This window comes from Sphaerodactylus townsendi, linkage group LG06 (assembly GCF_021028975.2).
Source record: "Sphaerodactylus townsendi isolate TG3544 linkage group LG06, MPM_Stown_v2.3, whole genome shotgun sequence".
Taxonomy (NCBI): domain Eukaryota; kingdom Metazoa; phylum Chordata; class Lepidosauria; order Squamata; family Sphaerodactylidae; genus Sphaerodactylus; species Sphaerodactylus townsendi.
The window spans coordinates 116,243,300-116,312,060 of NC_059430.1; the positions used below are offsets into that span (position 1 = coordinate 116,243,300).

The following is a 68,761-nucleotide window of genomic DNA, read 5'->3' on the forward strand; positions in this document are numbered from 1 at the left end:
ATCTTAATCTGGCAGGACCCTTAAGTGTAGGAATGTGCCTTGTTCCATTGCTGGACTCAGTAGACAGTAGCTTCATATTTTCACGGCTCAGAGTTCAGACAGAAATCTTAATCTGGCAGGACCCTTAAGTGTAGGAATGCGCCTTGTTCCATTGCTGGACTCAGTAGACAGTAGCTTCATATTTTCACAGCTCAGAGTTCAGACAGAAATCTTAATCTGGCAGGAGCCTTAAGCGTAGGAATGCGCCTTGTACCAAATCAGACCACCGGCCGATTGAGTACCTTATTGTCTAGCCCAGGGGTAGGCAACCTTTACCTCCCAAAGAGCCATTTGGACCCGTTTTCCACGGCCCCGAAGATCTACCGAGCCAGAGAGGCGTCTGTCTCCGCAGAGAGCTGCCTCCGGTTCGGTCCCTCCACTCACCTTTCCTTCCAGCGCTGCTCTGGAGGGCTGGAAGGACACCCCATGCTACCCTCCAACCTCCAGGCCATGTGGAGCCGCAGTATAAGGCTGAAAGAGCCGCATGTGGCTCCGGAGCCGCGGGTTGCAGACCCCTGGTCTAGCCTGACTGATACTCCTGTGCTCCAGTGTGTGTCACTGAGTGCTTCTGGATGTCTACTGACCTTTAACTGGAAAGGTCAACGTCTGGGGCCTTCTGCATGCAAAGCAAACGCTCTGACATTGTGCCATAGCCCATCCCAGCTCAACTACTTGGCAGAAAGTGGGGCAGAAGAGAAGATCAAAGAGAGACTCTGCAAACAGATCAATGTGCTTCAAACTAGAGCAAGTGCCTATTTTATCTGCATAGCGAAGGGGAGGAGAAAATATATTGGCACTTCTGAAACCCTCAGTGCCAGGCAGAGCTGAGAAACGCAGGTCTGTGGAATGTTCCTTGTGGGGGATGCTGCTGAAATTGACAACCCTGTGTTAATCCACCCCACCCCAGAGTGTTCAGGAACACAAAGCAAGCTATCAAAATATCGAGCATTTCCCCCTCTCAGCAGCCAATAATGGGATGGAATGTGACAAGGGGAAACACTGGAGGTCTGATAAATGTGAAACTCGGGACCCAATTTCACAGGATTATGCCTGACAAAGGCCCCTTCCGCACATGCAGAATAATGTACTTCCAATCCACTTTCACAATTGTTTGCGAGTGGATTTTGCTGTTCTGCACAGTAAAATCCAGCTGCAAAGTGCATTGAAAGTGGATTGAAAGTGAATTATTCTGAATGTGCAGAAGAAGAAGAAGAAGAAGAAGAAGAAGAGTTTGGATTTATATCCCCCTTTTCTCTCCTGCAGGAGACTCAAAGGGGCTTACAATCTCCTTGCCCTTCCCCCCTCACAACAAACACCCTGTGAGGTAGGTGGGGCTGAGAGAGCTCCGAGAAGCTGTGACTAGCCCAAGGTCACCCAGCTGGCGTGTGTGGGGGTGTACAGGCTAATCTGATTCCCCAGATAAGCCTCCACAGCTCAGGCGGCAGAGCTGGGAATCAAACCCAGTTCCTCCAGATTAGATACACGAGCTCTTAACCTCCTACGCCACTGCTGCTCCCTGGAAGGGGCCAAACACCATCTTGGAAGGAGCCAAACACCATCTTGAGCAGCATGAACCCTTCCAAGCCCTTCTGTCTGTGAAGGACGTGGAAAGGTGTAACTCTGTTAGGAATGCCATTTAGGAATGCACTGCCAAATACAATTTCTTTATTTAAAAAATGTTGGACTAATACCCCTAGACTGAATCTAGACTGGAACCACAACACAGGGGAGGGGCTAGAAACCCTTTCATCCTGTCCTATACCTGTACGTGTTCCCCCATGTAGGGAATGGCACTTGGGGAAGAGACAGCAACTGAGATTGGTAAAATGGCACACTGGGGTGATTTCACACCGGCGATTAATCCTGGGATAGTCACCCGAAATATCCAGGTTTCCTCGCGATCTCCCCACTGCCGAACCGCAGAACACAGATCAGTCCCGTTTCTGGCGCTGCCCCTCCCCCCTCTTATCACGGGATTTTCCTGGACCTGCTTGAATATGCACCTTTTTGAAAAGACACCCCCATGGGAGCTAATAGGAGATGGGGGCTACACATTTGAGGGTCCATAACTTTGGCCCCCATGAACCAAAATTCACCAAGCCTGGGTGGTATCACCAGGAAAGTCTTCTACTGTTACTACCCAGGTTTTGTGAAGTTTGATCTGGAGGGTCCAAAGCTATGGACTCCCAAAGGGGGTGCCCCCATCCCCCATGGTTTCCAATGGGAGCTAATAGGAGATGGGGGCCACACATTTGAGGGTCCATAACTTTGGCCCCCATGAACCAAACTTCACCAAACCTGGGTAGTATCATCAGGAGGGTCTCCTAAAGATACTGTGAAATTTTGGTGCTGCTAACTTAACAATTGCACCCCTGACAGCACCCCCCAAGGGGCAGGCCTAGACGTCTTCACTAGAAACATGCTGCTGTGAGAATGTTGGAACCTGGATGAAAAGGTGCCGATTCTTTTGAAACTTGGTTGTATCTAGATTAAATTTTCAGTGGGAATTCGGCCTGGGAAAAGGTGTATCCCTCTCCCCATCACCAAGTGACTGTTTTTTTCGAAAACACAGGTGAGCCTGGTTATATTATTATTATTTATTGGACGTAATAGGCCGCCCCTCCCCTTTCGGACTCGGGGCGGCTTACAACATGGTTCAAAATACATGGTTCAAAATGGTTCAAAATACAATATAAAACATCTCCCAATATTACCAATATTAAAAACATTCTAGCAATCCAATCATTCCAGTAAATTCAAGAGGTGACTAAAACATTCCTTTGGGCATAAATATACATCAACATCCCAATAGGTGGAGGTATAAGAACAAAAGAATGGGAAAGGGGAAGGGGAAAGGTAAAAGGGAGGAGGAAGAAGGGGGGAGGTCAGATGACACCATGGTTGCCTCAGGCTGGTAGAACATAAGCTTCTACCCTCCATGCCCACTGTGGCCAGTGGTGGGATCCAAAAATTTTAGTAACAGGTTCCCATGGTGGTGGATTCAAACAGTGCTGTAGCGCCAATGGGGCTGGGCGGGGCACAACGGGGGCATGGCCGGGCATTCCTGGGGCGGGGCATTAATAATTTCTCTGTTACTGTAAAAAACTCTTACTGTAAAAAAAAGTTCCTAATTTCCAGCTGGTATCTTTCTGTCCATAATTTAAACTCTTTATAGCAAGTCCTATCGTCTACTGCCAACAGAAACAACTACTTCTCCTCTAATTGACTGCTTGTCAAATACTTAATACTTTCAAATACTTAATTTTGTTTCTAGAAATCAAAAGAAGGATACTTTCCTTAAACAAGGAACTTTACCATATTTCTAAAACATGTTTTTTAAACAGCCCAACAGGGAGAATTATCCCGTTTTCTACCTTCGCTAACCAGCCACATAGGAAACAACAGGACTTTATGCTTTTTGGACCTAATGGAATTTCTAATGGAAAAGCGGACCCAATTAGTAACCCCCTCTCGGCACACACAAATAATTAGTAACCCACTCTTGGGAACTGGTGAGAACCTGCTGGATTCCACCTCTGACTGTGGCCTGAACATGCAGAATAATGCAGTTTCAATCCACTTTCAATGCACTTTGCAGCTGGATTTTACTGTGCGGAATAGCAAAATCCACTTGCGTACAATTGTGAAAGTGGATTGAAAGTGCATTATTCTGCATGTGCGGAAGGGGCCTTTGTGTTGTGGAAAGCAGGGGCCCATCCCAAGCATACATCTATTCCCAATGACAGCCTTAATCTATGCCCAGTCCATGTTGAGAGTCATTTTGCATGGCATATACCTTCTTGCGGGCAGGCAAGCAAATGCATTGACACAAAACTTTGCAGCGGGCGGGGGTGTGTGTTTGCAAAGAGTTTACTTCTTCATCCCTGTTGACTTTTACGACCTCTGGTTAGGATTTGTATTGCAAAGCATGCTGCGATTTACAGGATACTAAGGATTCCCATCAAAATTCACACATTACTGGGAGATGGTCAATAGAAATGACATCAATGGAGCTTTGCTGGGTCAGATGGAAGGTCTTTTACCCCTGCACATTGACACCCACAGGGGCCAGCTGTCTGCTGTTGGACACCTTTCAAGCCCAGCATGAAGGTGATAACCACCCTTAATCTTTGTCTACTGCATCTGATACACAGTGCTATACTGCCTCTGAACATGGAAGTTTCATTCTTGGCAACCATTGCTGATAACCATTGACAAATCTCCCCTCTACTGATTTAACACAGGCCCCATATTTCGACATGGCAGTGCATTTCTTCACGTTCCTGGCTGTGAGCTAAGTTTTCACCCGCTGCAGCATCCGACGGTGCTTGTGAGGCACAACGCGTGGTTCCAGATGGATTTTCAGAAATGACTAGGAGAAAGTAAAAAAGGGCATGTTAGATTGGAGCTGCCATTTGAGCCTGTTACTGCACATCCTATCATTTTCGCACGTTCCTCCAAAAAGCTTTCCCTTGACTCTTGGGAACCCACATGCTGCAGTAATTAAGAACAGTGGGCTTTGATCTGGAGAATTTGATTCACTATTCCTCCACATGACTGACAGACTCTAATCTTGTGAAGTGGATTTTTGCCCCACTCCTACACATGAAGCCTGCTGGGTGACTTTGGGCCACTCGCAGTTATCTCAGAACTCTCTCAGGCCCACCTACCTTACCAGGTGTCTGTTGTGGGGAGAGGAAGGGAAGGTGATTGTAAGATCACTTTGAGACTCCTTAAAAGGTAGGAAAAGGGGGATACAAGAACCGACTCCTATTCTTGGAATATTGCTCCACTGTGTGGAAGCATTGAGCTGCAATAGCCAGAAAGTTTAACAGATGGCGCTGCTGTACTCTGTATGGCCAGTTTTTCTCTGCTTCGGTTTTTGCAGGAGAAACTGGGATCCAAGAGGTTTTTTTGCCATTCGTGTTGATAGCTTATTCTGGTTAGAAAAGGAATTTTCAGAGAAGCAGACTCGTTTCCAGATTAAGGACAGCAGCTCATACCAGAAAGACTATTTCAGAGGGCGTGAGGGAAAGGAGAAGCCAAAGAATTCTTCCTTCAAGACATATGCATGTATATACGCAACTACTATTTTATGTATCTTGTATTTCCTTGTCCTGAAAGAAATTGGAGTGCGCGTTGGGGAGGAAAAACACCCAGCCTGAATTCTGTCAAATTACTACAATCTGTCAGCAGGGTAAAAAACAACCAAGGCCTGATCTGTGGATATATTGTGCAAAAAAGCAGAACAGGGGATCCTAGCAATTTCTCGGTGGATGATTTCGCATGTTGGATAACAGAAATGGGCAGGGTGCTACCAGGCTGGAAAAAAACCAAGTGCAGTCAGCTAAAAAATTCTGGTCAGGAAGGTTTTAAAAGGCGACCACGAAGAGGCTTTTTCCTAGAGATGGGCCATTTATGCATGCAGTACATTTCCTGTGGCTGAGAAGCAGTGGACTCTCTAACTTTGCTTCACAGTGGGTTTTTTCCTGTTTACACCATTCTTCTCCCTTCCCCCCGCATTTTTGTTTCCCTATAAGAGTCGATCCGCCATTTTACCCACCCGCCTTTTTGTCGTTGCTGTGCCACCTCCATTTTGAGACGTTACCTGATGCCTTTTTTTGCCAAGGGGAGTGTCTTTTGCCTACGGATAGATTGGTGAAACAGTTTGATGGCAAGGTCTGCCGTGCCAAGCAATGCAGGCATACATTTTCGCAGGAGGGGTGGGTGGGGAGAGAGGGAGGAAAGAAGGAAGCAGCAGCTGGTGGGTGAGGGGAGATGGCAGAAGCTTTGTTAGGCCCCTTCCGCATTGTCGGAGTCGACCTTAGATTGACTTGAGTCCGACCCGAGTCCTCCGCACAGATGTAGCGTCGGACTCGTGTCTGACTCGACTCACCTCCCTCTCGCCATTGAATTTCTGAGCTCTACTGGGGAGTTGAGTCGACTGGCGGACTTGCGTTGCAGAATCTCCGTCGACTCAACTCTGCCATGTAGCCAATCACAGCTAAGTATTTCGCCCATGCGCAGAAGGGGAGACTCGTGGCAGCGTGAAAAGCTTTGGGCATGCGCAGAACAGGGGACTCAGAAACCAATCGGAATGCAGCGCAGAGAGGTGGTCCTGCCCTCTGAGCTCGGCTCCAGAGACACGAGTCGGCTGCTGTGCGGAGGAACGGGAGGACTCGAGTTGAGGTACGACGAGTCGAACCTGAGTCGTCTCGTGTGTCCGGAAGGGGCCTTAATCAGCCCAACCTCATCAATTTCACCAGGTTCACTGCTCTAGTCTACCATTCCAGCAATCAACTTTAAATGTGAAAATTTTTGAAAAAGAAATCAGCAGGGGGACCTCCCCTGACCTTCGGATCATCCTGAAATGGTGGCTGATAGAGTGGGAAGAACTACTGTAGCGTGGGCATGGAAAGGCTGGGAGGAGCGAGAAAACCCTAGGAAAGCTTAACTCCTGGCAATCTCCTTCACTTTCCCTGCACAGGGAGAAAAAAAGTCGCACTCAAAAAGCTTTTGCAAACTTCACGGATTCTCTGATCTGAGAGCAGGATGAGTGTGAAGGAGGGGAAACGTGTGGATAACTGTGAATCAAACCTGAAAAGGAGGAGACCACACAGATGTAAATGACCAAATGTGCTAAAAAGCAGGAGAAAATATACTCACAAGAAGAAGAGTGGTGTCCTAGAGGGCAGTAACAAGCCGGAAATAATCTAATCCACCCATTTAAAAATAGTATGCTTGCTTTGTTCCTATAGCTATATGCTGGTTCGAAAAAACGAATGTTAAGCAATAGTTCATCTTTAGGCAGAGGTGGGATCCAACCAGTTCTCACCACTTCTCTAGAAGTGGTTACTAATTTTTTCTGAGTGCCGAGAAGGGGATACTAAAGCAACCTCCCTGCCCAATAGGGACTGGAGGTGCGTGTGTGCGGCGGCGCCACTGTTTGAATCCCACCACCATCGGAACCTGTTATTAAAATTTTTGGATCCCACCACTGTCTTTAGGCATAATGCACTGTGCACACACACAAATGCACACCCAATATTTGGACTGAATAATTTTAGATTTATTTAGAATGAGTACGTATGCTTAGCTATTCTGCGAGTGAGCTCTGTTTTGCCCACCGAGCATTTTTTTTCTAAAGTATAGTACTTCCTGACATTTTTATCTTGTTTCAGAAAGGGAAAATCTTCTAATACGTAGAGGGAAATTTCTTGCTGAAAGTTTGCAGACACTGACAGTACAGTGGCAGTGTGGGAGGGGAGAGATTTGTATGCCCAGTGGGGGCATAAGTGTAGCAAGCGCAAAGCTGGTGCGGGAAGCAAGTGACAGACCCAGGAAGATCTTGATGCATGGCTGAGCCCCAGGATAAAGAGCTGAGGATGAGAGGAATATAAGTGGAAACTACATAACCTCTGACCCCAATGGCCAGGATAGAAATGTGGCGGCCAGCCCCACAAACGATGCTGCTGAAGGGGTGTAGTTTGTTTATTTCACTTAATTTTGGCAGTTGGGACTGCATTCCTCGGCACAGGTGCAGAAGGAAGATTTATTTTCATTTCAGACTGAGGCTGCATGCTGAGTAGGTGCTGAACAGCTACCCCTCCCTGAGGCTTGTGAAGTTTGCAGACGCAGTTACCTTACAGAATTGTACAAACGGAGGGTAGTAGGCTTGAGAGAACCCTTTTAAGTTGGCGACGGTGCGCACGAACAGACTGCGAAAAGCATAAACGCCACTAGTTCAGAAGAAAATCTGAACATGATGAGCTGTCAAGTTTTACTTGAGATAAGGACGCATGATCAAGGGGCTGCAACACACAGCTGCACAGCCAAACCTGGTTCTTTAAAACAGAAAGTGAAAGCTGTCAATTAAGGTATGTTGGAAGGGTAGGAGGGACGCTAGAATAGCCAGAATGCGAGGGGAACGGCAAGCAAAGGTTATTTGGGGACAAAATGGATTCTTAGGCCCCTTCCCCGCAGCAGAATAATGCACTTTCAATCCACTTTCACAATTGTTTGCAAGTGGATCTCGCTATTCTGCACAGCTGCAAAAACGCATTGAAAGTGGGTTGAAAGTGCATTATTCTGCTTGTGCAAAGGAACATTGAAGAAGAAGAAGAAGAAGAAGAGTAGTTTGGATTTATATCCCCCCTTTCTCTCCTGCAGGAGACTCAAAGGGTCTGACAATCTCCTTGCCCTTCCCCCCTCACAACAAACACCCTGTGAGGTGGGTGGGGCTGAGAGAGCTCCAAGAAGCTGTGACTAGCCCAAGGTCACCCCGCTGGCGTGTGTGGGAGTGCACAGGCTAATCTGAATTCCCTAGATAAGCCTCCACAGCTCAGGCAGCAGAGCGGGGAATCAAACCCGGTTCCTTCAGATTAGATACACGAGCTCTTAACCTCCTACGCCACTGCTGCCAGGAGTCCAGATGCACACCATTCACAGATTTATGCCAGTGCACTGAAATAATGGTGCAAGGTGCTCCTGTGTACGACTGAGGTCTCATAAACAGCTGGTGTTTCAACAGTGGAAACCATATGTCAGCTATCTAGTTTTATTTAGGCAAATGGCCTTTCTGGTACCTTTGTTGATCTCTTTGTGCTGATTACTGATGTAGTCTGGCTCTTCAGTCATCAAAAACTGCAGCCCCCAGCATATGGTGAGGTTCTACAGCCGCCTTGTTTGTTACAGTTAAATACACACACACACACACACACACACACACACACACACACACACACCCCCCTACACACACACGATTGCCTCGTGTGATGCCTTAGCACCGTGGTGGCGAACCTTTGGCACTCCAGATGTTATGGACTACAATTCCCATCAGCCCCTGCCAGCATGGCCAATTGGCATGATTTCTCTTTTCCCAGGGAGGCACACGGGTGGGGTGAGGTGGGGGGGCGGTCGGGCGGCAAACAGGGCTGAATCTGGTCTAGTCCCATATTTAGTAATTGTTGTGGTCTTAGGTTGTTTAATAAAGAGATTTATTTCCACTGCAGGGACTTACTTCAAGGACAAACTAATAACACAACTATTCTCCATTTAAAAAGAAAACAAGGATTAAATAACAACTACAAAAAGGGGACTAAATTACTTAACAACAGAAAAGACACAAGACTATATATCTGGAGGATTTGGGCACCCAAAAATGATTTTATCAAAATTTTTTTATCATATTTCATTCCTCCAACCTATCATTAGAAAAAAAAATTGAATTTCTTTCCTTTTTTCTTCACCGTAAAATACAGTCATGGAAAATTAAAGTAATCCTAAGGAATAGTTAGAATAGTTAGAAAAATAATTCAGGATTGTAGATATCATATTCCATCTGGGAAATATGGCAAGAATTGAAAGGTCTTGACAGGATTGAATTTTTCAATATGAAATTATTTCTAATTCCAAAAACCATGTGCCATCAACCAATAATCATGTGGGGTTTTTTTAAAAAAATTCACTTGTAATACTCTGAATCTCAGAAAGAGGATTCTGCAAGAGAGGAAAGGTATAATGAACTCCTTCGCTAAGAGTAAATGTCTGATTTGTGGATGAAAGGAAACAATTCCTTCCTCTCTCTCCTCACAATTTAGGCTGAGTAGGTGACTGGCCCAAGATCACATAGCATGCTTTGTGACATCAGTGGATTCCACACAGCAATAGGAATCATATGAGAATAGTCCCTTGTAAAAACTGTAGCAACCTGGGGAGTTACTTACCGATTTTAAGAAGTATGTGGCTTTCCGATTGTTAATAACTGTGAAGGTAAGCAGAGAAGAAAGAAATGTAAGGTACAACATGAAGGGATTATTGGGCAGCCAATGCCTTTATAATATCATTCTCAACAAATGCTCTAGCTGTGCCTCAGCACCAGTGGCGTATCTACCTAGGGACAAGGGGTACCCCTTGTCCCCGGGCGCCACTCTTCTGGTCACCTGGGGGGCGCAGAATCGGCCCCCCACGTGACCAGGAAGTCCTGCTGCCTTGTCATTTTCATGTGCTTCGACCCCCTTTCCTGCCAGCCGGCAGAGGGAGTCTGGAGGGGGAGGTGGGCACCCTAGACCTTGCCCATGTCCATGGTGACATGGGCGGGGTTGAGGGCAGTGAGGGGTGGAGCCTGGGGAATCAGGGGTGGAGCTGGGGTGGTGGGGGGCAGAGCCTGAGGGCATCCTGGAGACAATTTGTCTCGGGGCGCCATTTACCCCTGGTACGCCTCTGCTCAGCACTGCTTTTCCCCCAGTATGAAGCGAAGGAAGAGAATGGTCCTTGCTCATTGTTTAATACTTGCAGACATGGATGCAATTGCTTCTTGTTCAGTAAGAAGGGCCAGTGAGTGTGGGGAAGGTCTATGGCTCAGTTGGTACAGTATCTGCTTTGCATGTAGAAGGTCCCAGGTTCGATCACCAGCTTTTCCAGTTACTGGAATCACACTCTAGTCGATGTGAAAGACCTGAGACCTGGGAGCATTGATTAGAAACCTCTCAACTACTTACCACTCTGAGAAGTCTCTGGCCTTCCAGGCATCCATGACCTCCACAATGTCCCCCACAATCTGACCATTGGGTAGTCTGAAGTCATCTGAGATGTCTCTGTTGAAGTTCCCACAAGGAGCACACATCTTTCCTGAAAGACTGTCGTTGACTTTCACCTCTACTTGGCCATTGGGACTGAAAAAGACTTGCATCCGGGAGCTCTGGTCGATGACAATGTCGTCTTGAGATTGGGTGATGGTTACAGCATTGGAGACGTTCAGTGGAAGCTGAACTAGAAGCCCGTTGACCTGAAAGTCAAGGAAAGTAACATGAAGCAGAGTGGGGCTGAGAGACAGCTGTCCAGCATCTGCTTTCCACCTTCCAATGAAGAAAGAGAGAAGCCAGAGAGACACTGGGAGTGAAATATTCTAGATCCAGAATGTGGTCTAGTTCAGGGATCTTCATGAGCTACCGGTAGCTCACTGGTTAGCTCATGCTTGCCCTAGAATACCCCGCAAAGAGCTCATGAACAGATCTGCTGTAGGTTTTTTTTAAAAGTTAGTTTGCAAGATTTTTCTTGGCACTGTTTAGCAAACAGCTTCATTGTTGGTGCTCTTCCTGGTCCATGTTCTATTTTTAGGACAGAACAAAACTTGGAATCGTGCTGGTGGGGGTGGGGAATAGCTTGGGAGATTCTAATTACTCAGCTGTCATTTAAAAAAAACCCTCTGCTCTAGGACCATTATGGGATTGAGTGGCTGCACAACAGCAGTGACTTACAATGAGACAGCCAAGGTGTGCACACTCTACTAGAGGTGTAAGGTGGCCAATCTCCAGGCAGTACCTGGAGATCTCCTGCTATTTCAATCGATCTCCAGATGACCAGGATCAGTTTCCCTGGAGAAAAAGGCTGCTTTGGAGGGTGAACTCTATGGCATTATACCCTGCTGAGATCCCTCCGCTCTCTAAACCCCGCCCTCCCCAGGCTCCGCCCCCAGAATCCCCAGGAATTTCTCAACCCAGAGCTGGCTACTTTAGAGAGATTGATTCACGTAAGAGCTCATTTTTTGAGCAGGGATCTGCCATGCTGGTTGGTCAAAAGCAGTGCCAGTCATTTGGATACCAGAATGCAGGTTGGAGAGGAGCAGCAATATACTCATAATCATTGCTCCAAATTGGATTTATTTGTCAACAATCAGCAGTGTTCAGTATCTGAACATATATATTAAAAAACCAGCTTTTGCCCATATTGTGTATTTGGCTTTTAAAGGCTGGTATTATTATTATTATTATTATTATTATTATTATTATTATTATTATTATTATTATTATTATTATTATTATTATTATTATTATTATTATTATTATACACATAACAACACAGCACAAGTGTCTGGAATTCATCTCTGAATATCGAGTCCTTCCCAAGGACCTAGGATATTAGAGGTATTTGCATAGAATATGCGCAGTTCCTAGAAGTGCTGCTTTCTGCAGCATGTGGACTGATGTTCTTGGGGGGGGGGGTGGGGGGGGGGGGGGGTGGGGGGGGGGGGGGGTGGGGGGGGGGGGGGGTGGGGGGGGGGGGGGGTGGGGGGGGGGGGGGGTGGGGGGGGGGGGGGGTGGGGGGGGGGGGGGGTGGGGGGGGGGGGGGGTGGGGGGGGGGGGGGGTGGGGGGGGGGGGGGGTGGGGGGGGGGGGGGGTGGGGGGGGGGGGGGGTGGGGGGGGGGGGGGGTGGGGGGGGGGGGGGGTGGGGGGGGGGGGGGGTGGGGGGGGGGGGGGGTGGGGGGGGGGGGGGGTGGGGGGGGGGGGGGGTGGGGGGGGGGGGGGGTGGGGGGGGGGGGGGGTGGGGGGGGGGGGGGGTGGGGGGGGGGGGGGGTGGGGGGGGGGGGGGGTGGGGGGGGGGGGGGGTGGGGGGGGGGGGGGGTGGGGGGGGGGGGGGGTGGGGGGGGGGGGGGGTGGGGGGGGGGGGGGGTGGGGGGGGGGGGGGGTGGGGGGGGGGGGGGGTGGGGGGGGGGGGGGGTGGGGGGGGGGGGGGGTGGGGGGGGGGGGGGGTGGGGGGGGGGGGGGGTGGGGGGGGGGGGGGGTGGGGGGGGGGGGGGGTGGGGGGGGGGGGGGGTGGGGGGGGGGGGGGGTGGGGGGGGGGGGGGGTGGGGGGGGGGGGGGGTGGGGGGGGGGGGGGGTGGGGGGGGGGGGGGGTGGGGGGGGGGGGGGGTGGGGGGGGGGGGGGGTGGGGGGGGGGGGGGGTGGGGGGGGGGGGGGGTGGGGGGGGGGGGGGGTGGGGGGGGGGGGGGGTGGGGGGGGGGGGGGGTGGGGGGGGGGGGGGGTGGGGGGGGGGGGGGGTGGGGGGGGGGGGGGGTGGGGGGGGGGGGGGGTGGGGGGGGGGGGGGGTGGGGGGGGGGGGGGGTGGGGGGGGGGGGGGGTGGGGGGGGGGGGGGGTGGGGGGGGGGGGGGGTGGGGGGGGGGGGGGGTGGGGGGGGGGGGGGGTGGGGGGGGGGGGGGGTGGGGGGGGGGGGGGGTGGGGGGGGGGGGGGGTGGGGGGGGGGGGGGGTGGGGGGGGGGGGGGGTGGGGGGGGGGGGGGGTGGGGGGGGGGGGGGGTGGGGGGGGGGGGGGGTGGGGGGGGGGGGGGGTGGGGGGGGGGGGGGGTGGGGGGGGGGGGGGGTGGGGGGGGGGGGGGGTGGGGGGGGGGGGGGGTGGGGGGGGGGGGGGGTGGGGGGGGGGGGGGGTGGGGGGGGGGGGGGGTGGGGGGGGGGGGGGGTGGGGGGGGGGGGGGGTGGGGGGGGGGGGGGGTGGGGGGGGGGGGGGGTGGGGGGGGGGGGGGGTGGGGGGGGGGGGGGGTGGGGGGGGGGGGGGGTGGGGGGGGGGGGGGGTGGGGGGGGGGGGGGGTGGGGGGGGGGGGGGGTGGGGGGGGGGGGGGGTGGGGGGGGGGGGGGGTGGGGGGGGGGGGGGGTGGGGGGGGGGGGGGGTGGGGGGGGGGGGGGGTGGGGGGGGGGGGGGGTGGGGGGGGGGGGGGGTGGGGGGGGGGGGGGGTGGGGGGGGGGGGGGGTGGGGGGGGGGGGGGGTGGGGGGGGGGGGGGGTGGGGGGGGGGGGGGGTGGGGGGGGGGGGGGGTGGGGGGGGGGGGGGGTGGGGGGGGGGGGGGGTGGGGGGGGGGGGGGGTGGGGGGGGGGGGGGGTGGGGGGGGGGGGGGGTGGGGGGGGGGGGGGGTGGGGGGGGGGGGGGGTGGGGGGGGGGGGGGGTGGGGGGGGGGGGGGGTGGGGGGGGGGGGGGGTGGGGGGGGGGGGGGGTGGGGGGGGGGGGGGGTGGGGGGGGGGGGGGGTGGGGGGGGGGGGGGGTGGGGGGGGGGGGGGGTGGGGGGGGGGGGGGGTGGGGGGGGGGGGGGGTGGGGGGGGGGGGGGGTGGGGGGGGGGGGGGGTGGGGGGGGGGGGGGGTGGGGGGGGGGGGGGGTGGGGGGGGGGGGGGGTGGGGGGGGGGGGGGGTGGGGGGGGGGGGGGGTGGGGGGGGGGGGGGGTGGGGGGGGGGGGGGGTGGGGGGGGGGGGGGGTGGGGGGGGGGGGGGGTGGGGGGGGGGGGGGGTGGGGGGGGGGGGGGGTGGGGGGGGGGGGGGGTGGGGGGGGGGGGGGGTGGGGGGGGGGGGGGGTGGGGGGGGGGGGGGGTGGGGGGGGGGGGGGGTGGGGGGGGGGGGGGGTGGGGGGGGGGGGGGGTGGGGGGGGGGGGGGGTGGGGGGGGGGGGGGGTGGGGGGGGGGGGGGGTGGGGGGGGGGGGGGGTGGGGGGGGGGGGGGGTGGGGGGGGGGGGGGGTGGGGGGGGGGGGGGGTGGGGGGGGGGGGGGGTGGGGGGGGGGGGGGGTGGGGGGGGGGGGGGGTGGGGGGGGGGGGGGGTGGGGGGGGGGGGGGGTGGGGGGGGGGGGGGGTGGGGGGGGGGGGGGGTGGGGGGGGGGGGGGGTGGGGGGGGGGGGGGGTGGGGGGGGGGGGGGGTGGGGGGGGGGGGGGGTGGGGGGGGGGGGGGGTGGGGGGGGGGGGGGGTGGGGGGGGGGGGGGGTGGGGGGGGGGGGGGGTGGGGGGGGGGGGGGGTGGGGGGGGGGGGGGGTGGGGGGGGGGGGGGGTGGGGGGGGGGGGGGGTGGGGGGGGGGGGGGGTGGGGGGGGGGGGGGGTGGGGGGGGGGGGGGGTGGGGGGGGGGGGGGGTGGGGGGGGGGGGGGGTGGGGGGGGGGGGGGGTGGGGGGGGGGGGGGGTGGGGGGGGGGGGGGGTGGGGGGGGGGGGGGGTGGGGGGGGGGGGGGGTGGGGGGGGGGGGGGGTGGGGGGGGGGGGGGGTGGGGGGGGGGGGGGGTGGGGGGGGGGGGGGGTGGGGGGGGGGGGGGGTGGGGGGGGGGGGGGGTGGGGGGGGGGGGGGGTGGGGGGGGGGGGGGGTGGGGGGGGGGGGGGGTGGGGGGGGGGGGGGGTGGGGGGGGGGGGGGGTGGGGGGGGGGGGGGGTGGGGGGGGGGGGGGGTGGGGGGGGGGGGGGGTGGGGGGGGGGGGGGGTGGGGGGGGGGGGGGGTGGGGGGGGGGGGGGGTGGGGGGGGGGGGGGGTGGGGGGGGGGGGGGGTGGGGGGGGGGGGGGGTGGGGGGGGGGGGGGGTGGGGGGGGGGGGGGGTGGGGGGGGGGGGGGGTGGGGGGGGGGGGGGGTGGGGGGGGGGGGGGGTGGGGGGGGGGGGGGGTGGGGGGGGGGGGGGGTGGGGGGGGGGGGGGGTGGGGGGGGGGGGGGGTGGGGGGGGGGGGGGGTGGGGGGGGGGGGGGGTGGGGGGGGGGGGGGGTGGGGGGGGGGGGGGGTGGGGGGGGGGGGGGGTGGGGGGGGGGGGGGGTGGGGGGGGGGGGGGGTGGGGGGGGGGGGGGGTGGGGGGGGGGGGGGGTGGGGGGGGGGGGGGGTGGGGGGGGGGGGGGGTGGGGGGGGGGGGGGGTGGGGGGGGGGGGGGGTGGGGGGGGGGGGGGGTGGGGGGGGGGGGGGGTGGGGGGGGGGGGGGGTGGGGGGGGGGGGGGGTGGGGGGGGGGGGGGGTGGGGGGGGGGGGGGGTGGGGGGGGGGGGGGGTGGGGGGGGGGGGGGGTGGGGGGGGGGGGGGGTGGGGGGGGGGGGGGGTGGGGGGGGGGGGGGGTGGGGGGGGGGGGGGGTGGGGGGGGGGGGGGGTGGGGGGGGGGGGGGGTGGGGGGGGGGGGGGGTGGGGGGGGGGGGGGGTGGGGGGGGGGGGGGGTGGGGGGGGGGGGGGGTGGGGGGGGGGGGGGGTGGGGGGGGGGGGGGGTGGGGGGGGGGGGGGGTGGGGGGGGGGGGGGGTGGGGGGGGGGGGGGGTGGGGGGGGGGGGGGGTGGGGGGGGGGGGGGGTGGGGGGGGGGGGGGGTGGGGGGGGGGGGGGGTGGGGGGGGGGGGGGGTGGGGGGGGGGGGGGGTGGGGGGGGGGGGGGGTGGGGGGGGGGGGGGGTGGGGGGGGGGGGGGGTGGGGGGGGGGGGGGGTGGGGGGGGGGGGGGGTGGGGGGGGGGGGGGGTGGGGGGGGGGGGGGGTGGGGGGGGGGGGGGGTGGGGGGGGGGGGGGGTGGGGGGGGGGGGGGGTGGGGGGGGGGGGGGGTGGGGGGGGGGGGGGGTGGGGGGGGGGGGGGGTGGGGGGGGGGGGGGGTGGGGGGGGGGGGGGGTGGGGGGGGGGGGGGGTGGGGGGGGGGGGGGGTGGGGGGGGGGGGGGGTGGGGGGGGGGGGGGGTGGGGGGGGGGGGGGGTGGGGGGGGGGGGGGGTGGGGGGGGGGGGGGGTGGGGGGGGGGGGGGGTGGGGGGGGGGGGGGGTGGGGGGGGGGGGGGGTGGGGGGGGGGGGGGGTGGGGGGGGGGGGGGGTGGGGGGGGGGGGGGGTGGGGGGGGGGGGGGGTGGGGGGGGGGGGGGGTGGGGGGGGGGGGGGGTGGGGGGGGGGGGGGGTGGGGGGGGGGGGGGGTGGGGGGGGGGGGGGGTGGGGGGGGGGGGGGGTGGGGGGGGGGGGGGGTGGGGGGGGGGGGGGGTGGGGGGGGGGGGGGGTGGGGGGGGGGGGGGGTGGGGGGGGGGGGGGGTGGGGGGGGGGGGGGGTGGGGGGGGGGGGGGGTGGGGGGGGGGGGGGGTGGGGGGGGGGGGGGGTGGGGGGGGGGGGGGGTGGGGGGGGGGGGGGGTGGGGGGGGGGGGGGGTGGGGGGGGGGGGGGGTGGGGGGGGGGGGGGGTGGGGGGGGGGGGGGGTGGGGGGGGGGGGGGGTGGGGGGGGGGGGGGGTGGGGGGGGGGGGGGGTGGGGGGGGGGGGGGGTGGGGGGGGGGGGGGGTGGGGGGGGGGGGGGGTGGGGGGGGGGGGGGGTGGGGGGGGGGGGGGGTGGGGGGGGGGGGGGGTGGGGGGGGGGGGGGGTGGGGGGGGGGGGGGGTGGGGGGGGGGGGGGGTGGGGGGGGGGGGGGGTGGGGGGGGGGGGGGGTGGGGGGGGGGGGGGGTGGGGGGGGGGGGGGGTGGGGGGGGGGGGGGGTGGGGGGGGGGGGGGGTGGGGGGGGGGGGGGGTGGGGGGGGGGGGGGGTGGGGGGGGGGGGGGGTGGGGGGGGGGGGGGGTGGGGGGGGGGGGGGGTGGGGGGGGGGGGGGGTGGGGGGGGGGGGGGGTGGGGGGGGGGGGGGGTGGGGGGGGGGGGGGGTGGGGGGGGGGGGGGGTGGGGGGGGGGGGGGGTGGGGGGGGGGGGGGGTGGGGGGGGGGGGGGGTGGGGGGGGGGGGGGGTGGGGGGGGGGGGGGGTGGGGGGGGGGGGGGGTGGGGGGGGGGGGGGGTGGGGGGGGGGGGGGGTGGGGGGGGGGGGGGGTGGGGGGGGGGGGGGGTGGGGGGGGGGGGGGGTGGGGGGGGGGGGGGGTGGGGGGGGGGGGGGGTGGGGGGGGGGGGGGGTGGGGGGGGGGGGGGGTGGGGGGGGGGGGGGGTGGGGGGGGGGGGGGGTGGGGGGGGGGGGGGGTGGGGGGGGGGGGGGGTGGGGGGGGGGGGGGGTGGGGGGGGGGGGGGGTGGGGGGGGGGGGGGGTGGGGGGGGGGGGGGGTGGGGGGGGGGGGGGGTGGGGGGGGGGGGGGGTGGGGGGGGGGGGGGGTGGGGGGGGGGGGGGGTGGGGGGGGGGGGGGGTGGGGGGGGGGGGGGGTGGGGGGGGGGGGGGGTGGGGGGGGGGGGGGGTGGGGGGGGGGGGGGGTGGGGGGGGGGGGGGGTGGGGGGGGGGGGGGGTGGGGGGGGGGGGGGGTGGGGGGGGGGGGGGGTGGGGGGGGGGGGGGGTGGGGGGGGGGGGGGGTGGGGGGGGGGGGGGGTGGGGGGGGGGGGGGGTGGGGGGGGGGGGGGGTGGGGGGGGGGGGGGGTGGGGGGGGGGGGGGGTGGGGGGGGGGGGGGGTGGGGGGGGGGGGGGGTGGGGGGGGGGGGGGGTGGGGGGGGGGGGGGGTGGGGGGGGGGGGGGGTGGGGGGGGGGGGGGGTGGGGGGGGGGGGGGGTGGGGGGGGGGGGGGGTGGGGGGGGGGGGGGGTGGGGGGGGGGGGGGGTGGGGGGGGGGGGGGGTGGGGGGGGGGGGGGGTGGGGGGGGGGGGGGGTGGGGGGGGGGGGGGGTGGGGGGGGGGGGGGGTGGGGGGGGGGGGGGGTGGGGGGGGGGGGGGGTGGGGGGGGGGGGGGGTGGGGGGGGGGGGGGGTGGGGGGGGGGGGGGGTGGGGGGGGGGGGGGGTGGGGGGGGGGGGGGGTGGGGGGGGGGGGGGGTGGGGGGGGGGGGGGGTGGGGGGGGGGGGGGGTGGGGGGGGGGGGGGGTGGGGGGGGGGGGGGGTGGGGGGGGGGGGGGGTGGGGGGGGGGGGGGGTGGGGGGGGGGGGGGGTGGGGGGGGGGGGGGGTGGGGGGGGGGGGGGGTGGGGGGGGGGGGGGGTGGGGGGGGGGGGGGGTGGGGGGGGGGGGGGGTGGGGGGGGGGGGGGGTGGGGGGGGGGGGGGGTGGGGGGGGGGGGGGGTGGGGGGGGGGGGGGGTGGGGGGGGGGGGGGGTGGGGGGGGGGGGGGGTGGGGGGGGGGGGGGGTGGGGGGGGGGGGGGGTGGGGGGGGGGGGGGGTGGGGGGGGGGGGGGGTGGGGGGGGGGGGGGGTGGGGGGGGGGGGGGGTGGGGGGGGGGGGGGGTGGGGGGGGGGGGGGGTGGGGGGGGGGGGGGGTGGGGGGGGGGGGGGGTGGGGGGGGGGGGGGGTGGGGGGGGGGGGGGGTGGGGGGGGGGGGGGGTGGGGGGGGGGGGGGGTGGGGGGGGGGGGGGGTGGGGGGGGGGGGGGGTGGGGGGGGGGGGGGGTGGGGGGGGGGGGGGGTGGGGGGGGGGGGGGGTGGGGGGGGGGGGGGGTGGGGGGGGGGGGGGGTGGGGGGGGGGGGGGGTGGGGGGGGGGGGGGGTGGGGGGGGGGGGGGGTGGGGGGGGGGGGGGGTGGGGGGGGGGGGGGGTGGGGGGGGGGGGGGGTGGGGGGGGGGGGGGGTGGGGGGGGGGGGGGGTGGGGGGGGGGGGGGGTGGGGGGGGGGGGGGGTGGGGGGGGGGGGGGGTGGGGGGGGGGGGGGGTGGGGGGGGGGGGGGGTGGGGGGGGGGGGGGGTGGGGGGGGGGGGGGGTGGGGGGGGGGGGGGGTGGGGGGGGGGGGGGGTGGGGGGGGGGGGGGGTGGGGGGGGGGGGGGGTGGGGGGGGGGGGGGGTGGGGGGGGGGGGGGGTGGGGGGGGGGGGGGGTGGGGGGGGGGGGGGGTGGGGGGGGGGGGGGGTGGGGGGGGGGGGGGGTGGGGGGGGGGGGGGGTGGGGGGGGGGGGGGGTGGGGGGGGGGGGGGGTGGGGGGGGGGGGGGGTGGGGGGGGGGGGGGGTGGGGGGGGGGGGGGGTGGGGGGGGGGGGGGGTGGGGGGGGGGGGGGGTGGGGGGGGGGGGGGGTGGGGGGGGGGGGGGGTGGGGGGGGGGGGGGGTGGGGGGGGGGGGGGGTGGGGGGGGGGGGGGGTGGGGGGGGGGGGGGGTGGGGGGGGGGGGGGGTGGGGGGGGGGGGGGGTGGGGGGGGGGGGGGGTGGGGGGGGGGGGGGGTGGGGGGGGGGGGGGGTGGGGGGGGGGGGGGGTGGGGGGGGGGGGGGGTGGGGGGGGGGGGGGGTGGGGGGGGGGGGGGGTGGGGGGGGGGGGGGGTGGGGGGGGGGGGGGGTGGGGGGGGGGGGGGGTGGGGGGGGGGGGGGGTGGGGGGGGGGGGGGGTGGGGGGGGGGGGGGGTGGGGGGGGGGGGGGGTGGGGGGGGGGGGGGGTGGGGGGGGGGGGGGGTGGGGGGGGGGGGGGGTGGGGGGGGGGGGGGGTGGGGGGGGGGGGGGGTGGGGGGGGGGGGGGGTGGGGGGGGGGGGGGGTGGGGGGGGGGGGGGGTGGGGGGGGGGGGGGGTGGGGGGGGGGGGGGGTGGGGGGGGGGGGGGGTGGGGGGGGGGGGGGGTGGGGGGGGGGGGGGGTGGGGGGGGGGGGGGGTGGGGGGGGGGGGGGGTGGGGGGGGGGGGGGGTGGGGGGGGGGGGGGGTGGGGGGGGGGGGGGGTGGGGGGGGGGGGGGGTGGGGGGGGGGGGGGGTGGGGGGGGGGGGGGGTGGGGGGGGGGGGGGGTGGGGGGGGGGGGGGGTGGGGGGGGGGGGGGGTGGGGGGGGGGGGGGGTGGGGGGGGGGGGGGGTGGGGGGGGGGGGGGGTGGGGGGGGGGGGGGGTGGGGGGGGGGGGGGGTGGGGGGGGGGGGGGGTGGGGGGGGGGGGGGGTGGGGGGGGGGGGGGGTGGGGGGGGGGGGGGGTGGGGGGGGGGGGGGGTGGGGGGGGGGGGGGGTGGGGGGGGGGGGGGGTGGGGGGGGGGGGGGGTGGGGGGGGGGGGGGGTGGGGGGGGGGGGGGGTGGGGGGGGGGGGGGGTGGGGGGGGGGGGGGGTGGGGGGGGGGGGGGGTGGGGGGGGGGGGGGGTGGGGGGGGGGGGGGGTGGGGGGGGGGGGGGGTGGGGGGGGGGGGGGGTGGGGGGGGGGGGGGGTGGGGGGGGGGGGGGGTGGGGGGGGGGGGGGGTGGGGGGGGGGGGGGGTGGGGGGGGGGGGGGGTGGGGGGGGGGGGGGGTGGGGGGGGGGGGGGGTGGGGGGGGGGGGGGGTGGGGGGGGGGGGGGGTGGGGGGGGGGGGGGGTGGGGGGGGGGGGGGGTGGGGGGGGGGGGGGGTGGGGGGGGGGGGGGGTGGGGGGGGGGGGGGGTGGGGGGGGGGGGGGGTGGGGGGGGGGGGGGGTGGGGGGGGGGGGGGGTGGGGGGGGGGGGGGGTGGGGGGGGGGGGGGGTGGGGGGGGGGGGGGGTGGGGGGGGGGGGGGGTGGGGGGGGGGGGGGGTGGGGGGGGGGGGGGGTGGGGGGGGGGGGGGGTGGGGGGGGGGGGGGGTGGGGGGGGGGGGGGGTGGGGGGGGGGGGGGGTGGGGGGGGGGGGGGGTGGGGGGGGGGGGGGGTGGGGGGGGGGGGGGGTGGGGGGGGGGGGGGGTGGGGGGGGGGGGGGGTGGGGGGGGGGGGGGGTGGGGGGGGGGGGGGGTGGGGGGGGGGGGGGGTGGGGGGGGGGGGGGGTGGGGGGGGGGGGGGGTGGGGGGGGGGGGGGGTGGGGGGGGGGGGGGGTGGGGGGGGGGGGGGGTGGGGGGGGGGGGGGGTGGGGGGGGGGGGGGGTGGGGGGGGGGGGGGGTGGGGGGGGGGGGGGGTGGGGGGGGGGGGGGGTGGGGGGGGGGGGGGGTGGGGGGGGGGGGGGGTGGGGGGGGGGGGGGGTGGGGGGGGGGGGGGGTGGGGGGGGGGGGGGGTGGGGGGGGGGGGGGGTGGGGGGGGGGGGGGGTGGGGGGGGGGGGGGGTGGGGGGGGGGGGGGGTGGGGGGGGGGGGGGGTGGGGGGGGGGGGGGGTGGGGGGGGGGGGGGGTGGGGGGGGGGGGGGGTGGGGGGGGGGGGGGGTGGGGGGGGGGGGGGGTGGGGGGGGGGGGGGGTGGGGGGGGGGGGGGGTGGGGGGGGGGGGGGGTGGGGGGGGGGGGGGGTGGGGGGGGGGGGGGGTGGGGGGGGGGGGGGGTGGGGGGGGGGGGGGGTGGGGGGGGGGGGGGGTGGGGGGGGGGGGGGGTGGGGGGGGGGGGGGGTGGGGGGGGGGGGGGGTGGGGGGGGGGGGGGGTGGGGGGGGGGGGGGGTGGGGGGGGGGGGGGGTGGGGGGGGGGGGGGGTGGGGGGGGGGGGGGGTGGGGGGGGGGGGGGGTGGGGGGGGGGGGGGGTGGGGGGGGGGGGGGGTGGGGGGGGGGGGGGGTGGGGGGGGGGGGGGGTGGGGGGGGGGGGGGGTGGGGGGGGGGGGGGGTGGGGGGGGGGGGGGGTGGGGGGGGGGGGGGGTGGGGGGGGGGGGGGGTGGGGGGGGGGGGGGGTGGGGGGGGGGGGGGGTGGGGGGGGGGGGGGGTGGGGGGGGGGGGGGGTGGGGGGGGGGGGGGGTGGGGGGGGGGGGGGGTGGGGGGGGGGGGGGGTGGGGGGGGGGGGGGGTGGGGGGGGGGGGGGGTGGGGGGGGGGGGGGGTGGGGGGGGGGGGGGGTGGGGGGGGGGGGGGGTGGGGGGGGGGGGGGGTGGGGGGGGGGGGGGGTGGGGGGGGGGGGGGGTGGGGGGGGGGGGGGGTGGGGGGGGGGGGGGGTGGGGGGGGGGGGGGGTGGGGGGGGGGGGGGGTGGGGGGGGGGGGGGGTGGGGGGGGGGGGGGGTGGGGGGGGGGGGGGGTGGGGGGGGGGGGGGGTGGGGGGGGGGGGGGGTGGGGGGGGGGGGGGGTGGGGGGGGGGGGGGGTGGGGGGGGGGGGGGGTGGGGGGGGGGGGGGGTGGGGGGGGGGGGGGGTGGGGGGGGGGGGGGGTGGGGGGGGGGGGGGGTGGGGGGGGGGGGGGGTGGGGGGGGGGGGGGGTGGGGGGGGGGGGGGGTGGGGGGGGGGGGGGGTGGGGGGGGGGGGGGGTGGGGGGGGGGGGGGGTGGGGGGGGGGGGGGGTGGGGGGGGGGGGGGGTGGGGGGGGGGGGGGGTGGGGGGGGGGGGGGGTGGGGGGGGGGGGGGGTGGGGGGGGGGGGGGGTGGGGGGGGGGGGGGGTGGGGGGGGGGGGGGGTGGGGGGGGGGGGGGGTGGGGGGGGGGGGGGGTGGGGGGGGGGGGGGGTGGGGGGGGGGGGGGGTGGGGGGGGGGGGGGGTGGGGGGGGGGGGGGGTGGGGGGGGGGGGGGGTGGGGGGGGGGGGGGGTGGGGGGGGGGGGGGGTGGGGGGGGGGGGGGGTGGGGGGGGGGGGGGGTGGGGGGGGGGGGGGGTGGGGGGGGGGGGGGGTGGGGGGGGGGGGGGGTGGGGGGGGGGGGGGGTGGGGGGGGGGGGGGGTGGGGGGGGGGGGGGGTGGGGGGGGGGGGGGGTGGGGGGGGGGGGGGGTGGGGGGGGGGGGGGGTGGGGGGGGGGGGGGGTGGGGGGGGGGGGGGGTGGGGGGGGGGGGGGGTGGGGGGGGGGGGGGGTGGGGGGGGGGGGGGGTGGGGGGGGGGGGGGGTGGGGGGGGGGGGGGGTGGGGGGGGGGGGGGGTGGGGGGGGGGGGGGGTGGGGGGGGGGGGGGGTGGGGGGGGGGGGGGGTGGGGGGGGGGGGGGGTGGGGGGGGGGGGGGGTGGGGGGGGGGGGGGGTGGGGGGGGGGGGGGGTGGGGGGGGGGGGGGGTGGGGGGGGGGGGGGGTGGGGGGGGGGGGGGGTGGGGGGGGGGGGGGGTGGGGGGGGGGGGGGGTGGGGGGGGGGGGGGGTGGGGGGGGGGGGGGGTGGGGGGGGGGGGGGGTGGGGGGGGGGGGGGGTGGGGGGGGGGGGGGGTGGGGGGGGGGGGGGGTGGGGGGGGGGGGGGGTGGGGGGGGGGGGGGGTGGGGGGGGGGGGGGGTGGGGGGGGGGGGGGGTGGGGGGGGGGGGGGGTGGGGGGGGGGGGGGGTGGGGGGGGGGGGGGGTGGGGGGGGGGGGGGGTGGGGGGGGGGGGGGGTGGGGGGGGGGGGGGGTGGGGGGGGGGGGGGGTGGGGGGGGGGGGGGGTGGGGGGGGGGGGGGGTGGGGGGGGGGGGGGGTGGGGGGGGGGGGGGGTGGGGGGGGGGGGGGGTGGGGGGGGGGGGGGGTGGGGGGGGGGGGGGGTGGGGGGGGGGGGGGGTGGGGGGGGGGGGGGGTGGGGGGGGGGGGGGGTGGGGGGGGGGGGGGGTGGGGGGGGGGGGGGGTGGGGGGGGGGGGGGGTGGGGGGGGGGGGGGGTGGGGGGGGGGGGGGGTGGGGGGGGGGGGGGGTGGGGGGGGGGGGGGGTGGGGGGGGGGGGGGGTGGGGGGGGGGGGGGGTGGGGGGGGGGGGGGGTGGGGGGGGGGGGGGGTGGGGGGGGGGGGGGGTGGGGGGGGGGGGGGGTGGGGGGGGGGGGGGGTGGGGGGGGGGGGGGGTGGGGGGGGGGGGGGGTGGGGGGGGGGGGGGGTGGGGGGGGGGGGGGGTGGGGGGGGGGGGGGGTGGGGGGGGGGGGGGGTGGGGGGGGGGGGGGGTGGGGGGGGGGGGGGGTGGGGGGGGGGGGGGGTGGGGGGGGGGGGGGGTGGGGGGGGGGGGGGGTGGGGGGGGGGGGGGGTGGGGGGGGGGGGGGGTGGGGGGGGGGGGGGGTGGGGGGGGGGGGGGGTGGGGGGGGGGGGGGGTGGGGGGGGGGGGGGGTGGGGGGGGGGGGGGGTGGGGGGGGGGGGGGGTGGGGGGGGGGGGGGGTGGGGGGGGGGGGGGGTGGGGGGGGGGGGGGGTGGGGGGGGGGGGGGGTGGGGGGGGGGGGGGGTGGGGGGGGGGGGGGGTGGGGGGGGGGGGGGGTGGGGGGGGGGGGGGGTGGGGGGGGGGGGGGGTGGGGGGGGGGGGGGGTGGGGGGGGGGGGGGGTGGGGGGGGGGGGGGGTGGGGGGGGGGGGGGGTGGGGGGGGGGGGGGGTGGGGGGGGGGGGGGGTGGGGGGGGGGGGGGGTGGGGGGGGGGGGGGGTGGGGGGGGGGGGGGGTGGGGGGGGGGGGGGGTGGGGGGGGGGGGGGGTGGGGGGGGGGGGGGGTGGGGGGGGGGGGGGGTGGGGGGGGGGGGGGGTGGGGGGGGGGGGGGGTGGGGGGGGGGGGGGGTGGGGGGGGGGGGGGGTGGGGGGGGGGGGGGGTGGGGGGGGGGGGGGGTGGGGGGGGGGGGGGGTGGGGGGGGGGGGGGGTGGGGGGGGGGGGGGGTGGGGGGGGGGGGGGGTGGGGGGGGGGGGGGGTGGGGGGGGGGGGGGGTGGGGGGGGGGGGGGGTGGGGGGGGGGGGGGGTGGGGGGGGGGGGGGGTGGGGGGGGGGGGGGGTGGGGGGGGGGGGGGGTGGGGGGGGGGGGGGGTGGGGGGGGGGGGGGGTGGGGGGGGGGGGGGGTGGGGGGGGGGGGGGGTGGGGGGGGGGGGGGGTGGGGGGGGGGGGGGGTGGGGGGGGGGGGGGGTGGGGGGGGGGGGGGGTGGGGGGGGGGGGGGGTGGGGGGGGGGGGGGGTGGGGGGGGGGGGGGGTGGGGGGGGGGGGGGGTGGGGGGGGGGGGGGGTGGGGGGGGGGGGGGGTGGGGGGGGGGGGGGGTGGGGGGGGGGGGGGGTGGGGGGGGGGGGGGGTGGGGGGGGGGGGGGGTGGGGGGGGGGGGGGGTGGGGGGGGGGGGGGGTGGGGGGGGGGGGGGGTGGGGGGGGGGGGGGGTGGGGGGGGGGGGGGGTGGGGGGGGGGGGGGGTGGGGGGGGGGGGGGGTGGGGGGGGGGGGGGGTGGGGGGGGGGGGGGGTGGGGGGGGGGGGGGGTGGGGGGGGGGGGGGGTGGGGGGGGGGGGGGGTGGGGGGGGGGGGGGGTGGGGGGGGGGGGGGGTGGGGGGGGGGGGGGGTGGGGGGGGGGGGGGGTGGGGGGGGGGGGGGGTGGGGGGGGGGGGGGGTGGGGGGGGGGGGGGGTGGGGGGGGGGGGGGGTGGGGGGGGGGGGGGGTGGGGGGGGGGGGGGGTGGGGGGGGGGGGGGGTGGGGGGGGGGGGGGGTGGGGGGGGGGGGGGGTGGGGGGGGGGGGGGGTGGGGGGGGGGGGGGGTGGGGGGGGGGGGGGGTGGGGGGGGGGGGGGGTGGGGGGGGGGGGGGGTGGGGGGGGGGGGGGGTGGGGGGGGGGGGGGGTGGGGGGGGGGGGGGGTGGGGGGGGGGGGGGGTGGGGGGGGGGGGGGGTGGGGGGGGGGGGGGGTGGGGGGGGGGGGGGGTGGGGGGGGGGGGGGGTGGGGGGGGGGGGGGGTGGGGGGGGGGGGGGGTGGGGGGGGGGGGGGGTGGGGGGGGGGGGGGGTGGGGGGGGGGGGGGGTGGGGGGGGGGGGGGGTGGGGGGGGGGGGGGGTGGGGGGGGGGGGGGGTGGGGGGGGGGGGGGGTGGGGGGGGGGGGGGGTGGGGGGGGGGGGGGGTGGGGGGGGGGGGGGGTGGGGGGGGGGGGGGGTGGGGGGGGGGGGGGGTGGGGGGGGGGGGGGGTGGGGGGGGGGGGGGGTGGGGGGGGGGGGGGGTGGGGGGGGGGGGGGGTGGGGGGGGGGGGGGGTGGGGGGGGGGGGGGGTGGGGGGGGGGGGGGGTGGGGGGGGGGGGGGGTGGGGGGGGGGGGGGGTGGGGGGGGGGGGGGGTGGGGGGGGGGGGGGGTGGGGGGGGGGGGGGGTGGGGGGGGGGGGGGGTGGGGGGGGGGGGGGGTGGGGGGGGGGGGGGGTGGGGGGGGGGGGGGGTGGGGGGGGGGGGGGGTGGGGGGGGGGGGGGGTGGGGGGGGGGGGGGGTGGGGGGGGGGGGGGGTGGGGGGGGGGGGGGGTGGGGGGGGGGGGGGGTGGGGGGGGGGGGGGGTGGGGGGGGGGGGGGGTGGGGGGGGGGGGGGGTGGGGGGGGGGGGGGGTGGGGGGGGGGGGGGGTGGGGGGGGGGGGGGGTGGGGGGGGGGGGGGGTGGGGGGGGGGGGGGGTGGGGGGGGGGGGGGGTGGGGGGGGGGGGGGGTGGGGGGGGGGGGGGGTGGGGGGGGGGGGGGGTGGGGGGGGGGGGGGGTGGGGGGGGGGGGGGGTGGGGGGGGGGGGGGGTGGGGGGGGGGGGGGGTGGGGGGGGGGGGGGGTGGGGGGGGGGGGGGGTGGGGGGGGGGGGGGGTGGGGGGGGGGGGGGGTGGGGGGGGGGGGGGGTGGGGGGGGGGGGGGGTGGGGGGGGGGGGGGGTGGGGGGGGGGGGGGGTGGGGGGGGGGGGGGGTGGGGGGGGGGGGGGGTGGGGGGGGGGGGGGGTGGGGGGGGGGGGGGGTGGGGGGGGGGGGGGGTGGGGGGGGGGGGGGGTGGGGGGGGGGGGGGGTGGGGGGGGGGGGGGGTGGGGGGGGGGGGGGGTGGGGGGGGGGGGGGGTGGGGGGGGGGGGGGGTGGGGGGGGGGGGGGGTGGGGGGGGGGGGGGGTGGGGGGGGGGGGGGGTGGGGGGGGGGGGGGGTGGGGGGGGGGGGGGGTGGGGGGGGGGGGGGGTGGGGGGGGGGGGGGGTGGGGGGGGGGGGGGGTGGGGGGGGGGGGGGGTGGGGGGGGGGGGGGGTGGGGGGGGGGGGGGGTGGGGGGGGGGGGGGGTGGGGGGGGGGGGGGGTGGGGGGGGGGGGGGGTGGGGGGGGGGGGGGGTGGGGGGGGGGGGGGGTGGGGGGGGGGGGGGGTGGGGGGGGGGGGGGGTGGGGGGGGGGGGGGGTGGGGGGGGGGGGGGGTGGGGGGGGGGGGGGGTGGGGGGGGGGGGGGGTGGGGGGGGGGGGGGGTGGGGGGGGGGGGGGGTGGGGGGGGGGGGGGGTGGGGGGGGGGGGGGGTGGGGGGGGGGGGGGGTGGGGGGGGGGGGGGGTGGGGGGGGGGGGGGGTGGGGGGGGGGGGGGGTGGGGGGGGGGGGGGGTGGGGGGGGGGGGGGGTGGGGGGGGGGGGGGGTGGGGGGGGGGGGGGGTGGGGGGGGGGGGGGGTGGGGGGGGGGGGGGGTGGGGGGGGGGGGGGGTGGGGGGGGGGGGGGGTGGGGGGGGGGGGGGGTGGGGGGGGGGGGGGGTGGGGGGGGGGGGGGGTGGGGGGGGGGGGGGGTGGGGGGGGGGGGGGGTGGGGGGGGGGGGGGGTGGGGGGGGGGGGGGGTGGGGGGGGGGGGGGGTGGGGGGGGGGGGGGGTGGGGGGGGGGGGGGGTGGGGGGGGGGGGGGGTGGGGGGGGGGGGGGGTGGGGGGGGGGGGGGGTGGGGGGGGGGGGGGGTGGGGGGGGGGGGGGGTGGGGGGGGGGGGGGGTGGGGGGGGGGGGGGGTGGGGGGGGGGGGGGGTGGGGGGGGGGGGGGGTGGGGGGGGGGGGGGGTGGGGGGGGGGGGGGGTGGGGGGGGGGGGGGGTGGGGGGGGGGGGGGGTGGGGGGGGGGGGGGGTGGGGGGGGGGGGGGGTGGGGGGGGGGGGGGGTGGGGGGGGGGGGGGGTGGGGGGGGGGGGGGGTGGGGGGGGGGGGGGGTGGGGGGGGGGGGGGGTGGGGGGGGGGGGGGGTGGGGGGGGGGGGGGGTGGGGGGGGGGGGGGGTGGGGGGGGGGGGGGGTGGGGGGGGGGGGGGGTGGGGGGGGGGGGGGGTGGGGGGGGGGGGGGGTGGGGGGGGGGGGGGGTGGGGGGGGGGGGGGGTGGGGGGGGGGGGGGGTGGGGGGGGGGGGGGGTGGGGGGGGGGGGGGGTGGGGGGGGGGGGGGGTGGGGGGGGGGGGGGGTGGGGGGGGGGGGGGGTGGGGGGGGGGGGGGGTGGGGGGGGGGGGGGGTGGGGGGGGGGGGGGGTGGGGGGGGGGGGGGGTGGGGGGGGGGGGGGGTGGGGGGGGGGGGGGGTGGGGGGGGGGGGGGGTGGGGGGGGGGGGGGGTGGGGGGGGGGGGGGGTGGGGGGGGGGGGGGGTGGGGGGGGGGGGGGGTGGGGGGGGGGGGGGGTGGGGGGGGGGGGGGGTGGGGGGGGGGGGGGGTGGGGGGGGGGGGGGGTGGGGGGGGGGGGGGGTGGGGGGGGGGGGGGGTGGGGGGGGGGGGGGGTGGGGGGGGGGGGGGGTGGGGGGGGGGGGGGGTGGGGGGGGGGGGGGGTGGGGGGGGGGGGGGGTGGGGGGGGGGGGGGGTGGGGGGGGGGGGGGGTGGGGGGGGGGGGGGGTGGGGGGGGGGGGGGGTGGGGGGGGGGGGGGGTGGGGGGGGGGGGGGGTGGGGGGGGGGGGGGGTGGGGGGGGGGGGGGGTGGGGGGGGGGGGGGGTGGGGGGGGGGGGGGGTGGGGGGGGGGGGGGGTGGGGGGGGGGGGGGGTGGGGGGGGGGGGGGGTGGGGGGGGGGGGGGGTGGGGGGGGGGGGGGGTGGGGGGGGGGGGGGGTGGGGGGGGGGGGGGGTGGGGGGGGGGGGGGGTGGGGGGGGGGGGGGGTGGGGGGGGGGGGGGGTGGGGGGGGGGGGGGGTGGGGGGGGGGGGGGGTGGGGGGGGGGGGGGGTGGGGGGGGGGGGGGGTGGGGGGGGGGGGGGGTGGGGGGGGGGGGGGGTGGGGGGGGGGGGGGGTGGGGGGGGGGGGGGGTGGGGGGGGGGGGGGGTGGGGGGGGGGGGGGGTGGGGGGGGGGGGGGGTGGGGGGGGGGGGGGGTGGGGGGGGGGGGGGGTGGGGGGGGGGGGGGGTGGGGGGGGGGGGGGGTGGGGGGGGGGGGGGGTGGGGGGGGGGGGGGGTGGGGGGGGGGGGGGGTGGGGGGGGGGGGGGGTGGGGGGGGGGGGGGGTGGGGGGGGGGGGGGGTGGGGGGGGGGGGGGGTGGGGGGGGGGGGGGGTGGGGGGGGGGGGGGGTGGGGGGGGGGGGGGGTGGGGGGGGGGGGGGGTGGGGGGGGGGGGGGGTGGGGGGGGGGGGGGGTGGGGGGGGGGGGGGGTGGGGGGGGGGGGGGGTGGGGGGGGGGGGGGGTGGGGGGGGGGGGGGGTGGGGGGGGGGGGGGGTGGGGGGGGGGGGGGGTGGGGGGGGGGGGGGGTGGGGGGGGGGGGGGGTGGGGGGGGGGGGGGGTGGGGGGGGGGGGGGGTGGGGGGGGGGGGGGGTGGGGGGGGGGGGGGGTGGGGGGGGGGGGGGGTGGGGGGGGGGGGGGGTGGGGGGGGGGGGGGGTGGGGGGGGGGGGGGGTGGGGGGGGGGGGGGGTGGGGGGGGGGGGGGGTGGGGGGGGGGGGGGGTGGGGGGGGGGGGGGGTGGGGGGGGGGGGGGGTGGGGGGGGGGGGGGGTGGGGGGGGGGGGGGGTGGGGGGGGGGGGGGGTGGGGGGGGGGGGGGGTGGGGGGGGGGGGGGGTGGGGGGGGGGGGGGGTGGGGGGGGGGGGGGGTGGGGGGGGGGGGGGGTGGGGGGGGGGGGGGGTGGGGGGGGGGGGGGGTGGGGGGGGGGGGGGGTGGGGGGGGGGGGGGGTGGGGGGGGGGGGGGGTGGGGGGGGGGGGGGGTGGGGGGGGGGGGGGGTGGGGGGGGGGGGGGGTGGGGGGGGGGGGGGGTGGGGGGGGGGGGGGGTGGGGGGGGGGGGGGGTGGGGGGGGGGGGGGGTGGGGGGGGGGGGGGGTGGGGGGGGGGGGGGGTGGGGGGGGGGGGGGGTGGGGGGGGGGGGGGGTGGGGGGGGGGGGGGGTGGGGGGGGGGGGGGGTGGGGGGGGGGGGGGGTGGGGGGGGGGGGGGGTGGGGGGGGGGGGGGGTGGGGGGGGGGGGGGGTGGGGGGGGGGGGGGGTGGGGGGGGGGGGGGGTGGGGGGGGGGGGGGGTGGGGGGGGGGGGGGGTGGGGGGGGGGGGGGGTGGGGGGGGGGGGGGGTGGGGGGGGGGGGGGGTGGGGGGGGGGGGGGGTGGGGGGGGGGGGGGGTGGGGGGGGGGGGGGGTGGGGGGGGGGGGGGGTGGGGGGGGGGGGGGGTGGGGGGGGGGGGGGGTGGGGGGGGGGGGGGGTGGGGGGGGGGGGGGGTGGGGGGGGGGGGGGGTGGGGGGGGGGGGGGGTGGGGGGGGGGGGGGGTGGGGGGGGGGGGGGGTGGGGGGGGGGGGGGGTGGGGGGGGGGGGGGGTGGGGGGGGGGGGGGGTGGGGGGGGGGGGGGGTGGGGGGGGGGGGGGGTGGGGGGGGGGGGGGGTGGGGGGGGGGGGGGGTGGGGGGGGGGGGGGGTGGGGGGGGGGGGGGGTGGGGGGGGGGGGGGGTGGGGGGGGGGGGGGGTGGGGGGGGGGGGGGGTGGGGGGGGGGGGGGGTGGGGGGGGGGGGGGGTGGGGGGGGGGGGGGGTGGGGGGGGGGGGGGGTGGGGGGGGGGGGGGGTGGGGGGGGGGGGGGGTGGGGGGGGGGGGGGGTGGGGGGGGGGGGGGGTGGGGGGGGGGGGGGGTGGGGGGGGGGGGGGGTGGGGGGGGGGGGGGGTGGGGGGGGGGGGGGGTGGGGGGGGGGGGGGGTGGGGGGGGGGGGGGGTGGGGGGGGGGGGGGGTGGGGGGGGGGGGGGGTGGGGGGGGGGGGGGGTGGGGGGGGGGGGGGGTGGGGGGGGGGGGGGGTGGGGGGGGGGGGGGGTGGGGGGGGGGGGGGGTGGGGGGGGGGGGGGGTGGGGGGGGGGGGGGGTGGGGGGGGGGGGGGGTGGGGGGGGGGGGGGGTGGGGGGGGGGGGGGGTGGGGGGGGGGGGGGGTGGGGGGGGGGGGGGGTGGGGGGGGGGGGGGGTGGGGGGGGGGGGGGGTGGGGGGGGGGGGGGGTGGGGGGGGGGGGGGGTGGGGGGGGGGGGGGGTGGGGGGGGGGGGGGGTGGGGGGGGGGGGGGGTGGGGGGGGGGGGGGGTGGGGGGGGGGGGGGGTGGGGGGGGGGGGGGGTGGGGGGGGGGGGGGGTGGGGGGGGGGGGGGGTGGGGGGGGGGGGGGGTGGGGGGGGGGGGGGGTGGGGGGGGGGGGGGGTGGGGGGGGGGGGGGGTGGGGGGGGGGGGGGGTGGGGGGGGGGGGGGGTGGGGGGGGGGGGGGGTGGGGGGGGGGGGGGGTGGGGGGGGGGGGGGGTGGGGGGGGGGGGGGGTGGGGGGGGGGGGGGGTGGGGGGGGGGGGGGGTGGGGGGGGGGGGGGGTGGGGGGGGGGGGGGGTGGGGGGGGGGGGGGGTGGGGGGGGGGGGGGGTGGGGGGGGGGGGGGGTGGGGGGGGGGGGGGGTGGGGGGGGGGGGGGGTGGGGGGGGGGGGGGGTGGGGGGGGGGGGGGGTGGGGGGGGGGGGGGGTGGGGGGGGGGGGGGGTGGGGGGGGGGGGGGGTGGGGGGGGGGGGGGGTGGGGGGGGGGGGGGGTGGGGGGGGGGGGGGGTGGGGGGGGGGGGGGGTGGGGGGGGGGGGGGGTGGGGGGGGGGGGGGGTGGGGGGGGGGGGGGGTGGGGGGGGGGGGGGGTGGGGGGGGGGGGGGGTGGGGGGGGGGGGGGGTGGGGGGGGGGGGGGGTGGGGGGGGGGGGGGGTGGGGGGGGGGGGGGGTGGGGGGGGGGGGGGGTGGGGGGGGGGGGGGGTGGGGGGGGGGGGGGGTGGGGGGGGGGGGGGGTGGGGGGGGGGGGGGGTGGGGGGGGGGGGGGGTGGGGGGGGGGGGGGGTGGGGGGGGGGGGGGGTGGGGGGGGGGGGGGGTGGGGGGGGGGGGGGGTGGGGGGGGGGGGGGGTGGGGGGGGGGGGGGGTGGGGGGGGGGGGGGGTGGGAAACCCAAACTGTGGGAAAGGGAAAGAATTGAAAAGGGTCCAAATGAGTGTTTTATTACAACTCCTTTTTTATGGGCATGGGAAGAACTTTCCAATGGATTAATGTTGACAAGGTCAATAGGACGCTTGGGAATGTCTGTCCCCTAAAATGAAACATTTTGTATTGTCTGTTTTTAAAACCTAATAAAAGTTTTTTTTTAAAAAAAAGAATAAGGTCTTTTGTTTTTTGGCAAAGTGTGGTAAACTGATAAAAAGAATGGAGATAGAAAAGAAAGAGGACAGCAGCACTGTTGTTACCTTTCGCACAAACTGCGGGGGAGCCATATGCCTTCTCGTTTCCAACCCCAACACTCAGCAGCCCAAAGACAGCTGTGGGGTGCTCCACGACGTGGACTACGGCTCTGCGGCCCAGGCTGTGCCATGCCCAGGAGAATTCAGTGCCAGAAACTGGATTCCACTGGAGATTTCTCAATGGCCGCTTGTCCAAGGTGATCCCAGAAGCCTCCGATGATTTGGCAATGATCAGCGCGTAGTTCTCAAACTGGTCATGCCCATAGATGTTGTAGGCTTGACAGTAGCTAGAGACAGCGGGGATTGCCATGAAGAAAGGGCCGTAGTGGAAGTTATTGTGAGTGCCCCCATCACAGAAGAAGGTAACTTGGATGCCCGAGGCAGCGGAAAGGAACAAAGCAGTCGAGCCTTGAATGCCATACAGGGTCGATCGAGCAGCGGCCAAGACTCGGCTGGTCTTGCTTCCTCCAGTTTGGGAATCAACGTGAGTTTTTTGAGAAGAAGAAACATACACTATGTCGTACCCTGTGTCAAAGGGCATAGAGGGGACAATGAAGTTGGTACCCCAGCTAGAAACAGGCAACAGCTGCTCAGAAACATGATCACAATGGACTTGCCTAGAGACACACGTGTGGCCGCTGTAGACAGCCACTGTTTTCTGAGAGACGATTCTTGTGCCAGAGACATCCACCCCACTTTGGAGCTGGACAGCTTGGTAGGGACTAAGCGTAATGGAGATCTTGCTGCCATGGGAATATTTTTTTCCCTGAAACGTCACAGTCCCTTTGAGGTACACATCAACCAGTGTGGGCTCTTCCCAGGCGATGATGGCAAACTCTCGATAGCGTTCTGTCCCTACAGTTGGAGTGACAACAAAGTACTCAGTTCCTAAACTTGTCACTGGGTAGACAATGGTAGTATCGATTGAATTGGTTTTGTGACTGGCAGAGAGGATGGAGATATCTTTGTCGGCTCGGACAGTGACCGTGCTGTCAAATAAACCGGTCCCAACCATCTCCGCTTCACGTGGGATTTTCACGGACAGGGTTTGACCTGCATTCACTGTGGCCTTTGCCCTCAATGCTGGCCTCTTCATGTAAATTATGATAGACGTGTTAGGAGCGTATCCCGAGACCATCAGGGTGAAATCCGCCTGCGACGTTTGTTGCAAACCATTCTGCATGAACGCTGTGGCAAATTCTTTGCCTAAAGGACTCGCTATCACCAAGCCAGGAGCCATCGACATTCCTAACAAAGAAAAATAAAGCTTTTAGAGAGTTCTAAACAAACATTTCACTGTGTTTTAGGAGGTCATCAAAGTGAGTGTGCTTATGCTGTATGGGGGGGAATAGATATGAGGAGCGGATTGGCCACTATGGTTGCTGAGAAAATTCTTGGTGGACTGATGACTTGGAGGCTTCTCCCAACCACTGAGCTGGCCCAAGATGAGACTTACTTTGCCTGAGGCTAGGATTAAAAATGGTGACATTATCCGAATATGCGTGTCATTGAAGACAGGGCAAAAATGACCAAAAATGATATTTACCCTAAGGGAGAGAGTGTCATTACTAACATTGTACTAGTCTATGATTGCGCTAACCTGTTGATTTCAGTGGGCTTGTACTCTGTCTCAGTAAAAGCCGCTAGTATGGTCAGTTGACATGCAGTGGTTGAAAAAATTGTATGCGTCTGCATTAGAATATCTCTCTCGAATGAATATGAGAATTATCATTCATTTTGATGTGCTGCCTTTCTCAAAATTATTATTTTGTGCATTATCAAACATGGTATTTTGATACAGGAGCAGTTATACCATGTTTCCCCGAATATGTTAATGTTTGCTCCCAAAGATGTGCTATGTCTTATTTTCAGGGGATGTCTTATTTTTCCTGTGTTCTGTTTGTCGGGAATGCTTCCAAACAAAAACTTTGCTATGTCTTACTTTCGGGGGATGCCTTATCTTTCGCACTTCAGCAAAACCTCTACTATGTCTTATTTTTCGGAGATGTCTTATATTAGGGGAAACAGGGTAGTTCATCAAATTACTATCAAACGGCTGGGGAGAAGCAGGGCTAGGTGGGCGCTAGGACTCTGGTGGAATATTCTGCAACAAAGAAGGTCTGGCATGTTGAGTTCCGTGGCAGAGGAACTGACCACCCTAGTAACATCTTTTTTTTCCGAGACAGACTACAGAAGGATACAATTTGGCTTACAGTGGCATGGTTAGGGCACTTTTGTCTGTGCAGAATAATGCACTTTCAATCCACTTTCACAATGGTTTGCAAGTGGATTTGGCTATTTCACACAGTAAAAGCCAGCTGCAAAGTGTACTGAAAAGTGGATTGAAAGTACATTATTCTGCATGTACGAAAGTGCCCTAGTGATGCAGTACATGACCCTTTCAACAGCATCATCCAGTAGCACCTTAGACATCAACAAGAATTTTGAGCGTAAGGTTTTAAGAATCAAAGTTTCCTTTGTCAGATACAAGACAAGACAACCTTTAGCAGCATAGTTAAAATTATTAAACTGGATACAATGCTAAGCCCATCGAAGTCTCTGTTAGACATTAATCATAGTCTTTCCTTAGCACTATTAGCAAGATTAGATAACCGCGGATCAGAGACTGTTAATAAAAGAATTGCCACTTCAAAAGTAACAGTCAAGTTTCGGTCCATTAATGAGAACTGAAGAAGCTCACGTTTGTCCATTCTTTGGTAAAATGGTGTTACAGTCCTAAATGATTTCTCCCTTACACAGAGGCATAGCTGGGCCATAGTGAGCCTGGTGCACACTCTGTGTTTTCTGCCCCACCCCCCTCCATGGCACCCTGCCCCCCCACTCCACACACACTTACCTTCAAGAAACAGTGCAGGCTGGAGAATTGACCTGTTCCCTTCAGGCTGAAAATGGCCTCGTGGGAACTACATTTCCCATGAGACCTTGGAGCTCGCAAGGTCTCCTGGGAAGTGCAGTTCCCACCAGGCCGTTTTCAGCCTGAAGGGAACAGGTCAATTCTCCAGCCTGCACTGTTTCACTAAGGTAAATGTTTGTGTGTGTGTGTGTGTGGGGGGGGTGATTTCCCGCCCCTCCCAGGCGCATGCCCAGTGCAATGCGCCCCCCATCCCCTGGCAGCTCCACTTCTGTCCTTACATCTTCACACAGGCTCATTCCGCACATGCAGAATAATACACTTTCAAACTGCTTTCAGTGCTCTTTAAACCTGTACGGAATAGCAAAATCCACTTGCAAACAGTTGTGAAAGTGGTTTGAAAACACATTATTTTGCGTGTGCGGAAGGGGCCACTGTTGACCATTCAACAGGATCTGAAACAGGGAATCAGGGGATCTGCATCTGCCAATGCAGACTCTTTCAGAATACGAAATTCACTGATATCTGCCATATAAGACTGCTGAAGATAGTGTGTTCTGCCTTGCATGAATTCTCTTCTGAGTCTAGGATTGTCTAGTATTGTCAAGTAATTCAGACAGATAATAAGGGTGTTGGGTTTGGAATGGGGATGTCTGAATTCAGGTCTCCACTTAACCACTCATTGCAGTAGGGTGGCCTCAACCTAGTCACAGGCCATCTTGTCAGAACCAACTCTTGACTGTCATGTAACCTGTCGTGTAACCTGCTTTTTGTTACGCTTGATTGATGTGTCGTCGTATCTGCTGAGTGTCATGTAGAAGGGACCTGTCTCACTTTCCCCTTTGATGTCCCTTGCTTGATAACAAATGTAGAGAACTAGATGAAACATCCTGTCATCCTGTGCACCTCAGGGGGGAAGTTTCGCAGGTGGCATAACTCTCCCTTTGACGTCTTTGAGACGTTGGCTCCTAAAACAATCTCCTTTGCACTTTTGCTGGGAAAACTGGGTGGGGGATGAAGCTAGGGATAAAACAACCCAGGAAAGCCAAGCCATCAGGACTGGCTTTCTCAAGCTAGGGTATGCTGCCTTACTGCTTTCAATAAACACTTCTGATCCATTATCAAGAGCCTGTTTATTGGCTTAAGGACTGAGACACAGTGGCGTAGCGTGCAGGGGAAAGGGTGGGGCATCTTGCACCAGGCATGCTCCAGTGCCAGGGCGTTCTGGGGGCATTCCGGGGCATGGTGGGGGTGGAGGGGGGCATGGTAGGGGTGCGGGGTGCACACATGCCCTGGGCGCAGTTCCCCCTCACTATGTCTCTGTTGAGCACCCCAGAAATCTAGCCCTGCTGTATATTTAGAACAGCTTGTTAACTATAAGTGCAGATGGGTCATGACCAGAGCAAGGTGCAACTCATTCCCCTCTGTCTATCTTCAAGCTCGTTTCCTTAACATCCCACGAAGTGAGCGTTGTTGTCGGTACTGTCCCAACGCTATGGACCCAATTCCTCATATCCTGCTTTACTGTTCGAGGTATAACGATATTAGAACCGATCTGGGAGCTTTACTACCTCTAGAATTTATGTTTTTCTCAGACAAACTAAAAACGTCTAAGCTATTGAACGGCCCTAATGTAGAAATTTCTGAAGCAGCTGCCACATTTTTAATCCGTGTTCTACGTGATGTGTAACAATGATCCTGTTATTGTACTTGGAATGTATGGTACTTCTGGTTTTATGCCTAATAAAGGTTTTTGGATTGGATTGGATGGGCTCTGTTGAGACCTAACACATCTGCACCCCAATCTTCACTCAGTCATCACAAGGATGAAAATTGGTTACATGATATAAGGATAAAAAGTGGTTAACCCCATATATGTCAATGTACACTCCTTGGGGGAAAGCAGACAACAAAATATAGCATACGGAAAATACTTTTAAAAACTGATTCCTCTGCTGATACTTTCCCCCAACTCTGAAGTAGAGAGGAGAAGAAGAAGAAGAAGAAGAAGAAGAAGAAGAAGAAGAAGAAGAAGAAGAAGAGGAGGAGGAGGAGGAGGAGGAGGAGGAGGAGGAGAAGTAGTAGTAGTAGTAGTAGTAGTTTGGATTTATATCCCCCATTTCTCTCCTGCAGGAGACTCAAAGGGGCTTACAATCTCCTTGCCCTTCCCCCCTCACAACAAACACCCGGTGAGGTAGGTGGGTCTGAGAGAGCTCTGAGAAGCTGTGACTAGCCCAAGGTCACCCAGCTGGCGTGTGTGGGAGTGTACAGGCTAATCTGAATTCCCCAGATAAGCCTCCACAGCTCAAGCGGCAGAGCTGGGAATCAAACCCGGTTCCTCCAGATTAGATACACGAGCTCTTAACCTCCTACGCCACCTGGGGATTTCCTGGAATTACAGCTCATCTCCAGAGTACAGAGTCAATTTCCCTGGAGAAAGAGAGGGTGGACTCTGGTGTGTCTGTCCTCTCCAGGTTCGATCTCCAAGTCTCTAGGAGTTTCCCAATCTGGATCTGGCAACCTGAGCACCCTGTTCGCTGCCAATGGTCAGGAGGGACCTGGCAACCTTATCTTTAACAGTTCAGAGCTGAGGTTTCAAGCAGTTGAAATAAAGGTCATGCCACTCTCTTTGACTACAAAGTGCCCACGACCGGCTTGCGCAGCCTCAATTTGTTTTAGATTTTCATGGGAAAGAAACAGGAAACATGACCTTTCAACTTCCACTTGATAATTCATACTGTGGTATGCCCAGGGGGCATTCATTGAAAATGCTGGGGCGAACAATTAGGACTAATAAATGGAAACACTTCTTCACGCAATGTGTGATTGGTGTTTGGAATATGCTGCCACAAGAGGTGGTGATGGCCACTAACCTGGATAGCTTTAAAGGGGGCTTGGGCAGATTTATGGAGGAGAAGTCGATCTATGGCTACCAATCTTGATCTCCTTGATCTCAGATTGCAAATGCCTTAGCAGACCAGGTGCTCAGGAGCAGCAGCAGCAGCAGAAGGCCATTGCTTTCACATCCTGCACGTGAGCTCCCAAAGGCACCTGGTGGGCCAATGCGAGTAGCAGAGAGCTGGACTAGATGGACTCTGGTCTGATCCAGCTGGCTTGTTCTTATGTTCTTAGGTTCTTATGTGGTCTCCCGTTCTGCTGGGAGCATATTCATAGGAAATTTTCTTTTTTGGAGGAGACAATTCTGTACCGTTAAAGTGCTAACAAAGGAGCATGGAAGCATGGATTCAGTCTGTGAAATCCCCAGGAAGTTGAAGCATTAAATGCCCTCTTCTTGTTTGCATTACCCCAAGGCAAACTGAAGTTTCATAAGTTTGCTGTTCTGTATATTGACGGGGGTGATTGATTTTATCTCGCCTGCTTTTGTCCTTATAGATGTGTGTATTGAACAGGCAGCTCAATCATGCTAATTTGTGCAGTTCTGATCTGGCAAGAATCCGACAGATGTGCAGCCAAGCCTCTTGGCCCTGTTCCTAGTGAATTAACTTGGGACAAAGTGTTCCAAGTTCTCTCTAACAGCCAGTAGAATCCCCTCTTGGATAACTTATGAAGAAACGAACAAATGCAGGTACTTACCCCATAGAACACATAATTTGGCCCAGAGTCTCATCATCCACATGCTGGACAACAGATTGACAGAGGCTGCAAAATAAATTTTGAGATCAGCTTGGAACATTTGGTTCTTCCAAAGACTCATCCACTCATCTGGTACTTGGCAGATGAAAAAGGGTTACATGTTTTGCATAAGAATAAGTCATGAGATCCGAACAAGCAGACACAGTTCAGTCAGGGCTCATGTGATACAGAAGCATGCAGACTTTTGCATCCTTGCAAGTAAGGAAGCAAATGTCATTCAGGACAATGGGATTTCCTCACGGAAACATGGGTGAATGATTACTGGAATCTAGAGTCAACTCAATGCATGGCAGATGTGAAAAAGGCAAACTCCATGCTGGGGATAATTAGGAAACTGCAAAGATTGTCATGCCCTTATATAGAGCAGTGGTGTGACCGCACTTGGAGTACTGTGTTCAGTTCTGGTCGCCACATCTCAAAAAGGATATCAAAGAGATGATTGAAGGATTGGAGCACCTTCCTTATGAAAAGTGGCTGCAGCGTTTGGGACTCCTCAGTTTGGAGAGGAAACGTCTGAGGGAGGATATGACTGAAGTCTATAAAATTATGCATGGGGTAGAAAATGTTGACACAGAGAATTTTCTCTCTCTTTCTCACAATATTAAAACCAGGGGGCATACATTGGGGGGAACAATATGGACTAATAAAAGGAAACACTTCTTCACGCAACGTGTGATTGGTGTTTGGGATATGCTGCCACAGGAGGTGGTGATGGCCACTAACCTGGATAGCTTCAAAAAGGGCTTGGACAGATTTATGGAGGAGAAGTCGATCTCTGGCTACTAATCTTGATCCTCCTTGATCTCAGATTGCAAATGCCTTAGCAGACCAGGTGCTCAGGAGGAGCAGCAGCAGAAGGCCATTGCTTTCACATCCTGCATGTGAGCTCCCAAAGGCATCTGGTGGGCCACTGCGAGTAGCAGAGTGCTGGACTAGATGGACTCTGGTCTGATCCAGCAGGCTTGTCCTTATGTTCTTATTTTTACATGTAAATCTCCACACAATTACTTTATAAAGAGTGTCTCCGCTCAGGGCAGAAGGTATGTACGTTTACATGTTTAAAGTTCCCTATACTCTGTCTTTCACTTTGTTCTTATATATATAGCTTCTAAATTTTAAATTGCTGGATTTATCCAGCAAAATCTCCAGGGATTTTCCAGGCTGGAGTTGGCAACCATGTCTCTCTTGAGCATGAGGGCTGAGAACCATGAGTAGTTCATGCCTGCAGCATTTACTTCATCCTCATTCAGTCCAATTTGAATTCTTTTGAGAAATATCACAACAGTGAGTCATGATCTGGGAAAGCTTTTGTATGAGCTGTTCAGTGTGCCAGAATTACCAGGAAGGCTAACTGATATTTAATTGCAACAAGGATACATAGGGTTGCCAACTCGTTGTTGGGAAATTCCTGGAGATTTTGGCAGTGGAGCCTGGGGAGGATGGGATTTTGGAAGAAGAGGGACCTTAGTATGCTATGAATAGCACATCCACCCACACACCCACCCACCCATCCATCCATCCATCCATCCATCCATCCATCCATCCATCCATCCATCCATCCATCCATCCATCCATCCATCCATCCATCCATCCATCCATCCATCCATCCATCCATCCATCCATCCATCCATCCATCCAATCCCATGTGATCCAGACATCTTGTTCATTTTGTCTCAGTGAATTCCCTTCCTAATTAAATCTATCTATCTATCTATCTATCTATCTATCGATCTATCTATCTATCTATCTATCTATCTATCTATCTATCTATCTATCTATCTATCTATCTATCTATCTATCTATCTATCTATCTATCTATCTATCTATCTATCTATCTATCTATCTATCTATCTATCTATCTATCTATCTATCTATCTATCTATCTATCTATCTATCTATCTATCTGCCTGCCTGCCTGCCTGCCTGCCTGCCTGCCTGCCTGCCTGCCTGCCTGCCTGCCTGCCTGCCTGCCTGTCCAACGTACATAACAAACATCTTTAAACATGAATGGGATTATTCCAGTGGCTTGAGTCCTATGCATGTTAACCTGGATGAAAATCCCATTGAACAGAGTGGGAATTACTTCTGAGCAGGCAAGATAGATGCATCGGAGGAACACTGTTTTGACACTCTCCCTGTCCTGCGGTCTGGACCCCTGGAGCAGCCTGTGCCTTCTCACTCTTTTGGTGCTCCCTCAACTCTGTCATCTTAGGTAATTGCCAATGTTTGCCTGGGGGGGCGGGGGGAGAAGAGGATGTCCAAATTTGAACCACCTTCTTTTTTATAGCAGTGGGGAGCAGAACTTCAACAGGAAAAGTGCTACCTGTCACCAAATTTCCATTCTGGGAAAATTCCCACCTGGTGAATTCCTGTCTGTCTGCACAGTTTTGCTGGAGGAAAAGATGTCAATCCAGAGCTACAACATGGAAGTCTGAATGAATTCAGGAAGTTTAACATTGCTAACTATTATATTGGTCTAAATAAAGTATCAGAGGTGCTTCCAATCCCATGTGATCCACACATCTTGTTCATTTTGTCTCAGTGAATTCCCTTCCTAATTACATCCCCTGTCATAAGAACATAAGGACAAGCCTGCTGGATCAGACCAGAGTCCATCTAGTCTAGCACTCTGCTACTCGCAGTGGCCCACCAGGTGCCTTTGGGAGCTCACATTCAGGATGTGAAAGCAATGGCCTGCTGCTGCTGCTGCTCCTGAGCACCTGGTCTGCTAAGGCATTTGCAATCTGAGATCAAGGAGGATCAAGATTGGTAGCCAGAGATCGACTTCTCCTCCATAAATCTGTCCAAGCCCTTTTAAAAGCTATCCAGGTTAGTGGCCATCACCACCTCTTGTGGCAGCATATTCCAAACACCAATCACACGTTTAGTGAAGAAATATTTCCTTTTATTAGTCCTAATTCTTCCTCCCAGCATTTTCAATGAATGCTTCCTGGTTCTAGTATTGAGAACATAATTTGTGAGAACATAGTATGTCCTACATAATTTGTGTCCATGAAGGTCCTCCTACATATCCTTGGTGGTCCAAGGGGACTGTTCTTTCCTTTTTCACCACCAGAAAAGTGAGTTGAATTCATCTCATCAGATCTGCTATTATTTTCCATATGAGATTGGAATTTCTAGAACATGCTGAAACTCGAGAGTAGGAAGTAATTACAGGCAACATGGACTTTCTTACCTTCGGATCTTCTGTTTTCTGATATACTGGAGTCAAGGGAGATGGTGCCGTTGTGTGAATTTTCCCCTTTCCAAAGCTCCCCTTTATATAGTAAACGTCAAGTGCCAGTTCTGGGAACTCTTTGGCAAAACTCCCACTAACTCTAGGAGGATTAGGGTCTTTTTATTATTATGAAACACTTGAATTAAAGCGGGGCGTGAAGATAATGAGCAAGTTTGGGATCAAATTTTTTGGACCAGTCCTCTGATGAGGTTATGGTGATAGCTTTGGTTGTGTAACGTCTGGCTCTTGGGAGGCCGGGAGTGATTCATAGGAACAAGTTAGTATTGGCTGCTCTGGCGTTCTCAAAAACCAACCATTACCTGGTCACAGCTGACATCGTGCTTAGCTCTTGTAATGACTGTTGCAGCTGGAGACAAAATACTTTATCGGGTGTTGTGGGCAGCAATAATTTTAGCATCCGGCCCATTCAAACCAAGACCCTAAAGGCTTGCCTGAAACTTTTCAGGGGAGACTGAGAGAAGTCTCCCATTCTAAACCAGCAGAATAGAGGCTCCTTGGGGGTCGTTGCCAGTAAATGTGGAAGCCAAATTTAATATTTCATCAGAAATTTCATAAGAAATTTTAGCATACAGAAATTCAAGGTCTCTGCCGGACCTCAGGCCCAACAGCCAACATTTCTTTGCTTGTCAATAACAGAGGGTGTGGAACCAGATGGGGCTTTGGGAGAACCGAATAAACAAAAAAATATATTGTTTACCATGACAAAACAATTCAGGAGAAATATGAAAGAGAAATGGAAATGTGAGCCAAGGGGAAGAAGTCAACTGAGCTGACTTCGTATGAGGAAATTGGAGGCAGATGTGAAAGGTATATCTCGGGCAAAACATCGGTAGGAATTTCAACAACAATGAAATGGTTTCCTATAGATCAGCACTTGGGTGGGGTTTGAACATTTCTAGCGGTGAAATGTTTTTTCCCAATGCCACATTTCCATGGCAGGAAAGCTTAAATGAGTTGATAAGTGAGTTTTGATCTTACTTCAGTTTTTTAATGGTTGATTTCTCTCTCTGCAAATGAGGTGAAATTTTACTGCTGCTGCTGCTGGTGGTGGTGGTAGTGATCTCTCCTTTCCCCCCACAGCACCTAGGAACAACTAGAAAAGCCCCTGCCAAGATACTTGCTCTGCTGGGTCACTATCTTCCTCCATCCCTGACTGTGCTCAGTTTGGAACACCTCTCTGATCCAAATACATACATACATATGCCTTTATTGACATCAAATGATCTGATTAAAGTTTCTATATCCTGGCAGATTCCTTGCCATCCAAGAAGTGCCTTCGGCTCATTCCGCACATGCAGAATAATGCACTTTCAAACTGCTTTCAGTGCTCTTTGAAACTGTGCAGAATAGCAAAATCCACGTGCAAACAATTGTGAAAGTGGTTTGAAAACGCATTATTTTGCCTGTGCAGAAGGGGCCTTCAAGAGGGGAGGAATGTATCTCCTGAAGTCAGTTTCCTAGCTGGTAGTTCTCTATCTTGGTCTAGAGAGATAGTGTTCAGTGGCTCCCCAGCCATTTTCGGACTGCTGCCTCCTTGGTTCCATAAACTAATTCCCAGTGCCTCCTACCCTATAGAAAGCATTATTCAAAATAGTGGTTTATATGACTTGCTAAGGGAGATAATGACAATTAAATGGAAAATAATAACAGTTAATGCACATCTATTCAAAATCCAATTAAATTTTTAAGACAAATTATTCAGTAAAATTGATGAACTTGACCCAGTGACTCATTCCGCACATGCAGAATAATGCACTTTCAAACTGCTTTCAGTGCTCTTTGAAGCTGTGCGAAATAGCAAAATCCACTTGCAAACAGTTGTGAAAGTGGTTTGAAAACACATTATTTTGCTTGTGCGGAAGGGGCCAGTGATGCCAGCAAAGCCAGAAAAAAATTCTAATAGTTTCCACCAGATTTGCCGGCATGATTCCATAGCTTGATCTATTGTAAATAAGTGAACAACTGAAAGGGCCCGCCTCCAGTACCCCACTCCCCCCCCCCCGCCTCTTAGCGCTCCTTAGGTAATTCCTCTGCCCCCAGGAGACAGTACCACCCACTCTGGGAACAATTGTGTTAGACAGTAGTAAAGAAAGAGATGCTGAAAGATTGGCCATCTTTATATCATATAATTGTTAAAGTGTCTACTTTGTCTTGGGAAATTCATGAAGATTCAGGGGTTTATGTCTGGGAAGGGGAGTGCTTGGGGAATGGAAGGCACTCCCAAGGAATGGATTGTCACTGGAGAACTTCTGTTTCTTCTATACTCTGTGTATACCATAGAGACTGTCACAGCCCTCTGAAGCTGCTGTTTTCCCTAGGGGATCTGCTGTCTGCAGTTTGGAGATCAGTTGTAATTCCAAGAGAGCCACACTGAGATTGGTACACTTCATCAGTTTGATTCATATGAGCCTTAGAATTCTAAGATCATATTCTTTTTTCATGTTGGGAATAGCGGCTGTGATTTGACCAAGGCTGTCCAAATAGCTCCTGACAGAGCACAGACTTGAGTCTAGATCAGTGGTTCCCAACCTTTTCGACGTCGCGGTACCCTTGACCTTGCTCTTCATATCTCAAGGTAACCTTGAGGTTCATTTGAATTTTTTTTGCATTTCTTAAGGGTTTTTTCCTTTTTTGGCCTGTAAGTAGGGGGAGTGGCAAGCAGGGGGAGGGGAGGGGAGGGAAAGCAGCATTGACAGCCACGTTGTTTGTTTGCCTAAATTCGGCATGAATTTCGGGGGATTTAAAGGGAAAGCTCCCTTTAAATCTACACCCCCCCCCCAATCCACACCGCATTTAGGCAAATAAAACAATGCTGTTTTAAATGTTGTTTAAAGGAAGCCCATGAGGTTTCCAAACCCCCCTCCCCCCACCCCTTCAAAATCCATTTGATTCTGGTGGGGGGGGGCAGGCGGTAGCATTGTCAGGGTACCCCTGGGATGTGCTCATGGTACCCCAGGGTACCACGGAACCCTGGTTGAGAATCACTGGTCTAGATGGATGATCACTCCAACGGGTTATCCCATTTGATCACATCCTTGTTTAGCTACAACCATTGTAGGGTGGCACCAGCTCTGCACATTCATTTTGCGTATGCAAGGAGAGCAAAATCCTGCAAATAAAATGACATCACTGGAAGAGGTTTCCAAAAAAAAGTTTATTGATTCTTAGGGAAAAGGGTTCCAAGTTTTTTACTGGTTATTGAGTATGCTTAATGGATGGTTGAACCACATTAAACGGCTTTGAGGAACACTCAACCCAGATGGATGGTGCTCTAGGATCGAACTGTTGCTACCAACTCTCAGCAGTACAGGGTGGGGTCCACAGTGGCTAGCCTGTATTTAGGAATCGCTGGAAAAGAAAAACAGGAAGAATGATAAGTGAGACCTTTGCCAATATCATTCCCAGACCACTGTGTAATTATATTGTAAACATCATTTCTCCATCTATGTATTTTTCACCTCCTGGATGTATTCATTAAATCCTTCTGAAGTCTCCACATTAGGGATATGCTGCCAAATGATATCAGATGATCGTGTGTCAGTGCCCCTTCCCGCTCAATTCATTTTGAAACATTTTGAAGCAAGAAACAAAATGTTTCCTCTATGGAGTTCCACATTGTTTTAAATCTCCAAACATTTTGTTTCCAGCCTCAAAATATTTTAAATGAATGCGCTTTTTCAATGATTTTCTGGTTGATCAATCAATCATTTATTTACAGTCAACGACCAGTACAACAAAACAAATATGCATCAATTTCACAGTGCCATTAGCATAAACTATATGTGTGCAAAAAATAAACTAAAAGCACAGATCAAGGATAATCTGGCCCCTGTCTGGTGGAACACTCTTCCTCCAGCTGTCCGAGCCCTGCAGGATCTTGGTGAGTTCTGCAGGGCCTGTAAGACGGAATTGTTCCGCCGGGCTTTTGGAGTGTCCAGTCGCTGATAGGTGCCCCCTCCTCTTCCTCTTCTTCACTTATCTGGGTCTCTTACCATCTATGGGGCCCGTTTTCTCCCCCCTTTTGGGAGGGTTTTAATGAGGGTTATTGCGGACATTGTTTGTTACTGATCGCTGCTTTTTAAATTGTTTTAATGTATTTAAGGGTTATTGTATGTATGTGATTTATGTTGTTCACCGCCCAGAGCCCTTCGGGGGTAGGGCGGTATACAAAACCCAATAATGACTGACTGACTGACTGACTGACTGACTGACTGACTGACTGACTGACTGACTGACTGACTGACAAACAAACAAACAAACAAACAAACAAACAAATAAATAATATGTAATCTAAGGTATATACAAAGGGGATATTTGCATGAACTGAGTATTATTGTTATTATTTATTTACAGTCAATGACTAGTACTTAAAATCCCATCTCATCATAGTAGCGAAACAGTAGATAAAATACATTGATTGGAACAGGAATTAAGAATTTAAAATTCACAGACTTTTAAAATACCTTTGCAGTCTTACTAAAAGCGCCTACTGAAAACCCAGGCTTCCAACGAGATCGTCTAAAGATTGAAACTGATTCAATCATCCCGTCCCTTTACCATTCAGCCGCCAGATGTCTCTTTTTGTGTTTACAAATAGATGAGTAAAAGCGAGCCATTTCCCCTGTGATTTTCTGGTCCCTGACCATTAGTATATAGGCCAGCGTATCTTTGTCATTTAAACCAGTTAGGCCTGTCAGGACTGGGCTGAGGGTTTCCTTGCAGAACTTTTCATAAGTGGGGCATCTAAAGACCATATGTTCTATGGTGTCTGTTTCACCTAGAGGGCAGGGTCGATTTCCCTGGTTGAAATGTTTTGAAATGTATGCTGTGCGATCTATTGTCTACTTCCCCCTTTTTTTCTGCTTCCCTGAATTTCCTCCTTGGCGCCATTTTCTGAACTCACTCAGTTACCGGAATGTTTATTTGCAGCATTTCTCTTTTTGTGCCTTTTTTTTTGGGGGGGGGGGGAGGTCTTTGAAGCATTGTGGCGTAGGAGGTTAAGAGCTCGTGTATCTAATCTGGAGGAAACGGGTTTGATTCCCAGCTCTGCTGCCTGACCTGTGGAGGCTTATCTGGGGAATTCAGATTAGCCTGTGCACTCCCACACACGCCAGCTGGGTGACCTTGGGCTAGTCACAGCTTCTCGGAGCTCTCTCAGCCCCACCTACCTCACAGGGTGTTTGTTGTGAGGGGGGAAGGGCAAGGAGATTGTAAGCCCCTTTGAGTCTCCTTACAGGAGAGAAAGGGGGGATATAAATCCAAACTCTTCTTCTTCTTCATTGAGTATACAAGTATAGAATGCAACATGAGGCTGTGAAGCATTGAAACATCAGTTCAACACCAAACCCAACAAAATAAAAGGGGAAAATCACAAAATGGCGGCCAGGAATCATTTTGAGGTGAGTACAGTTATACATTGTTGTACAGGGCAGGGGATTTAAAACATTTTAGAAAAATTTAGGGGATCTGTGTGGGAAGGGCAAGTTAGTTAGTTTAATGGCCTGTTTTATCCTCTTTAGCCCCATGACAAAGAGTGCCACTCACCAGCCAGAGAAGTCGTTGGCCTTCCAGGCATCAATGACATCAGAAATGGTTCCTGCGACTTTCCCACAGGGCAGCTTCAGGTCATCCAGCTCATCACCATTGAAGTTCCCACAGGAGGCGCACAGTTTCCCCTCCAACTGGTCACTGACTCGCACCGTCACTTCCCCACAAGGTCTGAGGAGAATGTGAACTTCAGAGGCTAAATCAATCAAAACCCCATCTTTGGAGTGGCTCACGGTCACATCTTCAGAGGCCACTGGGAGGTGCACTTGATGCCCATTGACCTGGAAGGAAGAAGGAGGGTGTGTTGGGGTTGTGTGGAAGAAGGAAGATGAATGGACATCTTAAATATCCTGCAGTAAAGGATGCAAAAGTTTGGTTTTCTATAAAGTAGAGATCCACTTCCTGATCTCTGCATCTTCTTAATGGCCAAAGCAGGAACTAACTCAGAGCATGGCCGCTACGTGGCCATGGTAGTTACGTGACTGCACCCAGCTGGCAAGGCTGTGGGTATGAGGTTATGAATCAAGGAAACATCACTGTAGTCTCAAAAACCACTTTGCCAGGCCAGACTGGGGAGAACACGCTAAACACACCTATCAGATCCTATCCGAGGCTAAATATGCATATATGCACTAGGACTAGCCTTGAACTGCAAAGCAAATTTCTTCATTTCTTTCCCACCCAGACTTTTCAAAGGTTCAAGTCTGACTTTTAGAAAGGGATCGGATTTAAACCCACAGTCCATTCCTGCATCACGTCACTAGCTCTTACCCATATCTCCTTATCGTTTTTCAGAGTGATGAAAACTCCTCGGAAGAATACATGTACTGTTGACACAGCATCCACATTCCAGCTGCTGCATTCCTGGACAACAGCTAGGACCCTGAACCAGAGAGGGTCACTTTCATTGCAATGGGAGGCCACCTCATAGACTCCTGCATGGCGGATTTCCCCAGAGGTGCCATCAAAGGAGGTCAGCCGTGCGCCAGGAGTGAGTACGCACTCGCCTTTCTCTCCTATGCAGCCACGCACACCGTTTCGGAGGGCGCATATCTCTCCTACTTGGCAGCTGGCTTCCTGGCAGACCAGCTGACCCGAAGTGCCACAGGTACATTTCTCCAAGCAGCCATCCAAGACAATGCTGTCTCCAACCTGTAAAATGTACCCAGAATTAAATTCAAGGTCCTACAAGATGAAAAGGAAAGAGGTCTCTCTGTGCCTAATATCAAGTTATATTACTATGCGGCTGTCTTGGTTTTGATTACAGATTCGGCTTAAAATCCAAAACGAAGACTAATAAAATTAGATAAAACTGACTTGAAAACTGGCATACATAGTTGCCTATGACCAGAAAAGTTATCACATGGGTGCTGTGTGGTTTCCGGGCTGTATGGCTGTGTTCTAGTAGCATTCTCTCCTGACATTTTGCCTGCATCTGTGGCTGGCATCAGGATCCTCTGAAGATGCCAGCCACAGATGCAGGCAAAATGTCAGGAGAGAATGCTGCTAGAACATGGCCATACAGCCTGGAAACCACACAGCACCCAAGTGATTCCGGCCGTGAAAGCCTTTGACAATACAAAATTATCACAGCCAAGAGACATAGCACCATAAAGATGAACATGTACTAAGAGGCTTATTTGGAACTTGGACAAAAACATACAAGATTAAGCATGCCAACTTCACCTTTAATGTCCCCAATTGGAGGTGGTTTTTTTTGACATGACCATCCAAAAAAATGATACCACAATGTATAAGGACATGATTAACAATCAATGGAAAATTAAATCTTGGCAAGAAATCAAAGCAGAAAGGAAAAACATTTGGTGGATGACATATTTTCAAATAGCATCAAGACTAAGAAGAAATTAGCAGACAACAGGAGGTGCTTTAAGAGAAATGTCAGAATTTGAAAAAGAAATTAATCAGCAGAAGCAACATTTATTAGGAAGAATTTATCAGTTATTACTTAAATATACCACATGCCTATCATAGCTGAAAAGAGCACAAAACACAGACAAATGTGTAGTAGTGTCTGGGCAGGCCAGCTTGGTTAAGGGACGCTGGGCACAGTTGTCTACCAGAAACAACAAACAACATCTAATATCTTTCATCAGGATCACCCACAATGGCAAAAAAAACATTGTACAAATATTTGGGTCTGTCAGAACTCTTCACCGAACTGGATGTTACAACATTTAAAAAGATTAGAAGAGAGGAAAGCAGATTTTTCAGGGATCCTATTTGTGGTAGAGTTAATGGAGCCTGGATTTTTCCCAGAATTACAACTGATCTCCAGAGATGAGTTCCCTTGGAGGAAATAGCAACATTAGGGATAGGGAGTGGATTCTTCCAGTGGTGGGATTCTAATAATTTAACAACTGGTTCGTTCACTCACTCACTCACTCACTCACTCACTCACTCACTCACTCACTCACTCACTCACTCACTCACTCACTCACTCACTCACTCACTCACACACTCACACACACACACACACTCCACCGTGCCCCCCACTGCCCACTTACCTATTGCTTTTAGCAAGGTGGCAAGGCAGTTGACTGCTCCAGAGCTCTGAAAGCTGCTTTTAACAACTGGTTAACCAAACTCAACAAAAAATTAGGTACCGGTTCTACCAAATGGTGCAAAACAGCGGAATCCCACCACTGGATCCTTCCTTCCTTCCTTCCTTCCTTCCTTCCTTCCTTCCTTCCTTCCTTCCTTCCTTCCTTCCTTCCTTCCTTCCTTCCTTCCTTCCTTCCTTCCTTCCTTCCTTCCTTCCTTCCTCCCTCCCTCCCTCCCTCCCTCCCTCCCTCCCTCCCTCCCTCCCTTCTATACCTTACCTTATCTCCCCAGTAGTGACCTGAAGTAGCTTACATTGTTAAACTCTCTTCTGTTTAATCTTCACCACAACTATGTGGGATGTGTTTGACTGAAAGTGGCCCAAGGTCACCTGCAACCTCCCAGGGAAAAGTGGGGGGAAGGAATTTGAACCTGGATCTCCCAGTTCCTAGTCCAGCATTCTAACAACTACACTGCATGCCTCTCATTACACCCTGAATTGGAGTCACTCAGTGGGAGGGCAGCGAGAGCCCAATTCATTTTGGGAAGGATGGAACATGGCCTTTAAACATCAGTGTTCTGCCCATGAGATCACAGAAGAAGAAGAAGAAGAGGAGGAGGAAGAAGAAGAAGAAGAAGAAGAGGAAGAAGAAGAAGAGGAGGAGGAGGAAGAAGAAGAGGTAGAAGAAGAAGAGGAAGAAGAGGAGGAGGAAGAAGAAGAAGAGGAGGAGGAGGAGGAAGAAGAAGAAGAAGAAGAAGAAGAGGAAGAAGAAGAGGAAGAAGAGGAAGAAGAAGAAGAAGAAGAAGAAGAAGAAGAAGAAGAAGAAGAAGAAGAAGAAGAAGAAGAAGAAGAAGAAGAAGAAGAAGAAGAAGAAGAAGAAGAAGAAGAGTGTCAAAACAGTTTATAAGCACCTTCCCTTCTCCCACACAGCAGGCACTTTGTGAGGTAAGTGGGGCTGAATGACTTCTGAGATAACTGTGACTAGCCCACCAGGCTTCATGTGGAGAAGTGGGGAATCAAATCCAGTTCACTAGATTAGAATCCACTGCTCTTAACTACTACATCACCGGAACCGTACCTGATCCTCAGAGTCATTCGGACCATTTTGGCCCACTTTTTTGGCTTTCATGAAAGTGAGCTAGATGATCTGGACCTTGTGGTGTAGTGGTTAAGAGAGCTGGACTCTAACCTGGAGAACCAGGCTTGATTCCCCACTCTTCCACATGAGTGGTGGTCTCTTATCTGGTGAACTGGATTTGTTTCCCGGCTTCTCCACATGAAGCCTGCTGGGTGACCTTGAGCTAGTCACGGTTCTTCAGAACTCCCTCAGCCCACCTGACTCACAAGGTATCTGTTATGCGGAGAGGGGTTTATAAGCTGCATTGAGACTCCTTATGGTAGAGACAAGAGAGATATAAATGTCACTTTATCATTTTTTCTTCCCACAAGCCTAACATTTTGAGAGGATATCCTTTTAACAAGGAGACACCTGAATCAAAAAGGGAGGGGCTCTAAGAACGGCATCCTGCAGAGTAGTGAAGAACCATGGAGATGCACAGAACACTAGATGCTGAAGTTGCCATAAGCCCAGTTGGGTTCAGATAGTGATATGTATTGTAAACACATGAGATGCCACTGGGGCTGGAACCCTTGCCTTGATGTATTGCCCGTCAAGCAAACAGCCGCAGTTCTCTATCGCTACGCATTCATCACTGGCAAATAGGTAGCCATTTTCACACTGACATCCCTCAAAGCACCTCTTTGCACACTGCACTGGCGTGGACAAGCTGGTGCAGGTGAAATCGCAGGTCTTGGTGCACAATTCGTAGTGGCTGTTGGGTGGGCAGTTGAGAGCTGAAAAGAAAGAAAGAATCCCAGTGGTGAAAGTGGGAATCTTCTGAACTTCTGGGGGGGAAAAATTGCCCGCATTCTAAAGAATATGGAGTACCAGCAAAACATCGACCCTTTCTGCACAAATCTCTAAAAACGTTTCTAAAACACTTTCAATCCTCCCCACCCCTTACAATGATTTGTGTTTGCACTCACTCCCTCCAAATGATTTCTGGGTGACATTTGTGATTGTTGTCTTTTATTTTGAGTTTGTTGTGTGGAATTGCTGTTTCAGCAGGGTGTGCAATTCTCTGAATGTTGTGGGTTTTCCAGGCTGTGTGGTGGTGGTCTGGTAGCTTTTGTTTCCAACGTTTTGCCCACAATCAGCCCGAATATGTCCTGTCCGAATATGAGCGAATCCGAATGCACCCAGATTCTGGCCAAATCCAGGATTCGGTGCACCCAAATCTCCAAGCGTAGTTAGGAGTGCTTTGATTGTGTGTTCCTGCATGGCAGGGGGTTGAACTTGATGGCCCTTGGGGTCTCTTTCAACTCTATGATTCTAACCACTACACCATGCCTGCTTAATAAGAGAAAACAGATTTAAGAAGTGAAACTTCCAAGTTCAGTAGAAACTTACGGCAGAAGCTGTCTGTTCGCCAGGCTCCAACCGTAGCCCCAGCTATTTGGCATGCAGCTGTATATGCCTGAAGGCTTTGGCAGAGGGTCTGCCCTGTCCCGTTGGCTGCACACATGTCATACAGACACTGGTTGAAATATTTGATAGGGGCCACCAATGAATGACAATTTCTGAATGGGCCCGCTGTGGCTTGGATCATTCCACAGGAATTATCTGGTCGATATGGTGCGGTCTTGGTTGCATCACAGACAGGACATCTCTCGCCACAGCCGTCTGAGCAATCGACACCAGCAACCTTCCAAGAAGCCCCAAATTCATCCACATTCTGGGTGGTTTTCCCATCAGGTAGATGGAAGTCATCTGTTTTGTCTCCATTGAAATTGCCACACAGGCCGTTCACGTATCCTTGATAGTTGCTGGGCACAGAAATTAAGATGTAAGAGGACGAATCGAAAAGGACTTTGACGCCAAAGTCAGAATGCACAACGATATTGTTCCCTTCCTGATTGATCCAGAGTTTCCCATCATCTTTTCTCAACGGCAGGGCGTAGATCTCTCCATCTATCTGTATGAACAACAGCAAAGAGAGTGCACAATGCTTTTAATTATAGGCATAGCCACAGCAAAAGTCAATTTTAATTATAGGCATAGCCACATCAAAGAGCTCAAACTCAGAATGGAACATACCCGGGCCTGCCACTTCTTTCCCCTCTCGAGTGCGATTTTATACCCGTGCAAGGACACCATCACTGTCTTTGTCCAAGAAATACGCCCATCGTCAGACTGCTGATTCTCCACCAACACAGAGAAGTTTGCCAGCTGGGAATTTTTTCCGCGGATTTCGGCTAAAGTGTAACGGCAAGCACCTTGGAAGTCATAGGTTCGCCCATCGAAAGTCAAATAGTGGGAGCCTCCGGTCACACTGCAGTGGCCACAGCCCACGGGATGGCAGCCTTGGATGCCGTTCTCCACCCGGCATTCTTCGTGGGCCCCACAGGAGGCGTTCCAGCATTCAACGACTCCATTGTTCACACAGCGACATTGCAGCTGGCAGGAAGCGGTGGGGTAGAACTCCTCGTCCTTCTTGTAGTACGCGCCTTGGTACTCGCAGCCACAGCTCCCAATAGGGACACATTGGTCGGCGCTCAGGACAAACCCAGGGTTGCAATAACAACCTTCTTTGCAAGATACGTCACACCCTTCTGGAGCTGAGAGACCGAGGCAGGTGGCAGGGCAGCCATTTCCACAGAGTTCGTAGTGAGAGTCACGCGAGCATCTGGGACCTGGGAGAGAGGACAAACTGAAATCAGTTTCAAGGTGGTCTAGATGCTATATTGGACATGCTGAGCCCCCTGCTGGTTCTCTTTAATTCACAGAACAGGCAGAGGTTTTGCAAAAAGCAATGCAGACTGTAATCCCTACCCCCCCCTGCAGTGTTTGTGTTGGAAGTGAAGGACTTGGCATTTTCTCTTAGCATCAGACTTCAGAGGATGACCATAGAGAGCTAGAGTGATGGACAGGTCAGGACCTGTGTATCCCTTCCTTTCTCCTCTTCTGATCCTGCCCCTTTGAAATGCAGATTGCTACTCTTAGGGAATCTCCCTTCCATCTAACACCTTGCTCTCTCCCCATTTTGCATCCATGAGGGCAAGACACACTTTGTGTATGTCCATGGTAGTATAGCTAGTTAGATTACCCCTACCCTATACTGAATAGAGTTCCTCATATTTGTTTTATGGAGACTCATCTTTGCTTTACCAAATATAAAAGCAGACCCTGTATGAACTTTATTTCCTCTGTATCACCCACGCACAAATTCTGCTGTTCCATATGTCTGTGGTTTGACATCTTCCAATGTGTTGGTTTAAAACTAGAATAAATTTGGGGAGGGAAAACTCTCAACCCAAATGTCAACTTTCAAAATGAATTTAATTTCATGTTCTGGCAACCCTATGCATGTAGTGTGTGTTATATCCACTCCCTCGGCAGTTTCCCTTCAGAACAGAGAGAAAGGGCTGATTCAGAATACTTACTGCAGAAAGTGTCTGATCTCCATTGGTCAATCTGGATGCCCAGGGCCTGGCAGGCTGCCACATAGGTACTGATGGCATTGCACAGAGTGTCATGTTGGCCATGGTACTGACAGGTGTCAAAGACACAATTGTCAAAGTAAGGTGTGGGGTCAATGGTTCCGTGACATTGCCTGAATGGTCCATCGTTTTTGGTGAGCATCCCACAGTGGTGGTCATCCTTGTAGATCTCCTTCTGTGCCTCCTCACATGCTGGGCAATCGCCCCCAGTGCATCCCACTGAGCAACCAGGGACTTCGGCCACCTTCCAGCTCTCTGCAAATTGGGAAATGCTGGCTGCTTGGCTCCCGTTCTTCATGGCCAAGTCATCGTTGGGGTTCATGTTGTTGTTGCCACAGAGGCCACAAGTGGCGTTGGCATAGGTGTTGGGTACGACGACTTGGATGTAGCTGTTCCAATCAAAGGTGACGGTCAGGTCAAAGTTGGTCTTGACGAAGGCATGGCCCCCACTGATGTAGGCCTTTATCTCGTCTTCTTGGTAGAAAGGCATGTTCACAAAGATTCCATTGACCTGGAATGGGATGCAACAGGAGCGATCGTCACTTATCCTGATATACATCTGGGTAGATATACATCTGGTGACACCACTTATCCTGATATATCTCCGTTTACTTCCTGATGTACATTTGGTGACACCATTTATCCTGATATACATCTGGTTACTTAAGAATATACATTCCCAAATTGTGTTTTAATCACTCAATAGAATGACTGACTTGAGAATTGAACTTAGCGACGCATGTCAGATCTCATGCCTGAATGCATATAGACTAGTGGTGGTGAACTTTTGGCACTCCAGATGTTATGGACTACAATTCCCATCAGCCCCTGCCAGCATGGCCAATTGATGGGCTGATGGGAATTGTAGTCCATAACAACTGGAGTGCCAAAGGTTCGCCACCATGGATTATAGACACTTGAAGTTGTCTTATACTGATTCAGACCATTGGTCAATTGAGGTCAATGGTGTCCTCTCTGTCTGGCATCCAGAGTCTCAGAAAGAGGCACATCACCTATCATCTGATCCTTTTAACTGGAAATGCTGGGGATTGAACCTGAGATGAACATCTTGTTTCACACAGTGGTCAAATGTTTGCTCAAGAGGACTAACAAACAGGGCACAGAGGCCAAAGCCTTCTCCTGCTCCAACTTCCCAGCACTGGTATTCAGAAGCCCATCATCTATGAATATGGAGGTGACCTTTACACACCATGGATAGTAGCCCACTGATTGACTTCTCTTCCATGATCCATTTCTGCATGCATTTTCAAAATCACACATTTTACATGGGCATCTTTAATTTTAAGTGATGCTTACACCTAGGGACTCAATGTTGATTATACAGTAAGAGACAACGAAGAGAAGTCCCAGTGAGGAGATCTAAAATAGGTATTGTCGAAGGCTTTCACGGCAAATGATTCCCTGATCCTCTGAAGATGCCAGCCACAGATGCAGGCGAAACGTCAGGAGAGAATGCTGCTAGAACACGGCCATACAGCCCGGAAACCACACAGCACCCCAGATCTCAAATAATTATGAACTTTGAACTACTGCAACTTCAAGTGAAGCTAGCCTGTCCTAATTAAACAAAGTTTAAGATAAACTCTGAGAAGAGGGAGAGGAGAGACTGCATTTTCACCTTTTCTGTGTTCTCTTGCTCAGCCTGATATGCTCAAAGAGAACACATACAGGCTTTCTATTCTTTTATTACACTTTTTTCTATTCTGAACACTTGTGGCCTGATCACTGGAAAAACATGACACCTATTTGGTCTTGCTGTTGAATTGTGGTAACAGGGAGGAGCACCCAGTAAGCTCGCCAGCCCTGGAACCCGGGTAGCTTAAAAATGCAAAGTGGCAACACTCGCTTGTAGGAAGGCAACAGGTGGCACGGCAACTTGGCAGAGCCTCCAAATGGCAGCACATGTATAGAGTGCTAGATGTATGACTCTGTCTGACACAAGATGCTGTCAGAGACATCAAGTGGTGGCAGGAGGGGCCCATTTTGTTTTTGCCACCCTTGGAAAGTAAAGGGAAGGAGTGGTGTTGCTGAATGTCAACTTGGGATAGTGTGGGAATCAACCAGAGGAAGTAAAGGGGGCTTGTGAGTCTGTTTAAGACTAATATTGACTTTTTCCCAGGATTCCGAATGAGGTCAATATTTGGCTGACCATAAAATACATTTATTTTATTGACCAGACCACATCAACCATGGCCTTTCCAGGGGGTGTATCTTGGGGATAGGGAGGTAATTTGACCCAGGTGCCATTCATGGGGGGGTGCATCCCTCTCCCCCACCCCCGTGCCCAACTTCTGGCTGAATTCTCTGCCTCCCCTGCAATGTGCTTGGGTCACAAGGACTGTCAAATGGTGCAGGTTGTAGATCTGACAGCTGAACTGGCCCTGGCCCGTCCCCTCCACACAAGTGGCCTTTCTGCCCCCTTCCCATCAGCTCTGCCAGACAGGTGAGTGACCTGCATCCCACTTGGCTCCGGGCTCAATTTGCACCCATCTAGGCCCTTGCTGCTCTTTCCCACCCAGGATCACCAGCCCCTCCTGGGAGCTGCTCTTGAACCCCTGGCTCTTGAACCCCCTCAACTCTCCTCCACCATCCCTCCCTAGTGCCAGAAGCAGAACTCCTGCCCATGGCCACCTCTTTGCATACATCGCTCCTTTCTAACCTGGTAATGAAGTGCCTGCTTAGCCCTTTAAGGTCCCCGCCTGGGTCTTCCTAACCTAGCAATGTGGGAAGGAGGTGGAGCTCTGGAGCCCAACCAGACCTGGCCAGCATTTTGTTGGGATCACAAGGAGCTGACCAAGCCTGGTGGGGGCATGAAAGACTCCTACCAACCTTGTGGTGAGAACCCACTGGATGCTTCGCTGTAGGAGGGGTAGGGGCGGGAGATGATAAGTCTGAAAAAGATTTGTTGGCTTTTGGAGGGGCAGTGCAAAGGGGGGGTTGTCTGGGGGCTAGGGAGTTCGGCTGGGGGCTAGGGGTAATGCCTGGATCTTGTCCCAGTGAAAATGAAGAAAACTTGTACCCACAGGCTACAATGAAGACTTCAAAAAATTAGTTCTCCCACTGGAGTAGCAATTTACTTTTAAGTAACCAAAATAAATTTATAATTTTACTCCCATTGGAGTAATATATATATAAACATAAGTTAGAACGGCACGGCAAAGTAATCTCGATGTAAATACAACAGCAAATACCAGTGAGGACAACGCTCTGCAATTGGTTTGTTCTTATGCCTCTCGAAACGTCCTTAACCCCAAGACAGAAGCAACCTGGTTACTGTTTGTAAAAGTATAAATTTATTTTGGTTACTTAAAAGTAAATTGCTACTCCAGTGGGAGAACTAATTTTTTGAAGTCTTCATTGTAGCCTGTGGGTACAAGTTTTCTTCATTTTCACTTTTGTGTGTACCTTCCCCTCTTGCTTAGCATTGTCCCAGACCCTGTTTTGTGGCGGTATACCACTGGGCCTTGTTTGTCTCACCAATTTCAGAATGTGAATAGACCTAACAACTAGAGTTAAGACGGCCTGACAGATTTACTGCAGTCTGCCACTGTTCAGTATGTTATTGTATCTCTGCCAAGCTTCCAGAAGAATTTCAATGACTATTGACAAATTGTACTTGCATAAATTGCTCAGCGGGAGAATGACAGAAGCTCCTGAAAAACATGTTCTGGAAAGAACTCAACCAATACTCTTCTAGGCAGCTTGCTATATGTTAGGTTTCGATGCTGCTAACTGCAGGTGTCTCGACAGCCATAGCCAGAATCCGAAAGGCCTTGTAACGCTGCTCACACACACATGTATACATCCAGCAATTTTAACTATGTCAGTACCTGAATCCTACGTGGATGCTCCTGACTCAACACAATGGTTAAATTGTAGACCTCCAACGTCACCACTTTGGTGTAGGATACTTTCACGTTGCCTCGGTGGTTGTTCTCCACTTTGATGCTGAAAGGGTGGAGGGGTAGGTCACTGGAGCACAGTTCAGCCAGCTGGTAAACACAGGTGCCCATGAAATCGTATCTCTTTCCATCGAAGGTGGTGTAGTGAGGGTCTCCGGAAGCTGAGCAGGTAGCAAAGCTGATGGGGTTACAGCCCCGCACCCCGTTGACCACAGTGCACTTTTCATTGGCTTTGCAACCAGCCGGCATGCACACTGCGATGCCCAGGGTGGGGTCACACCTGCAGCGAGAGCTACAGTCCTCATCGGCCCAGAATTTCTCCCCAGGCTTGTAGTAGAATCCATTGTATGTACAGCCGCAGCTCCCAATGGGGACGCACTTGTCGATGCTGAGGACAAAGCCGTCGTTGCATTGGCAGGTTTCTAAGCACGGCTCTTTGCAGGAGGAGGGGGTGGTGCGATCGGAACAGCTGGCTGGACAGGCATTTCCACAGGCTTCATAGTGGCTATTCTCAGGACAGGGCAAGGCTGGAAAAAGGCAAGGGGAGAGAAACAACAGAAGTCAACCATTGATGAAATGTTCTAAAACCACAGCACTTGTTTCAAATAATAAGTTTGTGGAATGAAAGCATAAAGATATGGGCACTTGGAGTACTTTGTCCTGCTTGGAGCCCTACTCAGTCTGACCTGATGTTCTGCTCAGCCTACCACTACATCTGCTGATGCTGAGGGTCACATGCCATCCCCTTTTCATAGAAAGTTATAATGCATGTGTTTGCAAATCACTGCTGAGTCACAGACAGTACCGGATTTAGATGAAGAGAGGCCCCGAGGCTATTCCACCCTCCCAATCCCCCACCCGCATGATTAGAAAAAGATGGAGTCCACAAAATGGGGTCACAAAATGAGGTCCACTTCAGTGAAGTCCTGGAAGGACAAAATCGGCACAGAAATCAATGCTAGTGTTGAGCTATTGGCTTAAGACAGCATTGTTCTGAAAGAGCAGCTGTGATTGACCGCGGCGGCCATTGCTGCTGGGGAAGGGACAGCCTCCATGATGCTGCCTCCTCCCCCAGCCTCGTGAGCTCCTCAGGGCTCGCGAGGATTGGCAGCGCATGAAGCACGGGCCGGGCAGGCTTCAGGGCGCCAAGTGTTTTTTACCACACACAAATGTTTGTTGTATTTACAATTTCTCTCAAAGGGTAGGAGGGTATTAGCTGCTTCCCTCAGGCAGCAAATGGAGAGCTAGGAAAATTGCTGAAGGGTTGTTTATAGAATACAGCACATTATGACAGCATGTGTAAGAAAGGTCTATGACCATGTCAAAAATATTATACACCTTGGCTGAAGGCCCCCCCAGATTTTGAGGCCTTTGGCTTTGGCCTGCTGAGTCTATAGGTAAATCCGGCACTGGGCCTGTGACAGTGTCAAAAATATTATACATCTTGGCTGGAGGCCCCCTAGATTTTGAGGCCCTTGGCTTCAGCCTGCCAAGCCTATAGGTAAATCTGGCAGTGGTCACAGGGAGGCACAACTGCAGACTTGCTAATTTGATCACAATTTGTTTCACTTCCCTCAGATTCCTGCACATACTGCAGCAGCACTCTCCAGACATACTTCAGGTCAAATCTGCTGACCAGTCCAGCTGCATTATATCCACAGCGAAAGCATATAAGCCACTGAAGAAGGAGCCCTTACCACAGCCAGAAGATGTCCTCCAATCATACACGGTAGCGCCTGCCTTCTTGCAAGTAGTAGCATAGGCCTCCAGTGCCTGGCAGAGGATGTTCTTGGCTCCCCCGTTTAGGCACACATCATAAATGCAGTTGTCAAAGAAGTTGTCTGGATTCACTCTGGCGTGACACTCTCTAAAGGGTCCTCCGGTTGTTTGGCTGATCAGCCCACAGTACGATAGACCTCCATACAGATCTCTTTTGCCCTCATCACACGTTGGGCAATTCCCTCGGCAGACATCCCAGCAGAAAGGATCCCTGTCCGGGATTTTCCAGCTGCTCGCCCAGCTTACGATGGAGGAGGCCATGGTGCCATTGAGGTAGGTCATGTCATCAGCTGGATTTTGGTTGAGGTTTCCACACAGTCCGCACATGGACCCGTAATAGCTGCTGGGAACATTCAGGGTCAGGTGCCAATTCCAGTCGTAGGTCACTTGGAGGCCAAAATTGGTTTGCAACACAGCGTTCTGTCCATTTGAGTGAATCCTGATCATGCCATTTTCTAAAGTCACAGGCAGGCTGGTAATTTCATCATTTATCTAGAGAAAGAATGGGGAAAAAGAGAAATCAAAATAGCTTTCCCTTTGGTTTTCCAAGTGTTATGTTCTCCAAAAGACTGCCTAGTACCCATAGAAACAAGAATAGGCAAGTCAACAGTGGCGTCATAGGAAATCTCTACCTAAGAGGTGCCGAAGTTCAAACTCTGATCCAGAGGCATAGCAAGGGGGAAAAGCGCCCGTGCACCGGTGCATCCTGCACCCCTGTCCCGCCCCGGAATTCCCCCGCCACCTCCCCGGAACACCCCCAATACGTCCTCGCCGCACCCCCACAGGGGCACCCGCCCGGTGCGTTGCACCCCCCGTCCCCTTGGAACTACACCTCTGCTCTGCTCTGATCTGCTAAGTGTGGGGTACTCTACTAAGGATAGGATTGGCAACTTGCAGGTAGGATTTAGAGTTCTAGAATTACAATTGATTATCAGGCTAAACAGATCAATTTCCCTGGAAGAAATAGCAGCTTCAAAGAGTGGACTCTATGTCATAACACCCCTGCAGAGCTTCCTCCCCTCCCCAAACTCTGCCCTACCTAAGCACCACCCGCAAATCTCCAGGAATTTCCCAAGCCAGACTTGGAAATCTTAATTCAGAGGCAGGGTCTATTGTCCGTTCATGTTTTCCTGGGCTGACACCCAGCACTGGAATTGCTTGGACATGAACACATGTGCAGCAGTGGTCAGACCATCGGTCAGAGCCAGCCAGTTGTTTTGCTGAATCTCCTCTTCAGTACAACCACTATTTCACATGGCTTTTGTCCATGCAAGTCCCACAAGCCCTTAATATAGCCTTGTTGTTGGTCAAAGGGAAGTCCATCTTCTCTTTTCCACCAGAGGAGAAGTTGGTTGGATCCAACCACATTGTTCCTTCCCGATCAGTACAGTCTGCTCTGACTTGCAGTGGGTCTCCAGAGTCAAGGTCTTTTGCATCACCGAGGTCCCTTCCGCACACGCAAAATAATGCGTTTTCAAACCACTTTCACAACTGTTTGCAAGTGGATTCTGCTATTCCGCACAGCTTCAAAGAGCACTGAAAGCAGTTTGAAAGTGCATTATTCTGCATGTGCGGAATGAGCCCTAGTGTCTTTTAGCTGAAGATGCTGGGAACCGAACCTGGGACCTTCCGTGTGCAAAGCGGGTACTCTACCACTGAGCCACTGCCGTGTCTATTAACTCTGTTTTGACCTATGCTAATGAATGTATTTCTAAATTTTAACCCCATCTTTCCGGGAGTTAGCTCAAGGGAGAAAACAAAAATCAAAGTGGCATCAATACAAAACAGTAACCTTAGGGCTCGCTCTTTCCTTATAAATAAATAAGCAGTGGCAAGCAATCGATACCAACCGGTGGCTGCAGTATGGATGTCTAATGGCAAGTTGCCCTTCTGCCATGTATTATATTCTATGTTCCTCTTTAACTTGACATTTCTGCTTTACATACCAATTGCGACTGAATGAGGGTCTTGGCTTGTTAAAGATCTTTAGCACCTTCTCCAAACGAATGACAGTCCCCCCTAGAGAGAAATCGCTGGACTATTCCTCCAATTTAAATGGAATTTTAGGATTCACAGTGAATGCCATCTTTTAGCTCCATTCCTGATCCAAATAAACTGTTGTGACAGCTGTTACAGAACATGGGTACAAAGATATAGAGCAGGGGTCTGCAACCTGCGGCTCTCCTGGACTACAATTCCCATCAGCCCCTGCCAGCATTGGCCAATTGGTCATGCTGGCAGGGGCTGATGGGATTTGTGGTCCATGAACATCTGGAGAGCCGCAGGTTGCAGACCCCTGAAGCATCCGTCTTTGTTTACATGCAGGCAGGGAAGTTGCAGACATTCAGATGAGATGAAATGTGGTGGTGTGAACTGGTTACATACTGTGAGATACCCACTCTGCCATAAAGATGATCTTGAAACAGCCTGCCTCTCTCTTTCTCTCAACCTCACCTACCTGGCTGGGTTGTTGTGTGGATTAAACAGAGCAAAGGAGAGAATCTACACTGTCCTGAACTCCTTGGAAGTAGGGCAGGTTAAAAGCATATTAAATAAATGACAGGAAAAGAAACAAATCCTTAAAGAGTTTGCTTCATGCATCTGATGAAGGAGATTCTTAGGAAAATGTGCTGGAATAAATTAGTGTCGCGGGACTCTTTGTCTGCTTAGCTATGACAGACTGAATGGCTGCTCTGCTACAATCTCCCCCTCTGGGAGGAGAAGAATATTTAATTCTGAAGCCAGCCAATGTTTGAAAATTGCATTTGGAGGGGAAATAAAGGATATAATGTTATCCAAGTGGAAAGAATCAGCAGAATGTAAAATGATTCAGGGAAAACTGGCCGAGGTTTGTATCCCCCACCCCTTGTTTAATAAGCTTGGTTTAATATGGAGCTTTTGCCCTGGACTGTCTTCAGACTTGGTCACCGGGGTTGTTTATAATCATCGCTATTCACACTGAGTCACCATTACCTTCCTGCACATTCTCGCTTGAAAGAATTATAGCTCATCTCTTACTCCCAAGTGACCATTTTAGCCTAACTTACTGATGTGATTTAGCAAGGATCCTGAGTCATCATCCCTTGTTTATATCCTGGTGGCAAATTTGCAGTTATTCAGAGGTGGACTTCAATTCGAGCAATCTTTGTGTAAAGGGCAAAATGTCCTCAGACCTCATGCTAGTATGTAAACTAGAGCAGCTGAATACTGATGCAGGGCAGCCTTCAAGCTCGTACATAAACTCCCATCAGCCCTCTAGCATGGTGTACTGGTTAAGAGTGTCAAAATAAGATCTGGGAGAAGCAAGTTCAAATTCCCACTCTGCAGTGGCAGCTCTCATGGTGACCTTGGGCCTATTGCTCCGTCTCAGCCTAACCTAAATTACAGGGCGGTTGCTGTGAGGATTAAAAAAACAGGGGAGAATGGTGTAAATTGAGGAGAGAATTGGGATACCCTGTTTCCCCGAATATAAGACATCCCCTGAAAATAAGATGTACTAGAGGTTTTGCTGAAGTGCAAAATATAAGGCATCCCCCGAAAGTAAGACGTAGCAAACTTTTTGTTTGGAAGCATGCCTGATGAACAGAACACAGAAAAATAAGACATCCCCTGAAAATAAGACATAGCTCATCTTTGAGAGCAAAAATTAATATAAGACACTGTCTTATATTCGGGGAAACACAGTATGAATATATTTAAATAATCATTCCACATGGTAGCCCAGGGGTCTGCAACCTGCAGCTCTCCAGTTGTTCATGGACTACAAATCCCATATGGACAATTGGCCATGCTGGCAGGGGCTGATGGGATTTGTAGTCCATGAAGATCTGGAGAGTCACAGGTTGCAGACCCCTAGGCTAGCATAATGTTGAGGTTAGAATTGCCAGCTGCAATTTGAGAAATACCTGGAGATTTTGGGGATGAAGGGTGGTGTTTGGGAGGGGGGAGGGACCTCAGTGAGGTATAATGTCATATAATCCACCATCCAAAATGGCCATTATCTCCACGGGAAGACCTCAGTCACCTGGAGATCAGTTGTCATCCCAGAAGATCTCCGCCCATCACCTAGTTAGGAGCTCAACGCACCTGGGTATCAGAAATGAACATCTTGGGTTGCATCTAGACTCAACTATCAATCTACACTACAGATCTCCCACACATCCTTCTTCAGGCCTACTGTCCCCCATGGCAGTGTTTTATGGAGATCCATGGAGTACAGTAGGAGGTAGGAGAAAGAAAAGTTTCATACTGCCAGTGGAGAATTTAGTCTGGATCCAGCTCTACATTTAGTAGGAGTAATTTCCCCCTCCTATTGGCTATCCAACCTACCCGGATTCTCCCAGTCTCCTGTTTGTATATGGAGATCTTGTACCCAAGGACATAGATGTTGACCAGCCGCACATAGGACACCGCCTGATTCCCCCTGTTGTCATTCTTCTCTTCTACAGAGAAAGGTACCAGGGTGGAGTCATTTCCGCAGTACTTGGCAATAGTGTAAGTGCAGGTGCCCTGGAAATCAAAGTCCAGCCCATCGAAGGAGTGGTAGTGTGGGTCTCCCCAGCCCCAGCAGCTTGCTGTGAAGTCAGGGATGCACGTGGCTTGGTGGTTCTCCACTTTGCATGTTTCTTTGGGTCGACATTTCAAGGCTTTACAAGGATCTGAAACGAAAGAGCAAACTTGAGAGAGTGACAGATTCTATTGAGGTTGAATAAGAATGCGGGGGTGGGGGAAGCAATTTTATCTACAGATATTGGGTGGAGGAACAAGAATAACCACTCTCACTTGGTGGACCCAACCACTCTGGTCATCTTCAGAGGCCTTGCTTCAGGTTCCATAGGAATCTAGATGGATGGCTTCATCAAAAAGGACCTTATAGGTGATGGCACCAAAACTTTGGATTGGATCTCCCTGCCTAGGGAGAGTCATCTGTTATCTTCTGTTGTTATCTTCTGGCAGTGGGTGAAGACTTTTTTGTTTGGTTTGGTGTTCTTCTACTAACTCTTACTAGCCCTCCTTCCTGTTTGTGTGTTTTAATGTGTTTATGTGCTTTACTTGTTTATATATTTATGCGTGTGTGTTTTTTAAATGTTTTTTAATGTGTGAAAGACTTTAGTATTTTTAATGTTGCTACCTTGGGAACCCTGAATTGGGTGGAAAGGAGGCATAGAAATGTTTCAGGTAAATAAATAATAAATAGGTTTCATTGCATATTTATCATTTAATAATTGAAGGCAGATTCGGCTATATACAAGAACTACGATGGCAGGACCATGATAATTATGTGCAAATGGAGTCACTGTACCATTATATCAATATAATGCTTGGCATCAGTCACCATTCAGGTGTCAGTATTCAACTGGAAAGCAGAGTTTCTAGACAAGATTCACAGGAACCAGGAACTAATTGTACCATCAGATCTGCAATCATGTGATAGGTGAACCAAGAGGCATCCTTAGGAAATTACTTGCTAAAGAATCCCATTTCAATATTAACAATGCCATTCTAAGAACGTTATCCTGTAAACTCTACTGAATAGACCTGACTAGGATTTAGATTACACAGGACTGCTCTCTAAATACATTGGATTGTGGATTCAATGCTACGTAGATTCAATGTGAGAATCAGCATGGCTTTGAAGATTCAAGTCTTTGTAGCATTGAAGTCACGCATGCGTTTTTTTAAAAGGAATTATTTTCACAACAAACGATCTGAAATGTTTTACTTTTTACAGGCTACGCAGACAAAACCCATGATGATTTTTTCAAAACATTTCTGAAACATTTGGCAAACATTTTAAATGGTCATCACCATTATTACTTTTATTGGCAAAAAAAGAGTTAAATACAAAATTTTTAAATCAGCTAACACTGTTGTTCTCTTAATCTTATAGCTGAGGCAAGAAATTTAACTATGGTGTTACTAACAGTTGGGTTAAAAACAGCTAATAAATAGATCACAGTTGTCTCATCAGATGAGGTGCTATATGAGTTTATCAAAGGATAAATTAAAGTTTTCTGAATGTTTTCATAAAAGCGACAACACAAAAACACATGCTGAACAGTTTCTATCTCCTTCAAGGAACAAAGACAGAGTCTGTCTTTAAGGGGGATTTTGTTAAATCTTCCCTGGAGCAGAGCAGAAGGTAATGTGTTTGTTCTGGCTAATGAAAAGGCATGTTGCTATTGTGCGGAAATTAAATTATTAAGGTAAGTGACTCCTGATCCATAAGATGGTAAAATGCTCAGTGACTGGGGGCAGCAGGGGACTCAAGCTTCTACAATCCTATTCACATTGTATTACTCTTAACTGTATTTTTTAAATATATATATTATACCAGTAAACTAAACCAAATTGGTTCATTATTATTTGGCACAGAATCAAATTTTTAAATATAAAATATGATACATAAAACAAACGTAGAACTTTTTATAAAAGATAGGTATCTTCTCCAATCTGTCTAATATTCGACATGGTAGGATACCTATTGCTGTATTATTTTGCTTTTAACTTGCTAAACAGATCTATTTTTATTGCAATTTTATATTAGATTGTATTTTTACATTGATGTGTAGGGGTATTTACTGTCATTTGCTCTGGCTATTTCTTTTAAAAAAAACCTGAAGTGATTTGAATCCCTCGAAGTCAACCGTCAAGTTATGTGGACTATTTCCTTGCTACTGAACTATACTTGAGACTGCAGAATGTGTCTGTGTAAATCTTGATCTATCTATGCCTAATAAAGGTTAATAAAGATAAAGATAAAGAAAGCTTCTACAATCCTAAATCCAGCAATCATCTCTAAATCATGCAGTAAGCTTGGTTTTTCTCCAACAGGTACAGCAATTCAATATCAATACCAATGGACGTTATCTTCTTGGTCCATTAGAATTGGGTGGTGTTTTGGATCAAAGAAAAGGTCAAGCCCAGGGGTCAGCAACCTTTACCACCCAAAGAGCCATTTGGACCTGTTTTCCATGGCCCCGAAGGTCTACCGAGCCGGACAGCTCCGGTTCGGCCCCTCCACTTACCTTTCCTTCCAGGGCTGCTCAGGAAGGCTGGAGGGACATGCCCACGCTACCCTCCAACCTCCAGGCCATGTGGAGCTGCAGTATAAGGCTGAAAGAGCCGCATGCGGCTCTGGAGCCGCGGGTTGCAGACCTCTGGTCAAGCCAGAGGAATTGGATCAATAATGAAGCTGCAGCCGGTATTTGCCTGTTTACATCCATGCTTGTGTGAACTTTTTAAATGCTTTGTATGGAAATGGCCAGACTTGGAGTTAGGGCAGGAGTGGTTATAGAGGAGCCCTGAAGCATGGCAAAAGGGTCTGTGGTCTTTGATACATTTGAATTGTGGTTCTTAGGTTTAGTCGTGGTCTGACACGCAAACTGGGTCAGGATTTCCACTGGAGTAGCTGTAGCTGCTCTGCTTCGCCGAACATCTTACCTTTATTAATGCAACCCATGACTCCATCCCGAATCTCACAGGTCTCATCTTCGGCACAGCTGTGGGCCTCACAGATCACCCCCCGGCCTGGAAGGCAGGTGCAGCTTTGACGGCATTCCCCCAGCAGAACTTTCTCATTGGGCTGACGGGAGATTTGAAAAAAGAACAATAACAATGGCTGTGTTTTGACTACAACAAGATGGCACGTGTAGGTTAGGACTGGCACCTTGCCCAGTACTTTTGAATGTTCTTATGTAAGCCAAAGGAGCCGTGTGGCGTAGTGGTTAAGTGCTTGCACTGCCACTCACACGGTCAGGAGTTCGAGCCCCCTGTGGGTCAGATATCCTGGCAGCTGGCTCATGGTCAACTCAGCCATCCATCCATTCCTTGGTCGGTAAATGAGTACCAAGCACATAGCTAGGGGGTAAAGAATAGCCGGGGGAAACAGTGGCAGACTACCCCACAAAAACGGCTTGCCTATGAAATCACTGCTTGCAGTGGTACCTGAGGGTCAGACACGACTGAAGGGGAAACTTTACCTTACTTTATGTAAGCCAAAGAAGCTTTGGAACTGATTCAAAGTCATTATTTGTGTGATGGAATTGTGCTGTAGTTAAGCCACGTTGGATAATTTTTGCACAGATGTAAAAATATATTTTGCACTAAGTAGCTCTATACATAACATATAAACTGCCTTTCTCATGATTACAGTGTACCAAGCCATGCACGTGGATTGTTGAAGGTCAGAATCAACTGGGTGTTGTGGATTTTCCAAGCTATGTGGCCATAGTCTGGTGGGTTTTGCTCCTAGCATTTTGCCTGCATCTATGGCTGGCATCTT

The 68,761-nt window shown here is 59.4% G+C and overlaps 3 protein-coding genes and 1 long non-coding RNA gene across 4 annotated transcripts in view; all 4 read right to left on the minus strand.

Moving 5' to 3' along the window:
* Window positions 1-3,734: 3,734 nt before the first annotated feature.
* On the minus strand, window positions 3,735-10,820 carry LOC125434696. The gene is made up of 3 exons (XR_007244815.1): window positions 10,539-10,820; window positions 9,765-9,802; window positions 3,735-4,411 (listed from the first exon to the last, which is right to left on the minus strand). It is a non-coding gene; the product is annotated as an uncharacterized LOC125434696 (long non-coding RNA).
* Window positions 10,821-11,008: 188 nt separating this feature from the next.
* On the minus strand, window positions 11,009-42,086 carry LOC125435446 (IgGFc-binding protein-like). Its single transcript, XM_048501645.1, has 4 exons — window positions 42,043-42,086; window positions 38,787-38,852; window positions 32,327-33,568; window positions 11,009-11,019 (listed from the first exon to the last, which is right to left on the minus strand). The coding sequence occupies exons 2-4, from the start codon at window positions 38,827-38,829 to the stop codon at window positions 11,009-11,011; spliced, it is 1,296 nt and encodes a 431-aa protein (XP_048357602.1). The 5' UTR covers window positions 38,830-38,852; window positions 42,043-42,086.
* A 5,559-nt stretch (window positions 42,087-47,645) lies between these two features.
* Window positions 47,646-55,265, minus strand: LOC125435447 (IgGFc-binding protein-like). The gene is made up of 6 exons (XM_048501646.1): window positions 54,719-55,265; window positions 53,373-53,968; window positions 52,686-53,250; window positions 51,870-52,069; window positions 48,424-48,804; window positions 47,646-47,933 (listed from the first exon to the last, which is right to left on the minus strand). Exons 1-6 carry the CDS (start codon window positions 55,263-55,265, stop codon window positions 47,646-47,648), a joined length of 2,577 nt encoding a protein of 858 aa, XP_048357603.1.
* A 3,349-nt stretch (window positions 55,266-58,614) lies between these two features.
* Window positions 58,615-68,761, minus strand: part of LOC125435448 (IgGFc-binding protein-like) — a 28,729-nt gene continuing 18,582 nt past the window's right edge. The window contains exons 12-15 of the mRNA XM_048501647.1: window positions 67,921-68,062; window positions 64,807-65,135; window positions 60,396-60,969; window positions 58,615-59,225 (exon numbers count right to left, since the gene is read on the minus strand). Coding sequence (XP_048357604.1) covers window positions 58,615-59,225; window positions 60,396-60,969; window positions 64,807-65,135; window positions 67,921-68,062 — 1,656 coding nt within the window. The remainder of the gene's footprint in view (window positions 59,226-60,395; window positions 60,970-64,806; window positions 65,136-67,920; window positions 68,063-68,761) is intronic.

Coding starts and splice junctions, on each gene's coding strand:
- LOC125435446 (XM_048501645.1), bottom strand. CDS start 38,829: ATGTGGATGATGAGACTCTGGGCCAAATTATGTGTTCTATGGG. Junction 33,569..38,786: donor CAAATTATGTGTTCTATGGG/GTAAGTACCTGC, acceptor TTTCTTTGTTAG/GAATGTCGATGGCTCCTGGC.
- LOC125435447 (XM_048501646.1), bottom strand. CDS start 55,265: ATGCCTTTCTACCAAGAAGACGAGATAAAGGCCTACATCAGTGGGGGC. Junction 53,969..54,718: donor GAGATCAGACACTTTCTGCA/GTAAGTATTCTG, acceptor CCTCTCTCCCAG/GTCCCAGATGCTCGCGTGAC. Junction 48,805..51,869: donor TTGACGGGCAATACATCAAG/GCAAGGGTTCCA, acceptor TACATTTTACAG/GTTGGAGACAGCATTGTCTT.